This window comes from Bos grunniens, chromosome 11 (genome assembly GCF_055505025.1).
Source record: "Bos grunniens cultivar Pamir isolate PY7600 chromosome 11, Bosgru_T2T1.0, whole genome shotgun sequence".
NCBI classification, from domain to species: domain Eukaryota; kingdom Metazoa; phylum Chordata; class Mammalia; order Artiodactyla; family Bovidae; genus Bos; species Bos grunniens.
Window position 1 is genome coordinate 13,917,764 of NC_141175.1, and position 72,089 is coordinate 13,989,852.

The window sequence follows — 72,089 nt, forward strand, 5'->3', positions numbered from 1 at the left end:
GATCTATCCATAGGTGTGAATGGGGTATTAAAGTTTCCCACTATTATTGAGTTATTGTTAATTTCTTCTTTCATACTTGTTAGCATTTGTCTTACATATTGCGGTACTCCTATGTTGGGTGCATATATATTTATAATTGTTATATCTTCTTCTTGGATTAATCCTTTGATCATTATGTAGTGACCTTCTTTGTCTCTTTTCACAGCCTTTGTTTTAAAGTCTATTTTACCTGATATGAGTATTGCTACTCCTGCTTTCTTTTGGTCCCTATTTGCATGGAAAACCTTTTTCTAGCCCTTTCCACTTTCAGTCTGTATGTGTCCCCTGTTTTGAGGTGGGTCTCTTGCAGACAACATATGTAGGGGTCTTGTTTTTGTATCCATTCAGCCAGTCTTTGTCTTTTGGTTGAGGCATTCAACCCATTTACGTTTAAGGTAATTATTGATAGGTATGATCCATTGCCATTTACTTTATTGTTTTGGGTTCAAATTTATACACCCTTTTTGTGTTTCCTGTCTAGAGAATATCCTTTAGTATTTGTTGGAGAGCTGGTTTGGTGGTGCTGAATTCTCTCAGCTTTTGCTTGTCTGTAAAGCTTTTGATTTCTCCTTCATATTTGAATGAGATCCTTGCTGGGTACAATAATCTGGGCTGTAGGTTATTTTCTTTCATCACTTTAAGTATGTCTTGCCATTCCCTCCTGGCTTGAAGAGTTTCTATTGAAAGATCAGCTGTTATCCTTATGGAATTCCCTTGCGTGTTATTTGTTGTTTTTCCCTTGCTGCTTTTAATATTTGTTCTTTGTGTTTGATCTTTGTTAATTTGATTAATATGTGTCTTGGGGTGTTTCGCCTTGGGTTTATCCTGTTTGGAACTCTCTGGGTTTCTTGGACTTGAGTGATTATTTCCTTCCCCATTTTAGGGAAGTTTTCAACTACTATCTCCTCAAGTATTTTCTCATGGTCTTTCTTTTTGTCTTCTGGGACCCCTATGATTTGAATGTTGTAGCATTTAATATTGTCCTGGAATTCTCTGAGATTGTCCTCATTTCTTTTAATTCATTTTTCTTTTTTCCTCTCTGATTCATTTATTTCTACCATTCTATCTTCTAATTCACTAATCCTATCTTCTGCCTCTGTTATTCTACTATTTGTTGCCTCCAGAGTGTTTTTGATCTCATTTATTGCATTATTCATTATATATTGACTCTTTTTTATTTCTTCTAGGTCCTTGTTAAACCTTTCTTGCATCTTCTCAATCCTTGTCTCCAGGCTATTTATCTATTTATCTGTGATTCCATTTTGATTTCAAGATTTTGGATCAATTTCACTATCATTATTTGGAATTCTTTATCAGGTAGATTCCCTATCTCTTCTTCTTTTGTTTTGTTTGGTGGGCATTTATCCTGTTCCTTTCCCTGCTGGGTATTTCTCTATTTCTTCCTCTTGTTTATATTGCTGAGTTTAGGGTGTCCTTTCTGTATTCTGGCAGTTTGTGGAGTTCTCTTTATTGTGGCGTTTCCTCACTGTGTTTGGGTTTGTATAGGTGGCTTGTCAAGGTTTTTTGGTTAGGGAAGCTTGTGTCAGTGTTCTGGTGGGTGGAGCTGGATTTCTTCTCTCTGGAGAGAAGTGAAGTGTCCAGTAATGAGTTATGAGATGTCTATGGTTTTGGGGTGACTGGGCAGCCTGTATATTGGAGCTCAGGGCTGTGTTCCTGTGTTGCTGGAGAATTTGCTTGGTATGTCTTGCCCTGGAACTTGTTGGCCCTTGTGTGGTGCTTGGTTTCAGTGTAGGTATGGAGGCATTTGATGAGCTCATGTCAATTAATGTTCCCTGGAGTCAGGAGTTCCCTGGAGTCAGGGTTTGGACTTAAGCCTCCTGCTTCCCGTTATCGGTCTTATTTTTACAGTAGTCTCAAAACTTCTCCTTCTATACAGCATCATTGATAAAACATCTAGGTTAAAGATGAAAAGTTTCTCCACCATGAGGGTCACCCAGAGAGGTTCACAGCATTACATGGAGAAGAGAAGAGGGAAGAGGGAGTTAGAGGTGACCCAAATGAGAAGAGGTGGAATCAATAGAGGAGAGAGCGGGCTAACCAGTAATCACTTCCTTATGTGCACTCCACAACTGGACCACTCAGAGATGTTCACAGAGTTATACAGAGAAGAGAAGAGGGAGGAAGGAGACAGAGGTGGCCAGGAGGATAAAAGAGGGGAATGAAAAGGAGAGAGACATCCAGCCAGTAATCAGTTCCCTAAGTGCTCTCCACCGTCTGGAACACACACAAATTCACAGAGTTGGGTAGAGTAGAGAAGGGTTATGGAGGATACACAGGCGACCTGGTGGAGAAAAAGGAGAGTCCAAAGGGGGTGAGAGCAGTCAAGCCAGTAATCTCGCTCCCTAGTGAAAAATGGGTACTGAAGATTGGGTTCTTAAAGGTACAAAATTGGTATCAAATACCTAAAAGCAAAAATTAAAAATCTAGAGTAGAGTTTGGAATTTCAAAAATACAATGTTAAAGAAAAGAAGAAGAAAAAGAAAGAGAAAAAACAAAACAAAAACAAACAAAGTCACAAAAATTATAAAGAAGATATAGGTACAAAACTGATAACAAATACCAAAAAGCATAAATTAAAAATCTAGAGCAAAGTTTGGAATTTCAGAAATACAATGTGAAAGAAAAGATGGAGAGAAAGAAATAGAGAAAAAAAAAGTCACAAAAGTTATAAAAAAAATATAGGTACAAAATTGATAATACCAAAAAGCTGAAATTAAAAATCTACAGCAGAGTTTGGAATTTCAAAAATACAATGTTAAAGAAAAGAAGAAAAAAAGAAAGAAAGAAAGAGAAAAAGAAAAAAAAACAAGGTCACAAAAATTATTAAAAAATATATATGACGTTTGCTTTTTTTTTTTTTTAAAAGGGTTTTTTTTTTTTTTGCAAAGTAATAGTAGGTTATAAAAGTGAAAATTAAAGAAGTAATAGAGAACTTAAAATTTTAAAAAAATTAAAAAAAAGAATGATCATAAAAATAGTAAAAATATATCTAGTACTTTCTCTGATGTTGTTGTGGGTATTGTGGGGTCAGTTCATTTTTGTCTAGTTCCTTGTTCTGGCTTTTATTTCTCAAGATCTATAGGCCCCTTCCTATGTAGCCAGTACTAACCACGGGGTTTTGATCTATTGCCTGTTGCTTCCAAGGTGGTCCCCTTTGTTATAGCTTCTTTTGTTTGCTGATCTCTTCAGTGTTTGATTTTCGCCCTGATACAAAGGGGGTGGTGGTGGACACTTTTTTTTTAAGGCTCACCTGTTCAGTTGTGCTGTGGGGAGGGAGGGACGCTGTAAACAAATAACACTGGCTTGTGCTTGCAGTGCCTCAGCCTCACTGGGCCTGCCCCACTCATGGCGCGTGTACCCTCCCTGCCCACACTGCTCAGGCTCTAGGTTGCTCCGCCGGGAACCATCCGCATCCAGCCCTGGGCTGCTTGCACCTCCCAGGTCTAAGCCGCTCAGATTCAGGCACTCGGGTAGTCCTCAGAGGCACAGACTTGGTAGGGCCTGCGTTTTGTGCCCTTCCCAGGTCCGAGCAGCTCAGGTGATGAGGTGTTTGGCGAGTGCGGTTGCTGCGACTTATCGCCTCCCTGCTGCTCGATTATCTGGGTGTACAACCAGCGCACCTTCTCAGGCGGATGTTGACTGTTCAGAACCCCAATAAGTTTTAGTTAGCAAAGAAGCCTGCTTACAGTTTTGTAGATAATGTCTCTCTGGGGCTGCGATTGCCCCATTCCAGCTCTGGCTGCCTGTCTCCGGAGGGGAATGCTCTGCAGCCGGCTATCTCTGTTCAGTCCCTTGTTCCGTGTGTGGGCCTGGTGGTGTCTTAGGTTAGGGCTGGCTTTTTGTGTGGTAGATATCCCACAGTCTGGTTTGCTAGCCCAAATTATTTCATTCAGGTAGCGCTCGGGGTATTCAACCAGACCCTTACTCTAAGCGATGCAGCCTGCGCTGCGCCTCCCTGCCCAGCCCCCACTTGCTAGTGGCGTGTGCAGGCGTCTGCACTGCTTCTCTGCTAGGGGAGTTACCATAGAGCTCATAATCTGTGGGTTTTAATTGTTTATTTATTTTTCCTCCCTGTTATGTTGCCCTCTGTGCTTCCAAGGCTCGGCACAGACTCGACAGTGAGAATGTTTCCTGGTGTTTGGAAACGTCTCTCTTTTTAAGACTCCCTTCCCGGGACAGAGCACTGTCCCTCCCTCTTTTGTCTCTTTTTTTTTGTCTTTTATATTTTTTCCTACCTCTTTTCGAAGACAATGGGTTGCTTTTCTGGGTTCCTGATGTCCTCTGCTGGCATTCAGAAGTTGTTTTGTGGAATTTACTCCGCGTTTAAATGTTCTTTTGATGAATTTGTCGGGGAGAAAGTGTTCTCCCCGTCCTATTCCTCCACCATCTTTATGGATGGTCTATTACTACTTTTTTAAAAATTTAAAGGGTGTTGTTTTTGTGAATCCAGTCTCTGCCTGTATCTTGGGCTTGTAGGTTGTGAGGTGTCAATATAAAAAGTAATCATCATTATCACCAATATCAGCACAGCAGCACCACCTCTGACTCTACTTACAACTATCAGTGGCAAAACTTTTGTTTTGCCAGCTGGAAACCAAGTAGAAACTGGGTCAAATGACTTAATCCTAAAAGCTCCCTGATTATAATAGTATTATAGGAATAAATAATTTTGTCCTAAATGATTTAGTACAAAGTTTAGTAAAAAAGGAAGGGTGTGACCGAGGTTGGTAACTAAATGGACGTAGAGAGTAAATTATGGGTACTGACATGGCGAGGTGGTGGAGAGACACTGGGAACCAGGCTCTTCCACTGGACAAGGGTCAATTATGCTCTGTTCTTGCACAGATGCTGTGTGCTGGTTGCTGATGGGGTTGTGGAAGGGTGCTCTGACACCCATTCTCCACAATGCCTTCAGTCTGCACCTTCAGGGATGTGATGAACCCCAGAACTGGGTGCCCCTCATAGTGATCAGAAGATTCAGAAAATGATTGGCAGATAGGGATGTAGAAGAAAGTGGCAAAATGAAAGGAAGAGGTTCTACAGGCTGCTTGAGTATATGTGTCAGCGTGCACCCTTAGGTAGACTCTCTCCCCATCCCTAAGCATCTGTTCTCACCTGGAGGTGCTGACCAGCCTCCATCTGTGATGCTTCCTCAAAGGAGGTTGGGTTTGCTATTCTGTTGTCACAAGGGCTGGAGGCACAGAGCCCTTCCGTGTGAGTAGGAAGAGCACAGACTAAAGACTCAGGTCATTAGAGATTCCCAGCTACTGGAGCCACTGCTTTTTCACAGGCAGTGTCTCCTGGGATCTGTTCCCAGACCTCCTAGTTAGAGACACGTTGGGGCAACTGTCCAACCTGCCAGCTGTCCCCTCTGGACGGTGGCCTTCTGTGTCGCTGCACCATCAGTGATAACTCCATTCAGATGGACCAGGCTCCATGGGCAGCACCCCTGGTTTCTCCTTCGGGTGAGGTACAGCATGGATCTCTCCTCCCAGCCTTTACCCTGAACTGGTCCATCTCAGTCCTGGAGTCCCTACTTTTTTTATTAGAGCCCTGGCCCTATGGATATAATACAGTATGTCCCAGTAAATAAGTAAAAATAAAGACAGAATAGATCAGAGGTCATAATCTTTGCTTTTAGAAGTCATGTAGATGAGGACACATTCTTATTTAATGATCTCAGAGAACAGAGATATGAATAATATTTAGATTCTCTATTGGACACATGGTGACTAATATACTTTTTTTCTAAAAATAAATCAATTTATGGATATGTTTGTTTTTATTTTAATGTATCTTCCATAAAAAGAATATATAAAACATGTATATTCTCTTACAGAGAAGGCAGTGGCACCCCACTCCAGTACTCTTGCCTGGAAAATCCCATGGACGGAGGAGCCTGGTAGGCTGCAGTCCACGGGGTCACTAGGAGTAGGACATGACTGAGTGACTTCACTTTCACTTTTCACTTTCATGCATTGGAGAAGGAACTGGCAACCCACTCCAGTGTTCTGCCTGGAGAATCCCAGGGACAGGGGAGCCTGGTGGGCTGCCTTCTTAGGGTCACACAGAGTCAGACATGACTGAAGTGACTTAGCATAGCATAGCATACCATATTCTCTTAAGAATGTTAATAAAACTAATGCCTATTCCCCCATCACTTTGCTTAAAGAGTATACAGGTCAGTACTTTATTTCGGAGGAGGCAATGGCAACCCACTCCAGCACTCTTGCCTGGAAAATCCCATGGGCAGAGGAGCCTGGTGGGCTGCAGTCCATGGGGTCGCTAAGAGTTGGACATGACTGAGCGATTTCACTTTCACGCATTGGAGAAGGAAATGGCAACCCACTCCAGTGTTCTTGCCTGGAGAATCCCAGGGACAGAGGAGCCTGGTGGGCTGCCATCTATGGGGTTGCACATAGTCGGACACGACTGAAGCGACTTAGCAGCAGCAATACTTTATTTACTTATTGTTCCAGGATAGTTTTTTTAAATTTATGCTTATTTTGAATTAAAAATTTTTAATACAATTTTAAAGGTTACTTTCCATTTACCGTTGCTACAAATATTGGTATATTTTCAGTCCTGTACTAGTCATCCTGGAGCCTATCTTATACCCAAGAGTTTGTACCTCTCATTCCCCATCCTCCACACTGCCTCTTTCTCCCCTTTCCATGGCTAACCACTAGCTTGTTCTCTGTGTCTGTGATTTGGCTTCCTTTTTGTTTCACACACTGGATTGTTGCACTATTTAAGATTCTGCTTATAAGTCATATCATACAGTCTTTGTCTTTCTCTGTCTGACATTCTCTTAGCATACTGCCCAAGAAATTACTGGGAACCAATCCCCTATGTATCACTTCCCAGATTCAGAAGTAGGACATTGCCAGCTTGTCTGAAATTCCTTTTGTGTTAGCAGGTTCGTCATCACTCTTCCTTCCTTTGCGAAGGAAAATGATTCCTGTTATCTTTCTAACACTTGATTTTAGTCTTGCCTCTTTTTGAACTTTATATAAATGCCCTCATGCACTATGTATTCTCTTTTCTGGCTCTTTCGTTGTTTCTCTGTGAGATCATCTAGACAGCTCTAGGTGGTGGGTGTTTGTTCACTTCCATTGCTGTGAGTTGCTACATTGTATAATACCACACATTAGTCATGCAAACTATTTTTGAAAGAATAGTTTTTTTGGTTATTTGGAACAGTACTGTTTTCATCATTCCTATAAATGTTTCTTTGTATACACATGCATTTCCTTCTCTTTCATACATACCCAGGAGAGGAATTTCATGGTTTTAGGATATCTCCATCTTTAATTTTACTATGCAATATCAAATTGTCTTCCAAATAGATTGTACCACTTTACACTTCCATCAGCAATAAGTGAGGTTGTGGTGGCAGCTCATTCTTGATAACACTTGGTGGTGTTGGTTTCTTTCATTGTAGTCACTTGGTGTGTGTGTGTGTGTGTGTGTGTGTGTGTGTTGGGGGGCATCTCCCGATGGCTTGACTTTATCTTTTGGTAATTAATAATGAGATTGGACACCTGATATACTTATTAGTGTTTGTATTGCTTAGTTTTGCAACTGTTTATCTAAATTTTTGTTCATTTTTCTTTTTTAGTTAACTTTTAAAATTCTAATTTATTTATTCAGTTCAGTCTGTTCAGTTGCTCAGTTGTGTCCAACTCTTTGGGACCCCATGAATCACAGCATGCCAGGCCTCCCTGTTCATCACCAACTGCTGGAGTTCACTCAAACTCATGTCCATCGAGTCGGTGATGCCATCCAGCCATCTCATCCTCTGTTGTCCCCTTCTCCTCCTGCCCCCAATCCCTCCCAGCATCAGGGTCTCTTCCAATGACTCAACTCTTCCCATGAAGTGGCCAAAGTATTGGAGTTTCAGCTTCAGCATCAGTCCTTCCAATGAACACCCAGGACTGATCTCCTTTAGTATGGACTGGTTGGATCTCCTTGCAGTTCAAGGGACTCTCAAGAGTCTTCTGCAACACCACAGTTCAAAAGCATCAATTCTTTGGCACTCAGCTTTCTTCACAGTCCAACTCTCACATCCATACATGACCACTGGAAAAACCATAGCCTTCACTAGACGGACCTTTCTTGGCAAAGTGATATCTCTGCTTTTGATTATGCTGTCTAGGTTGTTCATAGCTTTCCTTCCAAGGAGTAGGCGTCTTTTAATTTCATGGCTGCAGTCACCATCTGCAGTGATTTTGGAGCCCCCCAAAATAAAGTTTGACACTGTTTCCACTGTTTCCCCATCTATTTCCCATGAAGTGATGGGCCCAAATGCCATGATCTTAGTTTTCTGAATGTTGAGCTTTAAGCCAACTTTTTCACTCTCCACTTTCACTTTCATCAAGAGGCTTTTTAGTTCCTCTTCACTTTCTGCCATAAGGGTGGTGTCATCTGCATATCCGAGGTTATTGATATTTCTCCCGGCAAACTTGATTCCAGCTTGTGCTTCTTCCAGCCCAGCGTTTCTCATGATGTACTCTGCATATAAGTTAAATAAGCAGAGTGACAATATACAGCCTTGACGTACTCCTTTTCCTATTTGGAACCAGTCTGTTGTTCCATGTCCAGTTCTAACTGTTCCTTCCTGACCTTCATACAGGTTTCTCAAGCGGCAGGTCAGGTGGTCTGGTATTCCCATCTCTTTCCGAATTTTCCACAGTTTATTGTGATCCACACAGTCTAGAACTATTTAAATATTCTAGATACCATCCCTTTGTGCATTATATGTATTACAAATATTTTCTCTGTCTTTATGGTTTGTCTTTTCACTCTTGTTACAGTCTGTTTGCCAAATAAATATTTTAATTTTTAATTTACTGAATTCATCAGTTCTTTCCTTTTTTCTTAATGCTTTACTAGTATCTGATTTATGCTGTCCATTGTTCCCTTAGTTCAGGAAAGTATATTTCAGCATTTTCTTCTAAAATCCTTAGAATTTTTTTTTTTTACAGTTACTGCTTTAGTCACTCTGAAATAGATTTTTGTGTATTTTGTGAACTGAGTACTAAGGTGTCTATGTTTTACTTGTTTCTGCCTCAAGACACCTAATTAATAATTTGAATGTTAGACTCCTTTGAATTTCAATATTATCAAACCTATCAGGTGTAAATAAAATTCAGTTTTGTTTCTTCCATTAGAAAATATATATCTTTTATTTGTTTTTCTTATCCCATTGCACTGGATGTTTCAAGTACAATGTGGTATAGTTGCACCGAGTGTTGATATTTTGTCTTGTTCCTCATGTGGACAGGAAGGATTTAATGTATGATTATGACACATTATATGCTATATGTTTGAAAAAAGAACTCTTTTCATATTAAGAAAATTTGCTTCTATGTCTATTTGCTAGCCTGACTTTTTAATAAGCGTATGTTGGATTATATTCAAATTTTTCTTGCATCTCAAAAGTATTGCTTTCTTGAATCATATGATTTTTGTCCTTTTTTTTTGTCCTTTGTTTTGTAAAATAGTGACTTACTTTGGTTGACTTTTGAATGTTAAACCAACTCTGCATTCTGGGAAAACTCAACTTGGTAATGATAACATATTTTCTTCAGCTTATTGTACTTTTTTTTTTTTTTTTGCAATATTCTCATTAGCTTTCGGAGAAGGTAATGGCACCCCACTCCAGTACTCTTGCCTGGAAAATCCCATGGACGGAGGAGCCTGGTGGGCTGCAGTCCATGGGGTCACTAGGAGTCAGACACAACTGAGCGATTTCACTTTCCCTTTTCACTTTCATGCATTGGAGAAGGAAATGGCACCCACTCCAGTGTTCTTGCCTGGAGAATCCCAGGGACGGTGGAGCCTGGTGGGCTGCCGTCTCTGGGGTCACACAGAGTCGGACACGACTGAAGCGACTTAGCAGCAGCAGCAGCATTAGCTTTAGGTAACAAAGTTGTGCTAATGTCTAAAAAAGAATAGGTGAATGTTTCTTTATTTTTATTCTCTGATAGAGTTTTGCAAAGTAGAATTCTTGAAGTGTTTATAAAATTATTGCAACCACCTGGGCTTGAAATTTTCTTTGAAGAAGTTTTTGGCTACTGATTCAATTTCCTCATATGTCTTAGGTCTATTGAGGTTGTATATTTCTTACTAAATTGTTTTGATGAGTTGTTTATGATATTTTTCTTTAACATCAGCAGTATAATTGTGTGTTCAGTTCAGTTCACTCGCTAAGTTGTGTCCAACTCTTTATGACCCCATGGACCGCAGCACTCCAGGCCTCCTTGTCCATCACCAACTCCCGGAGTTTACTCAAACTCAAACTCATTGTGTGTTATTCCCACTTTAACAATATGATTTCATCCTAAACTAACGTATGGTTACATAAAAAATACTGTATTACACAAGAAAGTGAAAAAAGTTGAATATTTGCATGAATTCTGCAGAAGGCAGGATTTCAAATTTAACTGTAGTAAAAAGAGTTACAAAGAATATTTCTTGATTTGATAATAAAATAAAAGCTTCCTTACACTTAAAGGAATCACCAAGTTAAGGGACTTCCCTGGTGGTCCAGTGTTGAAGACTACGTGCTTCCGATGCAGGTGGCACAGGATTTATCCCTAGTCACAAGACTAAGATCCCACATGCTATTGCAGAATGGCCAAAAAAAAAAAAAAATCACAAAGTTAAGAGATAAAGAATGAACTACGAACAAGGTGATGAAGACAGGGATATAATGTCTTTAATATAAAAAGGCCCATACAAGTCAATAAAAAAATCCCAGAAGGTAATAGGTAGATGACATGAATAAACAATTAATAAGAGAATTTTAAAAATTGGTTAATGGATGCTGGAAAATAGTCCCCTTATTAATAAACAAAGAAATTAAAACCAGGGCAAGAAGATACCATTTCACTACTGTATTTTTACACTTAGGGGAAAATGTGAACATCAACATATGGAGTGGATAGAGACAAAAGAACATTCTTGTTTGACATTTTGGCAGCATGGATAAAAGAGCCCCCAAAATGTTACCCTTTGATGTTCTACTTTTGAAAATATTAAAATTACAGACTATGAACATAAGAATCATTTCTTTTCAGAGACTTCCGTTGCACTGATATTTGTAATAGTGAACACATAGAAATCTCCTAATCATCCAGCAATGGGGAAACATCCTTCCTTCTGTCATCTCAGAGAGCCAAATGTTCAGGAGGCATTAATGTGGAGACAACTTATGTTATGAAGTTAGGCAAAAACGCTATATAATTGTATGTCCAGTACTTTCTCAACACAGTAAAAAACAAAAAGCAATTTTAGGAGACAGGAGGGAAATGATGTGAAATATTATCAGTGGTTGTCTTTAAATGTATGAATAGTGAGTGTTTCTTTTTCTTCTTTTTCCTATTTGTATGTTTTACAAATTTCCTCTGAGTGTTTTTTTTTTTTTTTTTTTTACAGAAAAATGAACTAAGCCACAGCTTAAAAAGTAAAAAAGTCATGAATGTACTCCAGTAATTCATTATCACTCATGGTCACAGGCCAGTTCTAATCCCAGGTGTATGATTTTGGACCAGCCCCCACCTACCAGTGCCAGGTTTCTTCTAGAATTAGTTTCGCTTGCTTATTCCCAGCAAATAGTATGTCTTTTGGTTCAGCTTTCTGCCTGTGTAGCTAAATCCCTTTGAGTTGTTTCCAAAGATGGGTTCGGAAATGAACCCTGAAACTCAGACACTTGACCCTTCTAGATATTGTCAACATTTCTTGTAGTTGAACGGACAGGTTAGCTTCCTCTGAGAACCTGTATTCTGTCTGATGTCATCTTTTGATAATTTGAATCTGTGGTTTGAATCTGCTTGGTCACCTATATCCAGGAATCAAGTCACCTTGCAGGGATTGCTGGTTACTTCTCTTGCAGGCTTTAGCTCTGTCCTTGGTTAGTTGATGGTATTCCAGTCCCACCAAGTCAGGCATTCTCCATCTTTAAAATCTGCTTGTGATGCTGAGCACCATCCTGCCTTGAATCTGATTTTGTCAAACTTTTGCAAATGAAGACTCCAGGAATAAAACACATCACAGAGCCTGAGCTTCTAATCTGGGACAGGGCTTTTTACTGAGTAGAATATTTTCCCCAGCTGAAGAATCTCCACAAAGCTGCCTTCATGTGTCTGTTCCTCAGGCTGTAGATAAAGGGGTTCAGCATGGGGGTGACCATCGTGTACACCACAGATGCTGCCATCCCAGTGTCTGCTGAGTAGGAGGCTGAGGGCTGGAAATACACCAGAAAGAGTGTCCCATAGAAGAGAGTGACCACTGTTAGATGAGAGCCACAGGTAGAGAAGACTTTGTGTTTCCCCCCAGGAGATGGGATCCTGAGGACAGTGTAAACGATGTGGGCATATGACACTAAGACACAGGTGAGAGGAATCAGACCCGAAAGAACAGCTTCAGTTAGCATGGTGACCTGAAAGATGTGAGTGTTTGAGCAGGCAAGTTTGAGGAGTGGGGGTACATCACAGAAGTGTGGGATGGCATGGGAGGTGCAGAAGGAGAACTGAGACATGAGGAGACAGAGGGAGAAGGCCAGGAGGTGGGAGCTGAGCCAGGATGCAGCGAGCAGCAGCAGGCAGCGCTGGGGCCCCATGATGGTGGTGTAGTGGAGAGGAAGGCAGATGGCCACGTAGCGGTCATAGGCCATCACAACCAGCAGGAAGTCATCCAGCAGGGCCAATTCCATGAAGAAGAACATCTGCACGAGGCACCCAGTGTGGGAGATGGTGTAGTGCTGTGTGTGGATGTTGAGCAGCACCTTGGGGACGATGGTGCAGGAGAAGCAGGTGTCGGTGAAGGACAGGTTGGCCAGGAAGAAGTACATGGGGGTGTGGAGGCGGGGGTCAGAGCTGATGGCCAGGATAATGAGCAGGTTCCCCAGCACGGTGACCAGGTACACCGCCAGGAAGAGCCTGGACAGGAGAGTCTGCTGCTCTGGGTGCTGAGAGAAGCCCAGGAGCAGGAAGTCAGAGATGCTGGTTTCATTCATAATGCTTATTTAAAGGAGAAAAATGCAAGGAAAATATTGCTTCAAAAACTTATATCATTCAAAGCCTTTGTCTGTTTTCTGTGTTTTTTTCAAAGGTCACATAGATGTATAGGTGTCTCTTGCTGGTGGGCATGTAAACATGTCCAGATGTGAGAACTAAGCACAGTGATTGGGAGACTTGTTGGGAGACTCTGCATTTTAGTTGTATTGTAGGTTGTCCTGTAGACTTTCTGGTTGAGGGTTGAATAGGAGATTAGCTGGGAAGAAAATTGCCAGTCAGAATGGCTGAGATCCAAAAGTCTACAAATAATAAATGCTGGAGAGGGCGTGGAGAAAAGGGAACCCTCTTACACTGTTGGTGGGAATGCAAACTTGTACAGCCACTATGGAGAATAGTGTGGAGATTCCTTAAAATACTGGAAATAGAACTGCCCTATGATCCAGCAATCCCACTGCTGGGCATACACACTGAGGAAACCAGAAGGGAAAGAGAAACGTGTACCCCAATGTTCATCGCAGCACCGTTTATAATAGCCAGGACATGGAAGCAACCTGGATGTCCATCAGCAATTGAATGGATAAGAAAGCTGTGGTACATATACACAATGGCATATTATTCAGCCATTAAAAAGAATACATTTGAATCAGTTCTAATGAGGTGGATGAAACTGAAGCCTATTATACAGAGTGAAGTAAGCCAGAAAGAAAAACACCAATACAGTATACTAATGCATATATATGGAATTTAGAAAGATGGCAACAATAACCCTGTATATGAGACAGCAAAAGAGACACTGATGTATAGAATAGTCTTTTGGACTCTGTGGGAGAAGGAGAAGGTGGGATGATTTGGGAGAATGGCAATGAAACATGTATAATATCATATATGAAATGAATCACCAGTCCAGGTTCGATGCACGATACTGGATGCTTGGGGCTGGTGTACTGGGATGCCCCAGAGGGATGGTATGGGGAGGGAGGTGGGAGGGGGTTTCAAGATGGGGAACACGTGTATACCTGTGGCGGATTCATTTTGATATATGGCAAAACCAATACAATATTGTAAAGTTAAAAAATAAAATAAAATAAAAAAAGAAAATTCCCAAGTCTTAGTCCATGCCTATTTCAAATAGGAAAGCTATCAGTTTCACAGGCTTGTGAAATTTGAGTAAGATATCACGAAAGTGAAAGTGAAGTCGCTCAGTTGTGTCCGACTCTTTGCAACCCCATGGACTGTAGCACACCAAGCTCCTCTGTCCATGGGATTCTCCAGGCAAGAGTACTGGAGTGGGTTGCCATTTCCTTCTCCAGGGGATCTTCCCGACCCAGGGATCGAACCTGGGTCTCCGGCCTTGGAGCAGATGCTTTAACCTCTGAGTCACTAGAAAATTCTTAAGGATAGTTCTCTCTCTTTCTCTCTCTGTGTCTTGTATCTGTGTTTTGTTGAGGAGTAGAGAAGGGATACTAATTATATAGAAAGATCATAACTGTCACTTAGATATTCTTCATATGATGGGAATATCCTCTTTTCCTTTTGAAGATCCATCAAAGAAGCTAAAGTGGATGAAATTACTTTATAAGCTCAAAGGTATTTGACAAACAAGAGTTATCATCATCAGCATTGTCAACATCTTCAGTCCTTAGGAATGTTGGCTTTGATGTCCTATGGACTGGATGGACTTCTTTTCTGGCTGTGTAATCCTTTGCAAACTCCACATCCTATTTTCTTTTTGCTTCAATTTCCTCATCTGTAAATTATGTGCATACTTTGTATACTTATTGTAGCTCATCAATGAGATGACATATTCAAAGCAGTAGCACAGAATAGGTCTTCAATAAACTGTGATAATAGTTACTAATATTGCTAGAATCAGTAGTAGATAAAATGGAGCCTGGTGTCCTGATACACCAGAAAATATTAGAGGACATGCCTCCCCACTGTAAACCCTCACTGAATCTTATATTTTTGGGAATTATTTACTATCTGTCAGTCTCATTTTCTTCATCTATAAGATATGGACATAAACCGACCATACAGGACTGTTGAGAATATCAAAACCCTAGGATCACTTAAAGGTTTTCTCAGAACGTGTGATATAAAATACCACATATGCAGTGGTATTAAATACTATATATGGTATTAAAATACCACACATGCAGTGGAAACTACCAAATGCAGTTCCTGCATTTGGATGGTGTGGGAAGATGAGCACGCAAACAGGCAGTGGCAGCCAGGCCAATGTCATGCTCTTTGATGTGGTTATCCCTTCTGGGTCTGACACACCTTTATTTTCCACCAGCCCCCTTGTGAACTGTAATCTTGAACATGTTTTCTCAGTCTTTCTGGCCTCAATTTCTGTATCTGCGCAAGGAGGATAATTAACAATACTGTGGTCAGGACTGAATTAGATAAGGATTGCACTGAGCTAGAACAATGGTTCATATCAAATGATCCTCAAATACAGCTTCCTCTGATATTGTTTCCTCTTGATGGAGTTAACAAAAGGAGGATGCTTTCTGGGGCAACCAACTAGTCCTCTGTGTTTGTCCAGGACTTTCCTGCTTTCAAAATGAAACATCCCACTTCCAGGAAACTCCTTCAGTCCTGGGCAAGTTGAACTTGGTCGTGGTCTGTGAGAAGTTGGGCTTTGAAACCTGTAAAGTTTCATATATGGAATTGTACATGCTACTGTCAACAGTGTCATCATCACCTTGGGTGGCAATGGTCTGACCTAGGAGTCATAACAAAGCATCCACTGTGACATGTGCAGACCCAGGTTTGAGTCCCAGCTGTACCATCTTGGTGGAAAACATGTAACTTATAAGAACCCCAGGTGTGAAATGAGCCTAAATAAGCCTACTTCACGTCATTCCAGGACTGAAGTTAAGAAGATGGACTAAGGCTTCCTGAACTATCAGTGGGTGTGGGGATTGTTACTGTCTTTGGGTGGTGGCAAAGAATGATTCTGAAAGTCACTCAGGGTAGAGTGAGCTGTGAGTGAATTGTCCAGCATCATGTAGGGATCCTGAGCACTGTTATTACAGCTACAATGTCTTAGCCTCTGCCAGGGGCTTGGGGACCACTAATCTACAGTGACTTCAGGCTAGACTCTGTAGAGGGTCATGAATATTGAATCAAGACCCTCCTCATGATGGATAAGAGAGCCAGATTGTATTTGAGTGAAAGTTGCTCTGACTCTTTGCAACCCTATGGACTGTATCCTGCCAGCTCCTCTGTCCATGGAATTCTCCAGGCCAGAATACTGGAGTGGGTAGCTGTTCCCTTGTCCAGGGGATCTTCCCAACCCAGGGATCAAACCCAGGTCTCCCGCATTGCAGGCAGATTTTTTATCATCTGAATCACCAGGGAAGTATTTGGCTGAGAGTAAGGAAGGGGCTGGAGAAGGCAATTGCACCTCACTCCAGTACTCTTGCCTGGAAAATCCCATGGATGGAGGAGCCTGGTAGGCTGCAGTCTATGAGGTGGCTAGGAGTCGGACACGACTGAGCGACTTTACTTTCACTTTTCACTTTTATGCATTGGAGAAGAAAATGGCAACCCACTCCAGTGTTTTTGCCTGGAGAATCCCAGGGATGGGGGAGCCTGGTGGGCTGCCGTCTATGGGGTCACACAGAGTCGGACACGACTGAAGCGACTTAGCAGCAGCAGCAAGGAAGGGGCAATAAGGAATAGGGGAGGAAATGTGTGTGTGTGTGTGTGTGTGTGTGTGTGTGTGTGTGTGTGTGTGTGTTTGTGTTGACCAATGTCTCCCACCTCTACCACTCAGGTCTTACCTGGAAATTGCGACCATCCTCAGATCTCATCACCATCACCAGGCGTTTTGTCTGCCTCACTTGTTTGGTTTGCCTACTTGTCTTCTCCTAAAGAGGACTGGCTAGAACCTCAGTTTGCTTCCTTCCCTGTAACAGCAGCACAGACTAAAGACCCAGGGCTGGAGCAGTCTGTCCTCAGGCACAGGGGCTAGGCGGAGCTGTGGGCTTTTCATATGGAGTATCTCCTGGGACTCACTCCCTGATCTCTTAGTTAGAGACAAGATGGGGCAAAAGTCCAGCCTCTCAGCTGTCCCCTTGGGGCCCTGGAGACCTGAGTCTTGGCAGTGTCAGACTGACCAGGCCTGGGAATCTGGATAGCACTCTACCTGATGCCCTTCCCCTGGCACAGGAGGGAGAGGACTGCATCACCCCGAACCCTAACCTACCGTGGAGTTCACACGCTGTAACCCAAATCCTTATAAAGAACACCTATCATGTCCCAGAAAATAAACAGTAACAAATGAAACTGAAGAGATTTGATGAAGTGTGGGCCACACAATCATAGTCTTCAAATTTCTACAGTTCAATACATAGAACAGTTGTTCCCTGTGACTCAAAGGGTAGAGATGAAGCTCATTTGTAAAAATCTGCTAAATAATAGAGACACTTCTGTATACAGAATTTTCTTTATATTTTTTAAATTGTGAAATACATCATATATGAAAAAGAGTTTATAAACTATATAGGAATAGTTTTCTTATAGTTTTGCTATGCTACAGTAGAAAATGGCAACCTGCTCCAGTGTCCTTGACTGGAAAATTCCAGGGACAGAGGAGCTTGGTGGGCTACAGTCCATGGGATGGCAAAGAGTCAGACGGTACTGAGCGTACACACACAAACACACACACACATAGCTACAACTCTGCACATATGCATGAATTGCGTATTGTTTCCCTATTTTTGTCTTTCGCATGACTGGAATCATTTTGCTTCTTTCACTTTCTTTCTGAACTGTTTATATTAGTACTTTCTCATTTATATTAGTGCTTGTAGCTATACGTCATATTTTTTTAAATTGAAGTACAGTTGATTTATAATGTTGTGTTAAATTCTGCTGTACAGCAAAGTGATTCAGTTGAATTTTAGGACTGCAGCTAAGGGAATGTGGACTCTAATTATATTCTGTGATTGTACTGTATTATCCATTCTGATCTTTTTTTTTTTTTGGCTGCACCATGAGACATGTGGAATCTTAGTTACCAGACCAGGGATCAAACATGTGCCTCCTGCAGTGGGAGCATGGAGTCTTAACCAGTGGACACCAGGGAATCCCTCCATTCTAATCTTAATGGACATTTGAGTTTGTTACAGGTTTTGGCATTTTCCGCCCAAAGATTCTTCATCTCAAGTAGAACTCCTCTTTTTATCATTAAAAAATGAGAAAAAAAAATGACATTTTCCATTGTTCACTTTTTCTTAAAAACATTTCTGCAGGGAAACTTTCAGACCACCGTCCTCTAAAGAGAACAACTCCACAATAACAATCATCTATCATTCCTTTGTTCTACTACTGATATTTTAGTGACAGCCTAACCTTTATTATTTTAGCAGAAAATACTAGAGAACTGGAATTTTCCTCCTTTTGTATTAAGTTGTTAGATTGTTTCATAGGTGAGACAGGAAAAGCACAATAAATGAGGTCAGAACATCAATTTATTCCATTTGGAATGTCTGCACTCATGAATTCTTGTACAATCTCCTGGTGTGCCTGTTCAACTTTCCATAGGGTATCTACCAACAAATAGAATTGTTTGCAAGGTATTGGTTAATGCTTTAGTTTGGGTCTTCTGAGAAGCAGATGCCAAGGTACGATATGGTGTGCGAGATATTTGTCGAGGAGGTGGCAGGAGAAATCAGAGAGAGCTTTCAAGCCTTGAGACCTGTGGAAGAAAAGAGAGAAGAAAAAAATATGACCCACCTCCCAGAATATTGGAAATAAAATCAAAAATAAACAAATGGGACCTAATTAACCTTAAAAGCTTCTGCACATCAAAGGAAACTATTAGCAAGGTGAAAAGACAGCCTTCAGAATGGGAGAAAATAATAGCAAATGAAGCAACTGACAAACAACTAATCTCAAAAATATACAAGCAACTCCTACAGCTCAACTCCAGAAAAATAAACGACCCAATCAAAAAATGGGCCAAAGAACTAAATAGACATTTCTCCAAAGAAGACATACAGATGGCTAACAAACACATGAAAAGATGCTCAACATCACTCATTATCAGAGAAATGCAAATCAAAACCACTATGAGGTACCATTTCACACCAGTCAGAATGGCTGCGATCCAAAAGTCTACAAATAATAAATGCTGGAGAGGGTGTGGAGAAAAGGGAACCCTCTTACACTGTTGGTGGGAATGCAAACTAGTACAGCCACTATGGAGAACAGTGTGGAGATTCCTTAAAAAACTGGAAATAGAACTGCCTTATGATCCAGCAATCCCATTGCTGGGCATACACACTGAGGAAACCAGAAGGGAAAGAGACACGTGTACCCCAATGTTCATCACAGCACTGTTTATAATAGCCAGGACATGGAAGCAACCTAGATGTCCATCAGCAGATGAATGGATAAGAAAGCTGTGGTACATACACACAATGGAGTATTACTCAGCCATTAAAAAGAATACATTTGAATCAGTTCTAATGAGGTGGATGAAACTGGAGCCTATTATACAGAGTGAAGTAGGCCAGAAGGAAAAACATAAATACAGTATACTAACCCATATATATGGAATTTAGAAAGATGGTAACAAAACCTGTGTACGAGACAGCAAAAGAGACACTGATGTATAGAACAGTCTTATGGACTCTGTGGGAGAGGGAGTGGGTGGGAAGATTTGGGAGAATGGCATTGAAACATGTAAAATAACATGTATGAAACGAGATGCCAGTCCAGGTTCGATGCACGATACTGGATGCTTGGGGCTAGTGCACTGGGACGACCCAGAGGGATGGTATGGGGAGGGAGGAGGGAGGAGGGTTCAGGATGGGGAACACATGTATACCTGTGGCGGATTCATTTTGATATTTGGTAAAACTAATACAATTATGTAAAGTTTAAAAATAAAATTAAATTAAATTAAAAAAAAAAGAAAAAAGGATGGGATAGGAAGAGTCTCAGACTGCAGCAAAACGCCAAGAAAGTTTTGACTAGGCCAATGCAGGGTTGAGTGGTGGGGAAGGTGTCCCAGAATCAAAATTATCCAGCAGAAGAGTCCTGTAATTCTCTGGAGATAAGCCTGCCTTGGTACCCCGGCATGCTTAATCATTGGCTAGGAGAAGCCTGTATAAGCATGGCTTGTGCTGTTTACTGGAAAAAGGAAGAAGCACAACCCAAAAGTTGAGAATTATGTTTAATTGGGCAGAAATGTGTATGTGTGCGTTCAGTTGCTCAGTTGTGTCCTATTCTTTGCGACCCTGTGGACTGTAACCCCCCAGGCTCCTCTGCCTGTGGAATTTTCTGGACAAGATCCTGGAGTGGGTTGCCATTTCCTTCTCCAGGAGATTTTCCTGACCTAGGGGTTGACCCGCATCTCTTGCATCTCCTATATTGGCAGGTGGATTCTTCACCACTAGCTAGGATACTGAGAACTTAAGCCTGGGAGGCATCCTCTTAGGTAGCTCTGAGGGACTGTTTCAAAGAGATAAGGGAAGATTTGTGAGTTGACCTGTGTAACTAACATTTAAAACACCTGACTCAGGAAGTTTCTCCTTGCTTTCCATCAGGACACGTATTGCCCAGTCCTGGTCATGTATGTGTCACACAAGAGCCCGAGACTGTGAAAGAAAAAGAAGGAAACTATGTGCAGTGCAGTAAGTCATCAATACTCATGTCTTACTTGTTTTTACCAAAGTATAATAACCTCGTATTGCAGGTGTCTCCTTTCCCTTACTGAGCTGTGATTAATTTTGAAGACAGGAGCTACCACTGATATATCCTCGCAATATTTTCATATTTTGCCATTTTGCAACTGAATAAAATTCCTAGCACAGAGCAGGTGTTTCATAAATTCTTTTTTAAAAAGATTTATTTATTTATATTTGGCTGCACCAGGTCTTAGTTGTGGCATGTGGGGTCTAGTTCTCTGACCAGGGATCGAACCTGGGTCCCCTGCTTTGGGAGTTCAGAGTCTTGGCCACTGGACCACCAGGGAAGTCCCTGTTTCATAAGTTCGCGTTGAATGAATGAATGCTGAGGTGTACCTCTAGAAGTTATGCTAGTTGGTCTTCCTCATCAGTTTTTTCATAGCCTGTTTCATGTCTTTGTTCCTAAGGCTATAGATAAAAGGGTTCATCATGGGGATAATTACTGTATAGATGACAGTGATCACACGGTCCTTCATCACTGAGTAGGTGGATGAGGGGCGGATGTACACAGATATTACAGTTCCATAGAATAGTGCCACAACCGTGAGGTGGGACCCACAGGTGGAGAAGACCTTGTACCTGCCTCTCCCAGAAGGGACTCTCAGAACAGCACGGGTGATATAGACATAAGAGACAGTAATGAAGATGAAGGGACTCATGATCACAAAGGAGCCCTCTGTGAAGGCCAAGAGCTCATTGAGAGAGGTGTCAGAGCAGGAGAGCATCAGCAGAGGCTGGACATCACAGAAGAAGTGGTGGATGACGTTGGGCCCACAGAAGGAGAGGCGGGCCATAAGGATGGTGTGGGTGAGGGAGTGGAGGTGGGATACCAGCCAGGATGCTGTCACGAGCTGGAGGCAGCATCTGAGGTTCATGGTGGTGGTGTAACGTAGTGGGTGGCAGATGGCCACGTAGCGGTCCAAGGCCATGGCAGCCAGGAGGAAGCTGTCAGTGATCCCAAAGGCCACAAAAAAATACATCTGGGCCAGACACTGGGCGAAGAGGATGGCCTTTCTCTGAGTCAGCACGTTCAGTAACATTTGTGGCACGATGACAGTTGTAAAGCAGATGTCTACCAGGGACAATTTGGAGAGGAAGAAGTACATGGCGGTGTGGAGGTGGGCATCCCCCCGGATGGCTGCAATGATGACTGAGTTGCCTCCCACATTGACCAGGTACATGGCCAGGAAGCTGGCAAAGAGCCACACCTGCTGTTTGGGGTCACTGGTCAGTCCCAGAAGGAGGAATTCAGTGATGTGGCTCTGGTTTCCCCTCATCATTGATCTCCTGCAAATAAAAAATATAAAGGACTATTAGGTGTGTGTTGTGTGGCTTGGGGTCTTCAGTCTGCTAGAGGAGATATTGCATAATTTATTCCAGCTTGTGCAACCCATGAAGGGAATTATTCATGTAGACCATCATATATTCTATGATATAACTTCATATGGTTGGTCTTCGCATACCTTGATTTCAATTCCAACTTTGTGTCTGACTCATCTTGAACAGGATGCTTCAATTCCTGTTCCTTGTCCAAAAGATAAAACTTGTAATATCCATCTCCTTTGGTTAAATGGTAAAGGTCTAAAAAAAGTGTTCAGAAAGGATAAGTTTGCTTGATTTCCCAAGCTGTATCTAAGATATCGTTTTGCTGTGTCTGGCCTCAGTTATTAATCAGTATGCTAATCTTCAGCTGCCTCCTGGCCAGATGATTCTGGTGATGGACACCCGGTTCCATCAGCGTGGGGATCTGTCAGGGTGAATGGCAAATTGGAGAAATGTTTCTGGCAGAGGGAGCCTATTTAACCAACATTAAATTTGGTGATTTATGCAGGTGGATGGACATCAAAGAAGAAATAGAGGAACTAAGAGGCAAGTGCTCTTATAGGCAAGAAGCATCGATAGGGTGGTAGTGTGGGCCACGGAAATGTGAGAAGATGCAGCATTCTGGCAAAAAGCAGTGACCTTATTAGGAAGATGCTGAGCCTCAGGAATAGGTCATTTCTGTCCCCCAAAGGCAAGAACAGGGGACACTGAGCCAAGGCTCCAGTCTGGCAGGAACTGATGCCCTAGTCATCTATCTACCAAGTTGGAACTCAGTTAAAAGGGAGCAAGTCCAGAACTGATTGGAACATAGAGTTTGAAGCAGCCAGCAGCCATCTGGGTCGATACTGGGAACACTGAGTTACAGAACACACACTCCCTGTGTCCACCCTTTCTAGGGACAGGATTATCTTCAGAGAACACAGCAGAAAGGAAAGCCTACAAGTGGTGGTCAAATACTCCCAGAAAAGAGAGGACAGAGTTAGAGATGCAGATTTTGAGTTAGAGGAAGTCCACATCCTGTGGGCTTCCCAGGCGGTGCTAGTGGTAAGAAACCTGCCTGTCAAGGCAGGTAAAAGGCGTGGGTTTGATCCTTGGTTTGGGAAAATCCCCTGAAGTAGGGCATGGCAACCCACTCCAGTATTCTTGCCTGGAGAATCCCCATAGCCAGAGGAGCCTGACCGGCTACAGTCCATGGGGTCACAAAGAGTCGGACATGACTGAGGCGATTTAGTATGCATGCATGGCACATCCTGTATGCCTTGTGTCCTCAGAATCTTTCTGATCCTTTTGAAGGGTCAAAAGCAAACAGAAGTACTAATGATACATTTTTGATGCTTAGTGATCTTGAATGAAAGTCCCTGCCCTGCTTAGGAGAACTCAGACTTTTAGTTTCTCCTTTAGTACACTAACACATAGGTGCATACAGTAGCATTGTTTTCTGAAGCATTTCCTTTCTCTCTGAGATACTTAGTGCTTGGTCCAAACTGAAAGGAACCACGAGGACAGGGACACCACCTGGAGAGTTTTATGATGAAAGCACTACCAAGGCAGGGTTCAAGTCTGTTGCACTCCCCATTGTTTTAAGTGACTTGCATAGGACTTGGCTAATGGTAGCTGCATAATGAATCCTGACAGGTTGAACCAGATACATCACCCTTGATCACCCCTTGCAGGATTGTGGGTTTTACACTAGCAACTTGGAGACTAGTCTCCAGGGATCAGTAGAGTCGATGGGAAAATTTGGTGATTTGGGAATTGGTTCTGGTTCAGATACTTGCTACTTCCCCTGGGAATATTTCTATGTTTCCATCTATTTTCTCACCTGAAAAATGGGAAAAATAAAATATCATTTCTATAAGTTTATTATTCAGTTCAAATAAGATGGCTTATTTGATAGTGGCGAGGTTGTACAACATTATAAATGTATTGAATACCACTAAACTGCACACTTAAAAAGGGTTAAAATGGCCATTTAATGCTACATATATCTTACCATAATAAAAAAGAATATATTGTTACCAAAAAAAAAATGGCATATTTGAAAAGTGTTTGAGATCTACACTCAAGTCCCATGGGCAGAAGAGCCTGGTGAACTATAGTCCATGGGGTTGCAAAGAGTCAGACATTACTGAGTGAAATCTACAAGTTTCTATGCAAATATTATTTATACTACTATTAATATTTCTTTCTAGTATTCTGTACCAAAGTGGGTACAGCTAAAAAATAGTAGATGCAGTCTAGAGGGAGCCAGGCAGAAGGTAAGGGGGCTAGTGTGTTTAGGGGGAGGAGACTGAAGTGGTCATTGGAAGGCAGATAAGTACTAAGGAGGTGAGGAAAGAACAACAGAGTGCATACCTAGGACTAAATTGGTCTTTCCAGGGAAACAAGGTATTAACTAATTGAAAAAATAGAAATGGTAATCAAAACCATTTTCCTCTCAAAAAACCTCAGTCCCAAATGGTTTTAAGGTAAATTATACCAAAGTTTCAAGAACATTTCATGATAAGTAATCCTGCTCCTACATGGATATCCTGGAGAAATTTCCATCCAGGCAGGTAAAAGCTTATGGATGAAGATATTCTTGTACACTCATTCATGGTCATGGGGAGCTTGTGGCAATCTGGGTGTCCATCACTGGGATGGCAAATGTGACAGAAGAGTACTGAGGGGTACAATGCACCTGTTTATTTATTTATTTAATTTTATTTATTGGCCAGGCCACGGGGTATGTGGGATCTTAGCTCCCCCATCAGGGATCAAACCTGTGTCCCCTGCATTGAAAGATGAAGTCTTAACCACTGTACCACTAAGGAAGTCCCCAGTGCAGCTGTTTAGAAGCAACTGATGAGAAGTATTGATAGCAACACTGGTATATTTTGAAAACATAATCTGAGTGAAAAAGTAAGACAATAAATGAGATCTATAACACAAAATGGTTTATATACATTAAAAATGCAACACTGTGATACTCATTTCATAGTGTATATCAAAATATCACATGATATAGCTTAAAATATTTCAAAATGCAACAAATCAGAACGTCTGTCTATACACAGAGTTAAACATTAAACATGTCACCATGGATGAGGGCAGGGGGAGTGGGGTGTTGGTATATAAATTCATGTGTGATTGAGGAAGCAAATAAAATAAGAAAGGGGCCCAGTGTTGGCAATATGAACTGAGGTGTGTGGTTAATTTACTCCTTTGCATCTGAACTCTATGAATACTGTATCATAGGAAAAGAATACTGTATCAAGTCTTAACTTGAACTCAGGGAACTTCTCTTCCTTCTACTTCTTGGAGCATGAACCCATCAGGAACACAGATGCCAGGTTATCCAGCTGCAGCATTTCTGGTAAACAGTGCCCACCGCCTCCTAAACTGTGTCCCTTGATCCTTTGTAAACAAAACTGGATTACGTCTATGTCTTGGATTGAAATGCCAGAGCCAAGGATTCTACTAAGCCTGGCAGTACCAGCATCCTCTGTTAGCTGACTTTACTCTTTGCTAGTGATGTTAGTTATGCTTTTCCTTCATGGTTTGCTTCACCAATTCATAATTCACTCAGCACATTTTCACTGCATGCCAACCACGGAGCTCAGAAGAACCACTATGTCCATTCTGATGTTTGAAAATAGCAACATGTCCCCAGGCTTATTCTCTGGGTGAAATTTTCCCCAGTCTCTTCCAAACCTTACCCAGGAGAACTTGGCATCATTCCACTGTCTATAGTCACCTTTTTGAACTACTGGTTGGCATGGCTGAAGCTCCCTATGTGATGGCCAAGTATTTCCTTTTAGACTGTAAATTTCTGGGGGATATTTGTAAAATTTTAGGTTGCTGATGATGAAAATGATCTTAAGAAGTTATTCAGTTCATAGGTTTCTGAACTGTGCTTTCATGGGGGACTCAGAGACCACACCAGGAGGGGCTGAGAAGCTGAATGGAATTCTGAATGGGAGAGACTCTAGGTCTCTTCCTCTTTCACTGGAGAAATTCTTCTATCTAGTGTTTTACACACTGCATTACTTCAAGAAATATTAGGAAGACGTATTTGAAAATAACATACTCGCTTTATGTAGGCAGAACTTGAGGCTCAGAAAGAAGTGATTCACCCAATACCTCAATCCTGGGTTCAAGCCTTGGGTCAGGAAGATCCTCTGGAGAAGGGCATGGAAACCCACTCCAGTATTCTTGCCTGGAGAATCCCATGGGCAGAGGAACCTGGTGGGCTACAGTTCATGGGGTCACAAAGTCAGACATGACTGAAAGACTAACACTGCTCAATATCCCTTTACTAGTGTCATGGGTCAACTTATGGCCCATGCTATTCTGAAGATGCTCAGAGGCCATAGCATCTGGAGTCTTCCTCAGTAGCCCTCGTTTTGGGGACAACCAGGGGCTAGGTTGGGTCAACAGTAGCTGGGTTCTATGTGACAGCATCAGGGCAGTTACATCTATCCCATCTTAAGTACAGAGCTTCTTTCCTTGGGGTCTTACCCACCAAGAACAAATCCTTCTTGTGTGTATATAAATGGGGAAGGAGAAACAGAGAAGTGTGGAGAACATTGGACCTGGTTTGTGGTCTCGGCCATGCTGAGCCTCATGTTATGTCCTTGTAAAAAGAGGGTGTTTTGCAAGATGATCTCTCAGTTTCTAATACATAAGAATTTGTAGGATTTAGGCATAATGATGAGGTTCAATATAATGGCTACTTACTCAGAAAAGGGATGATGATCTTGGGTGTGGCCATTAACGAGTCCAGGCATTTTCTCTTCAGTCTCATTGGCCTTGGTGATTAGGGGAGGAAGACGGAGGTATGGAGGTCAGTAGAGCTCCCATATCAAGTGAGGAAAGAAAATTTCCAGGCTTCAGGCGGGAGCTGATGGGACTCACTAGACCCTGAGAATTGTTGTGAGTGTAGTTGTCATCTCAGACACCTCTCTCTCTCCCTTTAGAGAAGTAATCTTTCAATGTAGCCCCAGGCATCTGGGACCCAAGGCTGTCTCCCCTCCTTAGCTACCACCACTGGCCTCTGAAGATTTACTCCAATGATGAGTAAGAGTGGGGACCCAAAAGGAGGTGATTGTCCTCTACATGACTTCACCCCAAGGAGACACACAGTCATTCCATCTAGCAATCTACCACCCCCAGGGAGCTCATTAAGAAGGAAGGCTTGGGAGAAGAGTAAAGACTATGGAAACTTAGGATTCTGGGGTGACAAGTTTCTTCAAATCTTTGATAATTAATGGCTTATTATTATTATGACTTTAAGGGTGTGGAGGTAGATAACTAGAGAAGGCTTGGACCTGGGGCCATCCCTGGGATGGAGGAATGATGTGTGGTACCATAGAAAGGATCTTGAGAGTGCAGATTCCTGGGCTTTCATCAGCCAATTAGTTGTGATTTGGGGCAAACTCTTAGCCTCTCTGAATTTTAGGTTCGTTATTTATGGGTTTTTTAGTACTTGTGTACCAGAGAGCATTGACTGGAGAATTACATAAGCTCAAGAATGAGAATATATTCACATAGTAATAACCACGTATTGAACAATTATGTGGCATTTTATATACAGCTCTTCAAGTGCAGTACCCTTGTTTTAACAAATGAGGGAAATGAGACTCAATCTCACCAGATAATTTGCCCAAAGTCACATAGGTTGGAAGTACTGCAGCTAAGTTCAAATTCAAGGGTGTTGCTCCTAAATTCCACACTTCCTCTACTTTGTCATGCAGAAACTACACCTGAGAATGTCTGTGATGACTCCCTCACCGTTGTGAAGTGGTATCCCATTATAGTTTTGATTTGCATTTCTCTAGTAATTAGTGACATTGAGCATCTTCATGTGTCTATATGTGTTGGCCATCTATATGTCTTCGTTGAAGAAAGGTCTATTTAGGAATTCTGCCCATTTTTTTATTGAGTTGTTTTGTTGTTGTTGTTACTATTGTTGAGTTGTATGAAATGTTTGTATATTTTGGAAATTAAGCCCTTGTCAATCACATCATTGGCATTTTCTCCCAGTCCATAGGTTGTCTTTCATTTTGTTTATGGCAACTGGGAGAAAATACCAAAGTAACTGGGAGAAAATGCCAAAGATGTGACTGACAAGGGCTTAATTTTTGTGAGAGGGCCTCCTGGGTGGTGCTAGTGGTAAAGAATATGCCTGCCAAAGCAGGAGACATAAGAGATGCTGGTTTGATCCCTGGGTCAGGAAGATCCCCTGGAGAAGGAAATGGCAGCCCACTCCAGTATTCTTGCCTGGAGACTTCCATGGACAGAGGAGCCTGGTGGGCTACAGTCCATAGGGTCACATAGTCAGACACGACTGAAGCTGACTTAGCACACAGCACGTTCTGTGAGAAGGCTTTAAGTTTGATTAGGTCTCATTTGTTTATTCTTGCTTTTATTTCTATTGCCTTGGGAGACTGATCTAAGATGCATATTTTTTTAGCTTTGTTGAGTTATACTTGACAAATACAAACTGTATGTTTAAGTTGTACTATTTGATGTTGTGATATATGTGTAGGTTGTGAAATGATCACCACAATCAAGCTAATTAACATTCATCACCTCATATAGTTACTTTTAGTGTCTGTGTGTGTTTGTGTGTGGTGAGAACACTTAAGATTTACCTTCTTAGCAGATTTCAAGTATACAAGACAGTATCATTAACTTTAGTCACCATGTTCTACATTAGATGTCTGTAATTTATTTGCTGACATAACTGAAACTTGGGCTTCCCTGGTGACTCAGAGGGCAAAGCATCTGCCTGCAATGCAGGAGACCCAGGTTCGATCCCTGGGTCAGGAAGATCCCCTGGAGAAGGAAATGGCAACCCACTCCAGTATTCTTGCCTGGAGAATCCCATGGACGGAGGAGACTGGTAGGCTACAGTCCACAGGATCGCAAAGAGTCAGATACGACTGAGTGAGTTCAGTTTGTTAACTGAAACTTAGTACTCTTTGGCAAACTTTGCATAATTCTTAACAATTAAGACATTACCAATTGAGGCACTTTTAATGCATATCAGATATTATTTTCTCATAATTTCATACACTATCTTTCACTACCACAAATAATATGCATTGAGTACATTCTGAGGTTTTGTGCTGACTGCTTTCTAGTCATCATTGCTTTCAGTCTCTACAAAAGCACACTGAGGGATGTCCTATTATTTATTTATTTATTTTTGTGTTTAAGTCATGTATAGCCCTTTTGCAACCCCAGGAAATGTAGCCCACCAGTCTTCTCTGTCCATGGGATTTCCCAGGCAAGAATACTGCAGTGGGTTTCCATTTCCTTCTCCAGGGGATCTTCCTGACCCAAGTATCAAACCTGCATCTCCTGCATTGGCAGGCAAATTCTTTACCACAGAGCCATCAGGGAATTACACCTATTTATTTTTTATTTCTACAATAAAAGTTTACCTCTTGTTGACACAAAGTTCAATGTGAATGTGACTTCCATGCAGTCCTTCAGGGTCCCAGGATTCCTCCTTCTTGCAGCTCTACCCCATCTATTTCCTCAGGGGCATCTCTTCAGCTAGTATTTTTATTAAGAGAGAGGGTTGCAGGTGAGGAGACTTGAATGGATCAGGCTGAAAAGTGGTGTGTATCCTTTCCATCCACATTCTTTTGACTAGAGCTCAGTTACATGGCCACACTTAACTATAAGAAAAGCTGGGAAATATGGGCCATTTGTGTACTCAAGATGAAAAGGTCATGGGTTTTGAGTGTCATTTCATTAAAGCCTGAACATGGAGAGAAACAGAAGTGTAGCTATGCCCAAGTGTCTGAGGGAAAGCATTTCAGACAGTGAAAATGGTCAATTCAAATGTCCTGAGGTGGGAGCAATCCATGTTTATTTAACGAATACCAGAGATCAATGTTTCTGTGCAGGAGTACATTAGAGAGCAAACAACAATATGTGAAGGCAGAAAGCTAGGGGCCAGATCATGTAGGATCTGGTGGCTATGACAAGGCTTTGGCTATTTCTCTGAGTGCAGTAGGAAGCCTTGGGTCATTGCACAGGTTTTAGCAGTGGAAGAGCATGATCTAACTTATATTTTTGCTTCCAAAGTTTTAGGTTGAAAAATTTCAAATTCACATAAAAATGGAGAGAAGATAACAACGAACTCTTATCTATCCTTCACATAGGTCCACAGATTGTTAACTTTTTCCCCACACTTGTTTTATCCCTTTCTATAAATTTCTACTATTTATTTTTTGGTGAACTAGCTGAAAGTAAGTTGAAGACAACATGCCCTTCTCCTTTAAATACTTCAGCAGGCATCTTCCACAAAACCCCAGAATAATAATTGTATAAGAGAAAATAAACACAGATCCTACATGATATCCAACCTGTGGTCCAATTTTTTCAATCTAGTCCCCAATCAAGGTAAATGTGTTGCATTTGATGGTTATATTTCTTTTGTCTCTTTTAATAATGGGAAAATATCTCCCCCCTTAATTTTATTTTTTTGGTTTATTCATTTTTCCTGACATTGCAGAGTGCAGGTCAGTTGCTTTGCTGAATGTTTAACATTATCTATTTGTTTGCACATGATTAGATTTATATTTAATATTTGATCAGAATATTACAAGGGAGATATTGTGTACCTCTGGTTCCATCGCATCAGTTGGGAAAGAGGGTCAGGTCCACTATTGTTCAAGAAAGTTTGATTACTTTGTTAAGTTACTGACCAGCAGATGTTTCATTGTAAAGGCAAAGTTTCTCTTTTCTAATTAGTAAGAAGTCAATGGTGGGTATCATAGAAGGAAATGACAACCCACCCCAGTACTCTTGCCTGGAAAATCCCATGGACAGAGGAGCCTGGTAGGCTGCAGTCCATGGGGTCGCTAAGAGTAGGACACAACTGAGCGACTTCACTTTCACTTTTCACTTTCGTGCATTGGAGAAGGAAATGGCAATCCACTCCAGTGTTCTTGCCTGGAGAATCCCAGGGATCGGGGAGCCTGGTGGGCTGCCGTCTATGGGGTCGCACAGAGTTGGACACCACTGAAGCGACTAAGCAGCAGCAGCAGCAGCAATGGTGGGTATTTGAAATTGTGTGACTATCCATTTTTTTTCCCCTAACACCTTTCTACTTAATGGTTATATCTTAGTTTTAGGTGAAAGACTCTTGCCTGAATCAATCATTTCATTTGCATATTTTACCCATATTACTTGTGAAGAGACTGAAGTTCAGAGACATGAAGTGACATTCCTTAGATCAAAGTGCTGGTCAATGGTAGAGCTAAGATTCAAACATAGAGCTTTTTAGCCAGAGCTCAGGCTCTTGACTACTTTATTACTTTCTTGATGTTGTTCTAACAAATTAGTGGTTTAAAGTGATACAAATGTATTCTCTTATATACTTATGAAAGTTAGAAGTCTAAATTTAAAGTAAAAGTAAGGCTGCATTCCTTCTGGAATCTTCTGAGGAGAATTTGTTTCCTTGCCTTTTGCAGTTCCCAGAGACCACCTATATTTCTTAATTTCTGGCCCTTTCCTCTTCTCACACTAATGTCTTGCTTCTGAAGCAGAGGTTTCCCAGAAGAAGCAGTGGCTTCCCTGGTGGCTCAGAGGGTAAAGCGTCTGCCTACAATGTGGGAGACCCGGGTTTGATCCCTGGGTTGGGAAGATCCCCTGGAGAAGGAAATGGCAACCCACTCCAGTACTCTTGCCTGGAAAATCCCATGGACAGAGAAGCCTGGTAGGCTACACATGGGGTCACAAAGAGTCAGACGTGACTGAGCAACTTCACTTTTCTGAAGCAGAATCTGATCTCTGTACTCGACACTGAACTATATCTCAGAGACAGAATTTTGAGTGAAGTTGGTAAGAATAGCTTTATTGCTTTGCCAGGCAAAAGGGGTCACAGTGGGATAAGGCCCTCAGGACTGTGTGTCAACCTGGAAGGGGTAGTGAGGAGTTTTATAGTAATGGTTCTGAGAAATAGAGTATTTCCTGTCACATCAATAAACTAGGCTGTCACAGATATCAGCACTTCCAGTCCTCCAAACTTGAATTTCTGAGCCCCGTGAGCACCCAGGAAGGAGAATAATACCTGTTATCTGGGAGATATCAGGCTGCAGCCATTTCCTATGGTGAGTACTGAGAAGCTTTTGGGGAGGGGGGGGGGTGAAAAACAGGATACTGGCCCCAGATATCTGAGAGGCATATGTAAGGAATGATTTCAGTGAGCCCAGACTCTTGCATCTTCCCATACATAGAAAGTGCTACATTCCTTAACTTGAGATATCTGGTTTTCCTGAATTAGCAATATTCTTTTGATCAGACTACCTTCCCTTTGATGCAAACTTCTATATAACCTGATTCCTCCACTTGCCGTCTTGGAGCAGTGCTCTCAGGGTTACCTGAGATGCTGTCTTCCAGGCTTGGAGTCCTAAAAATGTCCGCTGAATGAAACATAACTCTCAGCTTTTACGTTGCAATTGTTTTTAAGCTGACAATTCAAAGAGGAGGTGATCAACTCGGAAATTCTTCTGACTGGTTGGTAGTGAGGTAAATGACAGTGTCATCAACCTTCTGGTTTCAACTGGCCTGGGGTCTAAGTGCTTGTGAGCAGCATACTGTTAACTTCTCTTACCTGGTGGAGGTTTCAGTATCTGCAAAAGAGCTCAGATATTGTTCTCAGTTCAGTTCAGTCGCTCAGTCATGTCCAACTCTTTGCGACCCCATGAATCGCAGCACGCCAGGCCTCCCTGTCCATCACCAACTCCTAGAATTCACTCAAACTCATGTCCATTGAGCCGGTGATGCCGTCCAGCCATCTCATCCTCTGTCGTCCCCTTCTCCTCCTGCCCCCAATTCCTCCTAGCATCAGAGTCTTTCCAATGAGTCAACTCTTCGCATGAGGTGGCCAAAATATTGGAGTTTCAGCTTCAGCATCAGTCCTTCCAACGAACAACCAGGACTGGTCTCCTTTAGGATGGACTGGTTATATCTCCTTACACTCCAAGGGACTCTCAAGAGTCTTCTCCAACACCACAGTTCAAAAGCATAAATTCTTCGGCACTCAGCTTTCTTCACAGTCCAACTCTCACATCCATACATGACCACTGGAAAAACCATAGCCTTAACTAGATGGACCTTTGTTGGCAAAGTAATGTCTCTGCTTTTGAATATGCTGTCTAGGTTGGTCATAACTTTCTTTCCAAGGAGTAAGTGTCTTTTAATTTCATGGCTGAAGTCACCATCTGCAGTGATTTTGGAGCCCAAAAAAATAAAGTCTGCCACCGTTTCCACTGTTTCACCATCTATTTCCCATGAACCAATGGGATCAGATGCCATGATCTTAGTTTTCTGAATGTTGAGCTTTAAGTCAACTTTTTCACTCTCCTCTTTCACTTTCATCAAGAGGCTTTTTAGTTCGTCTTCACTTTCTGCCATAATGGTGGTGTCATCTGCATATCTGAGGTTATTGATATTTCTCCCAGCAATCTTGATTCCAGCTTGTGCTTCTTCCAGCCCAGCATTTCTCATGATGTACTCTGCATAGAAGTTAAATAAGCAGGGTGACAATATACAGCATTGACGTATTCCTTTTCCTATTTGGAACCAGTCTGTTGTTCCACGTCCAGTTCTAACTGTTGCTTCCTGATCTGCATATAGGTTTCTCAAGAGGCAGGTCAGGTGGTCTGGTATTCCCACCTCTTTCAGAATTTTCCACAGTTTATTGTGATCCACACAGTCAAAGGCTTTGGCATAGTCAATAAAGCAGAAATAGATGTTTTTCTGGAACTCTCTTGCTTTTTCGATGTTCCAGCTGATGTTGGCAATTTGGTCTCTGGTTCCTCTACCTTTTCTAAAACCAGCTTGAACAGCTGAAGTTCACAGTTCATGTACTGCTGAAGCCTGGCTTGGAGAATTTTGAGCATCACTTTACTAGTGTGTGAGATGAGTGCAATTGTCCGGTAGTTTGAGCATTCTTTGGCATCACCTTTCTTTGGGATTGGAATGAAAACTGACATTTTCCAGTCCTGTGGCCACTGCTGAGTTTTCCAAATTTGCTGGCATATTCAGTGCAGCACTTTCACAGCATCATCTTTCAGGATTTGGAATAGCTCAACTGGAATTCCGTTACCTCCACTAGCTTTGTTCATAGTGATGCTTTCTAAGGCCCACTTGACTTCACATTCCAGGATGTCTGGCTCTAGGTCAGTGATCACACCCTTGTGATTCTCTGGGTCGTGAAGATCTTTTTTGTACAGTTTTTCTGTGTATTCCTGCCACCTCTTCTTAATATCTTCTGCTTCTGTTAGGTCCATACCATTTCTGTCCTTTACTGAGCCCATCTTTGCATGAAATATTCCCTTGGTATCTCTAATTTTCTTGAAGAGATCTCTAATCTTTCCCATTCTGTTATTTTACTCTATTTCTTTGCATTGATCGCCAAGGCAGGCTTTCTTTTCTCTCCTTGCTATTCTTTGGAACTCTGCATTCAGATGCTTATATCTTTCCTTTTCTCCTTTGCTTTTCGCTTCTCTTCTTTTCACAGCTATTTGTAAGGCCTCCCCAGAGAGCCATTTTGCTTTTTATGCATTTCTTTTCCATGGGGATGGTCTTGATTCCTGTCTCCTGTACAGTGTCACGAACCTCATTCCATAGTTCATCAGGCACTCTATCAGATCTAGGCCCTTAAATCTATTTCTTACTTCCACTGTATAATCATAAGGGATTTGATTTAGGTCATGCCTGAATGGTCTAGTGGTTTTCCCTACTTTCTTCAATTTCAGTCTGAATTTGGCAATAATTGTTATGGATACCCCTTTATGGGAAACAAGGACTTTGCCCCAAGGCTGCACTATCATTTCTCTTGACTATTCCTCCCTTGTCTCTGCATCCCCTCCTTTCCTCTCCTTAGAAATTGGGGAAGGTCAGGGAGGCTGAATGAAGCCTATTTCATATAATCAAGAAGTGGGAGAAGCAGAAAGGCCTTGATGGTGAATCTTAGTCACTATATCACCAGGGACCAGAATCAATAGATAGGACTAGGGCTCTGGCTCTTTGTCTGCATTGAGGAAGGAATTCAGCAAAGAGATGGAAAGTAGTGAAACAAGTAAAGTGTTTATTAGGAGGAAAAAGTGGCTGTGGAGAGACACGCAGATTGGATCAGAGAGTTTTGTGCCTTTGGGGTGGTTTAAATCACTTACATGGGGGCAGTTCTTCACATTTCCTCTGGCCATTCATCTTGCTTTATCTGGCTCTGAGTCCATATTTGGTCTGACTCAAGGCCCTCTTCTGTGTGCACATGCGTCTTTTAGCCAAGATGGTTCCAGCACAAGGGTTTCTGGGACATTAACAAAACGTTATTATCTGGTGTCCCCTCCCTTCTCTGACCCCTGAGGAACCTTTCTGCACATGTGTAATTTGGAAGGTCTCCTTGACCTCAAGAATGAGAAATGTGTGGTCTCTTTATTTCTTATCAAAGCAGGATTCAGCTTCTCCTTCCTCTTGAGACTCCTGAGAGTCCCTTGGACTGCAAGGAGATCCAACCAGTCGATCCTAAAGGAGATCAGTCCTGAATATTCATTGGAAGGACTGATGCTGAAGCTCCAATACTTTGGCCACCTGATGTGAGGAACTGAGTCCTTGGAAAAGACCCTGATGCTGGGAAAGATTGAAGGCAGGAGAAGGGGACGACAGAAGATGAGATGGTTGTATGGATGTCATCACTGACTTGATGGACATGAGTTTGAGTAAGCTCTGGGAGTTGGTGATGGACAAGGAAGCCTGGTGTGCTTCAGTCCATGGGGTCACAAAGAGCTGGACACAACTGAGCAACTGAATGGAACTGAACTGCTCCCGCCATTATCTTTATCTTTGAGTATTTGTCCACAAGGGATAGATTTCAGCGGCTCAGCCTGGGGTCCATATATCCCCTGCTTCACTATGAGAGTCTTCCCAGAGTGAAGCTGACATCCATGTTGGGAAACCTGGCTTTTAGAGAAATGGATGATTTCAGGACTGGAGCAGAGAAAGTGCAAGATGAGTCTGGAATATCTTGATGTGACAGAAGGCAAGAAAGTGTTCAGAGAATGGTGGAAACATCAACAGGCACAGAAGTAATAGCTTATAACTCACTGGACAAAGCTGGAAACCGTAACTCTGTATCAATATAAGTAAATGAATAGATGGGAAGAAGTTTGATGAGGGATGAGATATTTATGCAATTTCAGCTATCTTCCCATTCTGTCTTCAATGCTTATTCTATTCTTTTCTCCTAGCCAGCTTTCTCAAGGCTTGCTTCATGTCCCTGTTCCTAAGGCTATAGATAAAAGGGTTCAGCATGGGGATTACCACAGTGTAAATGACAGTGACCACCCGGTCCTTTGTCACTGAGTAGGTGGATGAGGGGCGGATGTACACTGAGATGGCAGTCCCATAGTATAATGCCACAACTGTGAGGTGGGACCCACAGGTGGAGAAGACCTTGTACCTGCCTCTCCCAGAAGGGACTCTCAGAACAGCACGGGTGATATAGACATAAGAGACAGTAATGAAGATGAAGGGACTCATGATCACAAAGGAGCCCTCTGTGAAGGCCAAGAGCTCATTGAGAGAAGTGTCAGAGCAGGAGAGCATCAGCAGAGGCTGGACATCACAGAAGAAGTGGTGGATGATGTTGGGCCCACAGAAGGAGAGGCGGGCCATAAGGATGGTGTGGGTGAGGGAGTGGAGGTGGGATACCAGCCAGGATGCTGTCACGAGCTGGAGGCAGCATCTGAGGTTCATGGTGGTGGTGTAACGTAGTGGGTGGCAGATGGCCACGTAGCGGTCCAAGGCCATGGCAGCCAGGAGGAAGCTGTCAGTGATTGCACAGGCCACAAAGAAATACATCTGTGTCAGGCACTGGGTGAAGGGGACCTTCTTGCTCTTGCTCTGCATGTTTGCCAGCATCCTTGGCACAATGACGTTTGTAAAGCAGATGTCCACAAAAGATAGGTTGGAGAGGAAGAAGTACATGGGAGTGTGGAGGCGAACATCCCCTTGGATGGCTGCAATGATGACTGAGTTGCCTCCCACATTGACCAGGTACATTACCAGAAAGCTGGCAAAGAGCCACACCTGCTGTTTGGGGTCACTGCTCAGTCCCAGAAGGAGGAATTCAGTGATGTGGCTCTGGTTTCCTCTTGTCATTGCTGTCCCCCAAGTGGAAAATCTAAAGGAATGCTAGGCATGAGTCCTGGCTTGGAATCTCCAGTTCTGAATTCTGATGAGTGGCTGGTATAGTTGACAGGCACATGGATTTTAGTGTCACACATGTCTGGCTTTCCATCTTGGCTCTGCCACTGACTGACACACAGCACAAAGTCACCTCCTGAACTTTCATTACCTTAATCCATAAAGACAGAAAGTATGAAATTTACCTCCTCAGGCTATTCTGTTTTGGACAGGAATTCTTTTTCGTTTCCTCAAAACAAATATCAGAATACCTCAACTTCTCCATGAGAAAACATATACATCCTACAGATGGTTTTCCTAGCTCCACTCTCTGTGGAAAAAGTTTGTGAAATGCACTTGGGGGTTTGAGTAAAAATCACTTTATGAGTGCCATGAAATTGGAAAGTCTACAACCCTCCAGGAGATGAAACTTTATGGTACGGGGACAGAACCAGTTTCTGGAGTTGTGTGGCATAAGGAAAGACCACTTTCTGGCATCAGGAGAGAGCACCTGTTTGGTTGGGTTAATTTATTTCATTCAGGTGGGTGGTAATTAGGAAGTCATCGTGGAAGTAACAGGTGAGTGTATTGACAGTAGATCAGAGCTGAGTCATAAATTGTAATCTGAGCATAAGAACTATATAAACGGAGTAAGTAGGCTGGCAGATAACAGTGAGAGGACTGGATAGCAAGGTTCTGGGCTTCAGAAGCTGGATTCTAATCTGAAAACTGGCACAGAGGATCCAGAGAACAAAACAGGACCCCTGTCGGGAAGGAATTGTCCCTCAGCTCAGCAATTATAAAGGTGGAGACTGAGCTGTAGTGGAATAAGATCAGAAATCAACTATCAGCCCTCACACCCAGGATCAGATCCTGGTTATCAGCCAGAACTACCTGAGGCTGAGTCAGTCATTCTGTGCCTGGACTTGGGTTCCTACTGTCCACCTTTCCTACAATCAGAATTATTTCCAGAGGCAAACACAGGAAGTAATCTGCAGATGTCTCTCAGTGATTGCTGATAAAGAATGAAAAAGATGTATAAAAGATGAGTGAGAAGAAGTCTACACTCAAGGACACTGAGAACTAATTTTTTAAAAATGTTTCAAGCCCTTAAATGAAATTCTCTGCATCATTGGAAAGGATCCCCACAGTCTGCATCTTGGCACTTTCCTAAGATACAATGGCATAGGTTCCTATAGCATCTTTTTCTCCCCAATGTGCTTTGGATCAAGATGATTTCTCCTATTAGGAGACCTGATTGACATAGGAGAAGGCCAGGGTATTACTTCTCCAAGGACATCTTCCAGGGATCTTATTGGCTATTCAACACTGTATTCCCCAGTTCACCATTGTATCCTTGTGGTTAAAAAGTACTAATTAAACTTAAAAGCTTTTGCACAGCAAAGGAAACTATAAGCGAGGTGAAAAGACAATCCTCAGAATGGGAGAAAATAATAGCAAATGAAACAACTAACAAAGGACTAATTTCCAAAATATACAATCAGCTCATATAACTCAATGCCAGAAAAACAAACAACCCAATGAAAAAGTGGGAAAAACATTTCTCCAGACATTTCTCCAAAGAAGACATACAGATGGCTAACAAACACATGAAAAGATGCTCAACATAGCTCATTATTGGAGAAATGCAAATCAAAACCACAATGAGATATCACCTCACACCAGTCAGAATGGCCATCATCAAAAAGTCTACAAACAATAAATGCTGGAGAGGGTGTGGAGAAAAGGGAACGCTCTTACACTGTTGGTGGGAATGTAAATTGATACAGCCATTATGGAAGATGGTATGGAGATTACTTAAAAAACTAGGAATAAAGCCACAGTATGACCCAGCAATCCCACTTCTAGGCTTATACCCTGAGGAAACCAAAATTGAAAAAAGATACATATATCCCATTGTTCATTGCAGTACTACTTACAATAGCTAGAACATGGAAGCAACCTGGATGTGCATCAACAGATGAATGGATAAAGAAACTGTGGTACATATACACAATGGAATATTACTCAGCCATAAAAAGGAATGCCTTTGAGTAAGTTCTCATGAGGTGGATGAACCTAGAACCTATTATACAGAGTGAAGTGAGTCAGAAAGAGAAAGATAAGTATATTCTAACACACATATATGGAACTAGAAGAATGGTACTGAAGAACTTATTTACAGGGCAGCAGTGGAGAAACAGACCTAGAGAATAGACCTATGGACATAAGGAGAGGGGAGGAGAGGATGAGATGTATGGAAAGAGTAACATGGAAACTTACATTACCATATGTAAAATAGATAGTCAATGAGAATTTGCTATATGGCTCAGGAAACTCAAACAGGGCTCTGTATCAACCCAGAGGGGTGGGATGGGGAGGGAGATGGGAGGGAGGTTCAAAAAGGAGGGGATATATGTATACCTATGGCTGATTCATGTTGAGGTTTGACAGAAAATGACAAAATATTATAAAGCAATTATCCTTCAAAAAAAAAACAAACAAACAATAAACAGATTTTAAAAGAAAAAAAAAATACTGAACACAATGAAAGTAGTTACCATGTGCTAGGCACTGTATGATGATTTAATCCACCTAAGAACTCCCACACTATACAGATGAAGAAGCAATTACACAACCATTAAGAGATGTTCAATAACTTGCCCAAGATTATACACTGAGTAAGTGGTTATAATTCCAACCCAGAGCAGTTTTGTTTCAGGGTCCTGTTCTTAGCTATTAAACTATACTAATTCTCTCCCTATGAAGTACTTGCAGACTTCATTTGCAGAGTAAACTCAGAATGGGTTTCCCTGGGTGGCTCAGTGATAAAGACTCTGTGTGCCAATGCAGGAGACGTAAGAGATACGGGTTTGATCCCAGGGTTGGGAAGATACCATGGAGAAGGAAATGGCAACTCACTCCAGTATTCTTGCCTAGGAAATCCCATGGACATTGGAGCCTGGTGGGCTGCAGTCCATGGGGTCCCAAAAGACTCCGACACAACTTGGTGACTGAGTGCACACAAAATTAGAATAAGCAACTTTGACAGCTACTTGAATAACTGGGACGTGTTGCAGAGGGACCTGAATCAGATTCTTTGGATCAGGAGAATTAGTGGAAATAGTATAGGATTTGGGTTCTACTCCTGGTTTAGTTACTTACCAGTTGCTTCCCCTGAAAAGTCTTTGTGCCTAGTTTATTTTTCTCATGAAAATATGGAAATGCAATGCCTATTTCCATCAGAATGTCGTGGGCATCAAATGGGTGAACATATCTTTGAAAAGGAGTGAAAAGTGCTTTGTTAAAGACTGTGTGCTATAAAATTTGTACTAATTATATAAATAATATATAATGATAGAAGTAATATAAGAAACAATGAAAAATCACAATTCTCAAGTTGTTCAGTCACTAAGTCATGTCCGACTGTTTTTGTGACCCCATGGACTGTAGCCCACCAGGTTCCTCTGTCCATGGGATTTTCCAGGCAAGAATATTGGAGTGGGCTTCCATTTCCTTCTCCAGGGGATCTTTCTGACTCACGGATTGAACCTGCTTCTCCTGCATTGGCAGGTGAATTCTTCACCACTGAAGCACCAGGGAAGCCCAATAATTCTCATAAATATATAATAACTGGTTAAGCTGGCTAAGGTAAAAGAAAGTGAGGAAGAGTGTGATTGTGTGTAAAATAGTGAGATGACCACTGAAAGGGGAGCAAGATCAAAGCATGGAGAGCTGCAGAATGGGGATGTATGAGAATTTCCTGGTCAGAGAGGGGAAGGAACAGAGATTCTAGTGGGCTTCCTGCTTTGTAGGGTCTTTCCTGTGGCAGTGACAGATAAATTAAGGGGCCTGGTACTGACAGCCAGCCCAGGATCAGATGGTCACCGAGTGTGGTTTCAGATAGCTCAGCAAAGCCAGATGACCTTTCTTCATGCAATATTTTTTGCTTATTCAAAAGCCATCTGATGTGGTGTAATAGACTATCAGTTCCCCAGCTCTTCTCATTATTTCTATGCATCCGCCTTGATACCAAGGCAGGCTGTTTCTGAGCTGAGATAGTGGGAGGGATGGGAAAGAGGACAGCTTCCCTTTTCCATGTCATCTTTCTCTTGCCTCCTCTGGCCTTCCCCAGGACACAGCTTCAAATCCTCCCTCCACTTCTCATCCTGTTCTTCCTTTACCCCATGGTTGATACTCCCATGTGAACAGATAGGTCACTGGTGAGGCATAGTATGAACAGACCCAGGGGTCCGAGGATTCTTCCTCTTTAGTTAGAAAAATTCTTCCTTCATGTGTTTTACAGATTCTTTTACAAAGGATAGATAGTTTTGAAGATAAGCTTTCAGTGCTAAAGAAAAGTTTCAAAACAAATTCTACTCTACATGATCAATTTGCAGAGAGCCAACTGAAGCCTCTGCAAATTGATGCTAGGATTGATGCTGAAGTTGAAGCTCCAATACTTTGGCCACCTGATGTGAAGAGCCCACTCACTGGAAAAGACCCTGATGCTGGGAAAGGCTGAGGTCAGGAGGAGAAGGGGACGACAGAGGATGAGATGGTTGGATGGCATCATCGAATCAATGGACGTGAGCTTGAGCAAACTCTGGGAGATGGTGAAGGACAGGGAAGCCTGGCCTGCTATAGTCTATGGGATCGCAAAGAGTCAGACATTACTTAGTGACTGAACAACAACAGTTGAAGCCTCAAGAACAAAGTTGGTCATTTAGTGCTGTACCATCAGTGAGCTGCAGGACTAGTGTGACAGTCCAGGAGTTGGAAAAGGTCATTGGGAGGATATGACTGCTTGGCTCTTGGAGCTGAACCTGGGCAATCAAAGGCTCCTCCCCCAACCTTTCCTTGGTAATTACACTCTGCCTATTGTTCCCACAATAGAAGCTGTTCCAAGGAGACAGCCTTAGAGAATAAGATGTGTTGGGATCATCTGTTGATACACGGACTGAACCAGTTAAGGTCTCTGTATAAACTGTTAAGATTCTGGCAGGCAGGTGTGGAGATCTTCTCCTCTTAAGGCCATGCAAGAAAACCTTGTAAGTTCCCTGGCTTACTAAAACTGCCACCTACCCATCCCTCCTACCCATCTGCCTCTTTCTTCTCTCCCTGCCCTCTGTGTATGGGTGGGGGTGGGGGCAGGGCTGGTTTCAGATTTCATCCAGGAAGCTCTTGAGGTGGTGTCCCCGTGCTGCTCTGAGGCTGTGGTAAAGCCATTGAGGTAGACTTTTCTTTGATACAAGACTGGCTTTGGGGACATTCTGAAGGCAGGCTGGAATGATGGAAGCTGAACTTTGGCCCATCAGCTTCAGCACAGCTACTCTTTCTCTGAAAGAGTTGATCCCTTTGCTTGGAGTTTCACTCACTCATAGCCAGCCCTCCTCCTTTTTGTGAATGGAGAAGGGAGACAGAGGTGTGTGGAGGAGTTTGAGGTTCTCAGATAAAGAAATAAGGGATGCAGGTTGATGAGGAGCAGATGACCTGTCTTGTAGCCCAACTATGGCATTATCTTGCTGCATGTAATTGGGCAACTTGTTTTTCTTCTCTGTAAAAATGAGCGTATCAGATAGGAGAGCTTTAATGTTTCTGACCCTCTAAGGTAGACATATTCTAGGTTGAATATGGTTGAAGATTACAAGCTACTTACTCAGGTAAGGGATGGTGACCTCCAGGGTGGTCTTTGTGTGTGTGTGTGAGGTCTCAGTAGCTTCTCCTTAGTCCTCTTGACCATGATGTCTAGAGGTGGATTGGAGGGCTTGAGGCATAGAAGGAATGTTCATATCAGGTTAATAAAAGGAAAAAGCCCCATATTCTGGAGAGAGGTGTCAAGACCGGCAATACTGAGTGCCTGTGATGGTTGCCTTAGCCTAGAGATGAAGTTATGAATTCCTGAAGTGGCTATACTTCTCCTTCCTAAGAGGTGACTCCTCTGTGTAGCCCCTGGCACTGGAATCATGAACCTTTCTCCCATCCCCAACTATCCACCACCTGACTCCTTCAGGTTCCTCAGATGTTAAGGGATAGGATGGGGACCTGGGAGTACCTGACTGTCCTGCATGTGACTTCATCCCAAGAGGCCAGGCAGCCTCCCCATTTATCAACCCCAGGGAGCTCATTAAACACTATGTTTGGAGAGAACTAGGACCTCTCAGTGGAAACCAAGGAAACTCAGGCTACCATGGCAGTGTTTTTCTTAGTGTTCCAGATAATTAGTTGCTTATTGTTCTAGTGATTTTTAAGGAGACAGGCAAATGCATAGAGAAAGCCTGGGGCTTCTCCCAAGATGTGGAGGAGAATGTATCAAGAGAAGAGTTCAGGTCTTCATATAAAAGTTCTTTGCAGATTAGTTGGTGCTAATATAACCACACTTATCAATCCGTCCATTAAAACAAACACTTAAAAAACTATATATTACTTAAAGTTTACTATTGTAACCATTTTAAAATGTATTAAGTGGCAGTAAGTACATTCACACTGTGATGCAACCATCATCACCATCATCTCCAGAGCTTTTTTATTCTATATGGAAACTCTGTACCCATTGAGGAAGAACTCTCCATTGCTCCCTGTCTCCAGCCCCTGGAAACTATTGTTCTACCATTTGTCTATGAATTTGATGATTCTAAGTATCTATTAGAAGTGGAATCTTAGAGTATTTGCCCTTTTGCATCTGGCTTATTTCACTTGAGTCTTCAAGGTTCATCCATCTTGTAGCATATTTTTTTCATCCATTTTTAAGGCTAAAGTGCAATTCTGCAGTCCAGATAGAACCTCAGTCTTAATGTTTGCAGCAAAATCTTTAATTTGATGAGTTACTGTATCAGAGAATGACAGAGCTGCGGTTCTTTTTACTGGCTTTTCATCAGCAGGCATTCAGCCATGTCAACTGCAACAGGATTTGTTTCTCAACTGCTGTGTGTACTTACCCAGGAAGAAGCTTAGTTAGCCTGTAAGATGCCTTGATGGCTTCCTCATTTCCAATTTTAAGGACTAGAAAAAGCAATTTTTATTTTTTTATTTTAGTGAATTATACATAATACAATTTTTAACCCAGAGTGCTCCTAATATTCATGTTTAAAATATTCACTTCCTTTTTCTTTAAATGCCAAACAATTGGACTTAAAACAATGTTACAACTTAACTGACATCAAAATACTAATTTGCTTTATATGGCACAATAATGTAAGTCATTAATATTTATAAAGTCAAAGAACAGATAGCTTTGTCATTTTTAAATTTCTTATTTACAGGGTTACCCAATTTCTCTGGGGTAGACTTCTCCCTTTCATGATTCAGAAAACTTCTAATATGCCAGTTTCATTTGTTTTAGTAGTTTTAAATGTAGATAGTGCAGTGTGGGTTGAGAAAGTGAATTTTCTTGTATCTCCTTCTTTTGAGCCAATGGTCCAATTTCAGCCAACTGTTAAGTATAAGAAAATATAAGAAAAATGCAAATAGAATATTAAAATCTAACAAATATTTTTTAAAACTTAAATTATAAAATACTTAGAGATTTCAATAAGATTTTGAAACAGAGAAATTTTGAAAAATTAAAAAATACTAACATTATTATCAAACAAGGTAAAGTGTACTTCCTTCTTACTGGGTTTCCATATACGGGCAACAAAAATACCAGATTTTGAAACAACAATTTATTAGATGATAATGAGGTTAGAGAGATTATATGGTATATAAACAAAATTAATAAAACCATAAAAGTACTAAAACCAAACTGAGTTTATCTTAAATACAAAATCAATATGCAGAAATCTGTATCTTCTCTGTACACTAACAACAAACTGTTAGAAAGAGATATTAAGAAAATAATCCTGGTTTAGCAAGTGGGGGCTGGGCAGGGAGGCACGGCATGGGCTGCATCGCTTAGAGTAAGGATCTGGCCTGAATACCCCGAGTGCTACCTGAGTGAAATATTTGGGCTAGCAAACCAGACTGTGGGATATCTACCACGTGAAAAGCCAGCCCTAACCTAAGACACTGCCAGGCCGGTGCATGGAACAAAGACTGGACAGAGATAGCCGCTGTAGACCGTCCCCCTCTGGTGACAGGCAGCCAGACCTCGAAGGGGGCAATCTCAGCCCCAGAGAGACATTATCTACAAAACTGTAAGCAGGCTTCTTTGCTAACTAAAACTTCTTGGGGTTCTGGACAGTCAACATCCGCCTGAGAAGGTGCGCTGGTTGTACACCCAGATAACCAAGCGGCGGGGAGGCAATAAGTCGCAGCAACCACGCTTGCCAAACACCTCATCATTGAAAGACAACTATATGTCTTGTCTTTCTTGTCTGAGCTGCTTGGACTTGGGAAGGGCACAAAACGCAGGCCCAACCGAGTCTGTGCCTCTGAGGACTACCCGAGTGCCTGAACCTGAGCGGCTTAGACCTGGGAGGTGCAAGCAGCCCAGGGCCAGGCGCGGATGGTTCCGGCAGAGCAATCTAGAGCTTGAGCAGTGTGGGCAGGGAGGCTACATGCGCTGTGAACGGGGGCAGGCCCAGTGTGGCTGAGGCACTGCAAGCACACGCCAGTCTTATTTATTTGCAGCGTCCCTCCCTCCCCACAGCACGACTGAACAAGTGAGCCTTAAAAAAATTTAAAAAAAGGTGCCCACCACCGCCCCCTTTGTATCAGGGCGGATATCAGACACTGAAGAGACCAGCAAACAGAAGAAGCTATAACAGAGGGAACCGCCTTGGAAGCGACAGGCAATAGATTAAAACCCCGTGATGTTTTATCAGTGGTGCTGCATAGAAGGAGAAGTTTTGAGACTACTGTAAAAATAAGACAGATAACTGGAAGCAGGAGGCCTAAGTCCAAACCCTGACTCCATGGAACATTAATTGACAGGAGCTCATCAAATGCCTCCATACCTACACTAAAACCAAGCACCACACAAGGGCCAACAAATTCCAGGGTAAGACATACCAAGCAAATTCTCCAGCAACACAGGAACACAGCCCTGAGCTCCAATATACAGGCTGCCCAAAGTCACCCCAAAACCATAGACATCTCATAACTCATTACTGGACACTTCATTGCACTCCAGAGAGAAGAAATCCAGGTCCACCCACCAGAACACCGACATAAGCTTCCCTAACCAAGAAACCTTGACAAGCCACCTGTACAAACCCACACACAGCAAGGAAACGCCACAATAAAGAGAACTCCACAAACTGCCAGAATACAGAAAGGAAACCCCAAACTCAGCAATTTAAACAAGATAAAGAGACAGAGGAATTCCCAGCAGGCAAAGGAACAGGATAAATGCCCACCAAACCAAACAAAAGAGGAAGAGACAGGGAATCTACCTGATAAAGAATTCCAAATAATGATAGTGAAATTGATCCAAAATCTTGAAATCAAAATGGAATCACAGATAAATAGCCTGGAGACAAAGATTGAGAAGATGCAAGAAAGGTTTAACAGGGACCTAGAAGAAATAAAAAAGAGTCAATATATAATGAATAATGCAGTAAATGAGATCAAAAACACTCTGGAGGCAACAAATAGTAGAATAACAGAGGCAGAACATAGGATTAGTGAATTAGAAGATAGAATGGTAGAAATAAATGAATCCGAGAGGAAAAAAGAAAAACGAATTAAAAGAAATGAGGACAATCTCAGAGACCTCCAGGACAATATTAAACGCTACAACATTTGAATCATAGGGGTCCCAGAAGAAGACAAAAAGAAAGACCATGAGAAAATACTTGAGGAGATAGTAGTTGAAAACTTCCCTAAAACGGGGAAGGAAATAATCACTCAAGTCCAAGAAACCCAGAGAGTCTTAAACAGGATAAACCCAAGGCTAAACACCCCAAGACACATATTAATCAAATTAACAAAGATCAAACACAAAGAACAAATATTAAAAGCAGCAAGAGAAAAACAACAAATAACACACAAGGGAATTCCCATAAGGATAACAGCTGATCTTTCAATAGAAACTCTTCAAGCCAGGAGGGAATGGCAAGACTTACTTAAAGTGATGAAAGAAAATAACCTACAGCCCAGATTATTGTACCCAGCAAGGATCTCATTCAAATATGAAGGAGAAATCAAAAGCTTTACAGACAAGCAAAAGCTGAGAGAATTCAGCACCACCAAACTAGCTCTCCAACAAATGCTAAAGGATATTCTCTAGACAGGAAACAAAAAAAGGGTGTATAAATTCAAACCCAAAACAATAAAGTAAATGGCAATGGGATCATGCTTATCAATAATTACCTTAAACGTAAATGGATTGAACGCCCCAACCAAAAGACAAAGACTGGCTGAATGGATACAAAAACAAGACCCCTACATATGTTGTCTACAAGAGACCCACCTCAAAACAGGGGACACATACAGACTGAAAGTGAAGGGCTGGAAAAAGATTTTCCATGCAAATAGGGACCAAAAGAAAGCCGGAGTAGCAATACTCATATCAGATAAAATAGACTTTAAAACAAAGGCTGTGAAAAGAGACAAAGATGGTCACTACATAATGATCAAAGGATCAATCCAAGAAGAAGATATAACAATTATAAATATATATGCACCCAACATAGGAGCACCGCAATATGTAAGACAAATGCTAACAAGTATAAAAGGAGAAATTAACAATAACATAATAATAGTGGGAGACTTTAGTACCCCACTCACACCTATGGATAGATCAACTAAACAGAAAATTAACAAGCAAACACAAACTTTAAATGATACAATAGACCAGTTAGACCTAATTGATATCTATAGGACATTTCATCCCCAAACAATGAATTTCACCTTTTTCTCAAGTGCACATGGAACCTTCTCCAGGATAGATCACATCCTGGGCCATAAATCTAGCCTTGGTAAATTCGGAAAAATTGAAATCATTCCAAGCATCTTTTCTGACCACAAGGCAGTAAGATTAGATCTCAATTACAGGAGAAAAACTATTAAAAATTCCAACATATGGAGGCTGAACAACACGCTGCTGAATAACCAACTAATCACAGAAGAAATCAAAAAAGAAATCACAATATGCATAGAAACGAATGAAAATGAAAACACGACAACCCAAAACCTGTGGGACACTGTAAAACAGTCCTAAGGGGAAAGTTTATAGCAATACAGGCATACCTCAAGAAACAAGAAAAAAGTCAAATAAATAACCTAACTCTACACCTAAAGCAACTAGAAAAGGAAGAAATGAAGAACCCCAGGGTTAGTAGAAGGAAAGAAATCTTAAAAATTAGGGCAGAAATAAATGCAAAAGAAACAAAAGAGACCATAGCAAAAATCAACAAAGCCAAAAGCTGGTTCTTTGAAAGGATAAATAAAATTGACAAACCATTAGCCAGACTCAAGAAACAAAGGGAGAAAAATCAAATCAATAAAATTAGAAATGAAAACGGAGAGATCACAACAGACAACACAGAAATACAAAGGATCATAAGAGACTACTATCAGCAATTATATGCCAATAAAATGGACAACGTGGAAGAAATGGACAAATTCTTAGAAAAGTACAACTTTCCAAAACTGGACCAGGAAGAAATAGAAAATCTTAACAGACCCATCACAAGCACGGAAATTGAAACTGTAATCAGAAATCTTCCAGCAAACAAAAGCCCAGGTCCAGACAGCTTCACAGCTGAATTCTACCAAAAATTTAGAGAGGAGCTAACATCTATCCTACTCAAACTCTTCCAGAAAATTGCAGAGGAAGGTAAACTTCCAAACTCATTCTATGAGGCCACCATCACCCTAATACCAAAACCTGACAAAGATGCCACAAAAAAAGAAAACTCCAGGCCAATATCACTGATGAACATAGATGCAAAAATCCTTAACAAAATCCTAGCAATCAGAATCCAACAACACATTAAAAAGATCATATGCCATGACCAAGAGGGCTTTATCCCAGGGATGCAAGGATTCTTCAATATCCGCAAATCAATCAATGTAATACACCACATTAACAAATTGAAAAATAAAAACCATATGATTATCTCAATAGATGCAGAGAAAGCCTTTGACAAAATTCAACACCCATTTATGATAAAAACTCTCCAGAAAGCAGGAATAGAAGGAACATACCTCAACATAATAAAAGCTATATACGACAAACCCGCAGCAAACGTTATCCTCAATGGTGAAAAATTGAAAGCATTTCCTCTAAAGTCAGGAACAAGACAAGGGTGCCCACTTTCACCATTACTATTCAACATAGTTTTGGAAGTTTTGGCCACAGCAATCAGAGCAGAAAAAGAAATAAAAGGAATCCAAATTGGAAAAGAAGAAGTAAAACTCTCACTGTTTGCAGATGACATGATCCTCTACATAGAAAACCCTAAAGACTCCACCAGAAAATTACTAGAACTAATCAATGAATATAGTAAATTTGCAGAATATAAAATCAACACACAGAAAACCCTTGCATTCCTATACACTAATAATGAGAAAACAGAAAGAGAAATTAAGGAAACAATTCCATTTACCATTGCAAAGAAAAGAATAAAATACTTAGGAATATATCTACCTAAAGAAACTAAAGACTTATATATAGGAAAGTATAAAACTCTGATGAAAGAAATCAAAGAGGACACTAATAGATGGAGAAATATACCATGTTCATGGATTGGAAGAATCAATATAGTGAAAATGAGTATACTAAATTCAATGCAATCCCTATCAAGCTACCAACGGTATTCTTCACAGAGCTAGAACAAATAATTTCACAATTTGTATGGAAATACAAAAAACCTCGAATAGCCAAAGCTATCTTGAGAAAGAAGAATGGAACTGGAGGAATCAACCTACCTGACTTCAGGCTTTACTACAAAGCCACAGTCATCAAGACAGTATGGTACTTGCACAAAGACAGAAATATAGATCAATGGAACAAAATAGAAAGTCCATGCACATATGGACACCTTATCTTTGACAAAGGAGGCAAGAATATACAATGGATTAAAGACAATCTCTTTAACAAGTGGTGCTGGGAAAACTGGTCAACCACTTGTGAAAGAATGAAATTAGAGCACTTTCTAACACAATACACAAAAATAAACTCAAAATGGATTAAAGATCTACATAAGACCAGAAACTATAAAACTCCTAGAGGAGAACCTAGGCAAAACACTCTCCGACATACATCACAGCAGGATCCTCTATGACCCACCTCCCAGAATATTGGAAATAAAAGCAAAAATAAACAAATGGGACCTAATTAAACTTAGAAGCTTCTGCACAACAAAGGAAACTATAAGCAAGGTGAAAAGACAGCCTTCAGAATGGGAGAAAATAATAGCAAATGAAGCAACAGACAAAAAACTAATCTCAAAAATATACAAGCAACTCCTACAGCTCAATTCCAGAAAAATAAATGACCCAATCAAAAAATGGGCCAAAGAACTAAATAGACATTTCTCCAAAGAAGACATACAGATGCCTAACAAACACATGAAAAGTGTTTGTTTGTTAGATGCCTAACAAACACATGAAAAGTGTTTGTTGTGTAGCAAACACAACATCACTCAGTATCAGAAAAATGCAAATCAAAACCACTATGAGGTACCATTTCATGCCCGTCAGAATGGCTGCGATCCAAAAGTCTACAAGCAATTAATGCTGGAGAGGGTGTGGAGAAAAGGGAACCCTCTTACACTGTTGGTGGGAATGCAAACTAGTACAGCCACTATGGAGAACAGTGTGGAGATTCCTTAAAAAACTGGAAATAGAACTGCCTTATGATCCAGCAATCCCACTGCTGGGCATACACACTGAGGAAACCAGAAGGGAAAGAGAAACGTGTACCCCAATGTTCATCACAGCACTGTTTATAATAGACAGGACATGGAAGCAACCTAGATGTCCATCAGCAGATGAATGGATAAGAAAGCGGTGGTACATATACACAATGGAGTATTACTCAGCCATTAAAAAGAATACATTTGAATCAGTTCTAATGGGGTGGATGAAACTGGACCCTATTATACAGAGTGAAGTAAGCCAGAAAGAAAAACACCAATACAGTATACTAACGTATATATATGGAATTTAGAAAGATGGTAACAATAACCCTGTATACGAGACAGCAAAAGAGACACTGATGTATAGAACAGTCTTATGGACTCTGTGGGAGAGGGAGAGGGTGGGATGATTTGGGAGCATGGCATTGAAATATGTATAATATCATATATGAAACGAATTGCCAGTCCAGGTTCGATGCACGATACTGGATGCTTGGGGCTGGTGCACTGGGACTGCCGGGAGCAGGAGCTCCGCCCATGGCAAAGGTCATGAGGAAGGAGGCTTGGCATATGTAAAGGTGGGATCGAGCCTCAGGAGTCCCCCTGGAAATTCTCGAGCATCTACCCCCAAAACCAGAGTCTGCCTACTTTCTGCTTTGTGCTCTCACCTACACCTCTGACTTTACAGGGGGCTGTCCCCCATTACCTCTCTCTGAAAAAATGGTTAACTTACAGCTCCAGTTAATAAAGTTCCTGGGTGTGATAGTGTTTCAACCTACAAACTCCTTTGGAAGTCCTCTAGCCTGCCTGAATAGGTTTTTCCGGCCACATGTGATTGCTCAGAGCCTCCCGACTGTGAGAGGCATGAGATGTTCTAAACTGTCTAAATACAGATTCCTTTGAGCAGTTAAAAGATTGATTAGAAATTGTATTGGTGAAGGGTTTTTCACTTGTTGGGCCAATGTTTGCTGCTAAGTCTCCATATCCCTCACCTGCTGTGTCCCTGGCAGTGTATTGATTAATATAATTGGTGTAAGTAGTAGCTTTAATGTTTGTAACCTGGGACCCTTGAGATAATTCTTTTTCTTGTTATAGCCCACCACACCTTTGCCCTATAGGAATGCAACTTTATCTAATGCTTTTGGAGGGTGGCGCTTAACTAATCACCTTTAGAGAAAAATAAGTTTTCTGAAGAAAGGGTCTTAAAATGTTAACAGGCCTCCGGGCCAGAAGATGATGCAAATCACCTAAACTTTTGCATATGATAAGTTTGCAGGAAGAAAGCCTGGCTTACTGCATGACTCTACCCCTTCCCCCATTATCCTCTATGCATAACTTAAGGTATAAAAACTAGTTTGGAAAATAAAGTGCGGGCCTTATTCACCAAAACTCGGTCTCCCCATGTCGTTCTTTCTCTCACCTTCTGGCTGAATTATTCAGCCTCTTTTCTCCACTGAATTTCCACACTGAGCTATCCTTATTTAACGACTCTTTATATCCTTAATTAACTTTTAGTTAAGCAATTGTTTCCTGAGCCTCGCAGATGCTTCGAACCCAGAGGGATGGTATGGGGAGGGAGGAGGGAGGAGGGTTCAGGATGGGGAACACATGTATACCTGTGGCAGATTCATTTTGATATATGGCAAAACCAATACAATATTGTAAAGTTAAATAAAATAAAATAAAATAAAAAGAAAATAATCCTACTTTAATTGCATCAAAAAGAATAAAATACTTAGGAATAAATTTAACCAAGAAGATGAAAGACCTGTACTTGAAAAGCATTCATGAAAGGAATTAAAGATGACACAAACAAATGTGAAGATATATGGTACTCAGGGACTCATATTGTTAAAATTCCCATACTACACCAATGGCATTTTCAACAAGACAAGAACAACTCTGTTTATTGAAGAGACTCCCCTCTTTTTATTCTATATTCTTGATGACTCTGTTGAAAATTAGTTGATGATATATACTTTGTTGTATTTCTGGATTCTTTCTTCTGTTCCATTGGTCTTTATGCCAATACTATACTGTTTTGATTCCTGTGGCTTTGTAATATATTTTGAAATCATGAAGTGAGGCCTCTAGCTTTGTTTTTTTATTCTCAAGATTGTTTTTGACATTTTGAGTCCTTTATAGTTCCATATGAATTTTAGGATTTTGTTGTCTATTTCTTTAAGAGAGTAATTGGGATATTAGGATTTAATAGAAATTTCAGTGAATCTGTAGATCACTTCATATATTATGGACATTTTAACAATGTTTCTTGCCTCTACCTGCTTGAATGGTTTCCACTATTTGAAATACTCTGTCCATTTCTTCTTTCTATTAAATTTCTTCTGTCCAAATTTATGAAGTCCATGTAATGTCTTATAAATAGTAATAGAGTTTTGCAGTTCCTTAAGTACTGACTATTGTCAAGCTTATGAGGGAATTACTTGCCAATAACTTTCCCCCACTATAAGGGATTCCCTAGTGGCTCAGATGGTAAGGTGTCTGCCCGCAATGCAGGAGACCCAGGTTCAATCCCTGGGTCTGGAAGATCCCCTGGAGAAAGAAATGACAACCCACTCCAGTACTCTTGCCTAGAAAATTCCATGGATGGAGGAGCCTGGTGGGCTACAGTCCATGGGGTTGCAAAGAGTTGGACATGACTGAGCAACTTCACTCACTCACTCATTGTCAAGCTTAAGAGGGAATTACTTGCCAATAACTTTCCCCCACTATATGGGTAGCAGAAACTGTTTTCCTGAAATCAAAATTCTTAGCAGTACTAGCTTGGTATTGAACATATGTCTGGTCAAGGTCATTTATAGACACTGAGTGATCTGGTTTCCAGTTCAATACTCTTACTGTGATTCGACACCACTTCCTATCACCTCTTTGGGTACCAAGTGAAAAATGGGTACAAAGCAAAGATAACCTGATCATCTCTTAGGTCATCACCCAGTTATGACCTGTAATCTTTTTGTTTTTTTCTATGAGTAAACTTGGTCCCTTAGTTTCCTCAGACCCCTCTTTATATCTTTGTTCCTCAGGCTGTAGATGAAAGGGTTCAACATGGGTGTCACTATTGTGTATATAACTGTGGCTACCCGGTCCTTCACCACTGAGTACATGGACAGTGGCCTAAAATACACATAGATGATACTTCCATAGAAGAAGACCACCACGGTGAGGTGGGAGCCACAGGTGGAGAAGGCCTTCCACTTCCCAGCTGCAGAGGGGATTTTGAGCACCGTGATGATGATTCTCAGGTAGGAGAAGAGAATGCACAGGAAAGGGGTGGCAATGACAGCCAGGGTCTCGGTCATGACCACAATCTGGTTGGATGAAGTGTCAGAGCAGGAGAGCTTAAGCACAGGTTGAGTATCACAAAAGAAGTGCTTGATGACATGGGAGGCACAGAAAAACAGGCGGGACATGAGTAGCACACGCAGCATGGAGTGCAGGTGAGAGATGGTGCATGAGCCCAGCAACAGGAGGAGGCAGCGCCGTGGGCTCATGACCACATCATAATGGAAGGGGTTGCAGATGGCTACCAGCCGGTCAATGGCCATCGAGGCCAGCAGGTAGCTGTCAGTGTTTCCCAAGGCCATGAACAAGTACATCTGGACCAGGCAGCCCACATAGGAGATGAATTTTGTCTCTGAGAGTAAGTTCACCAGCATGTTGGGCACAATGACTGTTGTGAAGCAGATATCCATGAAGGACAGGTTGCTGAGGAAAAAGTACATAGGGGTGTGGAGCCGAGAGTCAGAGTGGATGGCCAGGATGATGAGTCCATTCCCCACCAGGGTGATCAGGTACATGACAAGGAATACAGCGAAGAGGGGTTTCTGCAGGTGGGGGTTGGAAGAGATGCCCAGGAGGATAAAGTCCGCAGTGCTGCTGCTGTAGTTCTTTATCTCCATGTCCTTGACCTCTTCGTCAGGGTTTGGAGGCCCCGTGGGAGAGATGCGAAGGGCAATTTGATGAAGATGGCTCTTTCCTAACCTCCAGCCTATTAAAAAAAAGGAAGCCCACTGCTTTTTGTTAGGATTTTAAAGAATAGTTATTTCAAAAAACTACAGAGATCAGGGGATAAAACCCAACAAGGGGAAAGGTAAACAATTCTAAGCTACTCCTAAATGAGAAGCTAAAATTTTCCCAGGTGTTCTCTGAGGAAACCAGAAGGGAAAGAGACACGTGTACCCCAATGTTCATCACAGCACTGTTTATAATAGCCAGGACATGGAAGCAACCTAGATGCCCATCAGCAGATGAATGGATAAGAAAGCTATGGTACATATACACAATGGAGTATTACTCAGCCATTAAAAAGAATACATTTGAATCAGTTCTAATGAGATGGATAAAACTGGAACCTATTATACAGAGTGAAGTAAGCCAGAAAGAAAAACACCAATACAGTATACTAACACATATATATGGAATTTAGAAAGATGGTAACAATAACCCTGTGTGTGAGACAGCAAAAGAGATACTGATGTATAGATCAGTCTTATGGACTTTGTGGGAGGGGGAGAGGGTGGGGAGATTTGGGAGAATAGCATTGAAACATGTATAATATCATGTATGAAACGAGTTGCCAGTCCAGGTTCGATGCACGGTACTGGATGCTTGGGGCTGGTGCACTGGGACGACCCAGAGGGAGGGTAGGGGAGGGAGGAGGGAGGTGGGTTCAGGATGGGGAACACGGGTGTACCTGTGGCGGATTCATTTTGATATTTGGCAAAACTAATACAATATTGTAAATTTTAAAAATAAAATAAAATTAAAAAAAATAATAAAATAAAATTTTCCCAGGTGTTCTTAGAAACATCTATGGAGCCTAATTTTTTTGAGTTCTCTTTTGAAAGATTCTTTGGTTGTTTTAGGTTTTTGCTCCACCAACATCCCTAATCAACTCTCTCACCCCTCCCTGCCTTTTTTCCTTCTTCTTGTAGGGGAAAAGTCTTCTGGGTCCCACCTTGAATCAGGATGCTTTCATTCAAGAGGTACCAGTGAATGAGGTCCTCTCATTTGGATCCTCTCCTGTTCATATGTCCAGAGGTGGTGGTGGTAGTGGGGGTGGAGCAAAAGTGAGCATTGAATTTCATCCATGCTTCTCAGTATCCACAGAATTCAGATGAGAATTTTTTATGGCTTTGGAGCAAAACCTGCTTAATGTTTATTTAAGCATTTCCATTTGTCTAACATGTTCTTGATGCTCAGATTCTAGGTTTTTGGTTCAGGGATGCCACTCCAAATAGTTATATTATCAGGAATGGCCTATATTACCAAGATTAATCTTCTCAATATATTGAATTTTCTGATTAAGAAAGTATGAAGTTCTTGTTCTAAACAGTCTAATATTATAGGAAATTCAAATGCTGTATGTAAGGGCCCCATTCTCACTAGTGTCCTGGAAAAGACTGGCAAGAATGATCTGTGTTACCACTATTAAGCTACACTGTTCAGATGATAGTCTGACCCAGTGAAAAAAGCAAAATGGAAGAAACAGAAGGCATAAACATTAGAAAAATTAAACTTGTCATTATTTTTAAGTAGTTTGATTGTGTATCTAAAGAAATCCAAGACAGTCATCTGAAAACTTCTGAATCCTGTGTAGATTTCAGCAAAGTTGCCAAGTACCAAATAAATATACAAATATTAATACTCTTCCTGGGATTTCCCTGGTGGTCAGTGGTTAAAAATCTGCATGCCAATACAGGGGACATAGGTTCCATCCCTGATCGAAGACGATCCCACATACTGTGGAGCAACTAAGCCCATGTACCACAACTACTGAGCCCGCCTGCTGCAGTTACTGAAACCTGTGCACCTTAGCGGCCCTGCTCAGCAGTAAGAGAAGCCACCGCGATGAGAAACCTGTGCACGGCGACTGGAGAGTCGCCCCTGCTTGCCACCACTAGAGAAAGCCCGTGTACAGCAGCAAAGCCCCAAGTAGCCAAAAATAAATAAATAAACCAAATGTAGCTCTTATTATTTCTTTATTCAGCAGTAAATGGTTATTAGATAAATTTCTATTTCTATGGTAGAAATATGTAACGGAAAAAAATGTTACAACTGACAATGGTAAGAAAATCTGAAAAATGTTTAGGGTAAACCTGAGTAGGGGAAAAAGAGATGATGGAGAGCTATATGAAGAAACTATACAGAACACAAGATGAGGGGCTGAATAAATAGAATAAATTTTAGGAATATTGCTAAAAATGGAAGATTGACTATTTAAAAAGGCTAATTCTTAGATTCCACATATAAGTTTTATCATACAATTATTTATCTTTCTCTGACTCTTTCATTTAGCAAAATGCCCTCAAGTTCCATTCATGCTGTGAATGGCAGGGTTTCCTTTTTTCTAACGGCTGACTCTAAAAAGCACAAGCTTCAGAGAAGGCAATGGCAACCCACTCCAGTACTCTTGCCTGGAAAATCCCATGGATGGAGGAGCCTGGTGGGCTGTGGTCCATGGGGTCACTATGAGTCGGGCATGACTGAGCGACTTCACTTTCACTTTTCACTTTTCACTTTTCTGCATTGGGGAAGGAAATGGCAACCCACTCCAGTGTTCTTGCCTGGAGAATCCCAGGGACGGGGGAGCCTGGTGGGCTGCGGTCTATGGGGTCGCACAGAGTCGGATACGACTGAAGCGACTTAGCAGCACCAGTGTGTAATATTTACTCTTATATACTATCTTTTAAAATCACATAGTCATTGCAAAAATAAAATTATGATTTTTTTAATGCCAAAAAAAATAAAATAAAAAGCACAAGCTTATAGAAACAGTATTGTGGTGGTTGCCAGGTGCTGGGAGCTGAGAGAAATGGCAGATGTCAATCAACAGGTACAAACTTCCAATTACAAGATGAAATAGCTGTGGATCTAATGTACAGCCTGGTGACTAAAGTTAACACTATAGTATTATATACTTGAAAGGTGCTAATGCCCAATTCCCCAACCCTTCAGCCCCTGGTAATTACCATTCTGCTTAAGGGAGTGGATCTTAGATGTTCTGATCCCCCAAATAAAAATGGTAATTATGTGAGGTGACGGGTATGTTAACTAACCGTACTGTGTTAATCATTTTGAGACATGTAAGTGGATCAAATCACCATGTTGTACACCTTAAATGTACATTGTTATATGTGAAATCTCAATGAAGCTGAAAAAAGTAAATTTTTCTCAAGCCAAGGAAATTCAATTCACTAATAACACCCCAGGGAAATATTTAATGGAATTTGAAAAGGCCATTCGGGGGTGGGAGGGGGGTTCAGGATGGGGAACACATGTACACCCGTGGCGGATTCATTTTGCTGTATGGCAGAACCAGTGCAATATTGTAAAGTAATTAGACTCCAATTAAAATAAATAAATTTAAATTTAAAAAAAAGAGGGAAAAAATAAAATTCATCTAGGGGTATAATGAACAAAGAAAAACAACTTAAAAATGGAATAATGATGGAGAACTTTTCTAACCAAAAATCATAGCATGGCATAATGAAAAATGGAAAGATAATTATACACACAGAAAAACAAATCAATAGTTCAACATAAAGAATTTTGTATACCTGTATTTATGCATATATATACAGCTAGCTCTATGTGGAAATGAATACATAATAAATATTTATTTCATAGCAATGGAGAAAGAAAGGACTATTTAAAAAAGTGATGCTTATCACTTTTGGCTCAATGTTTTGAAAAAATAAGGCTAGATTTCTACATTATCTCACTTATACATAAATAAAACTCATATGAATGAACAATTTAAGAGTAAAAAAAATTAAACCATAAAATAATTAGCTAAAAATAAAGGAGAATATTTTATAGTCTCAGAATGGGGTTGCTATCCCAAGAAAGAAATAAAATATAGAGGCATGAATGACAAAATACCGTACTCAGAAATGTGAACATTACTCCAAAAGAGACCATGCTGCTCCTGCTGTTGCTAAGTCACTTCAGTTGTGTCCGACTCTGTGCGACCCCATAGACCGCAGCCCACCAGGCTCCCCAATCCCTGGGATTCTCCAGGCAAGAACACTGGAGTGGGTTGCCATTTCCTTCTCCAATGCATGAAAGTGAAAAGTGAAAGTGAAGTCACTCAGTAGTGTCCCACCCTCAGCAACCCCATGGACTGCAGCCTACCAGGCTCCTCCATCCATGGGATTTTCCAGGCAAGAGTACTGGAGTGGGGTACCATTGCCTTCTCCGAAAAGAGACCATGAGGAAAGCTAAAATATAAACTATTGACTCAGAGAAAATATCAGCAACACATTTACCAAAGAAAACTTGTAAGGAGATGTCAACCTCATTGGTAATCAGAAAATAGAAATTAGACTTAATTGCAATTTATACCTGTGAGATTGTGTAGAGGTTCAGAACAGCCTTTCCCGGATCATTTTGGCCTGTAGATTAATTTGAACTCAAGTCGACTGAGACCCACTGGACTCAAGAAAAACTGCTGTTCCTTGCTTTACTATTTAGGATTGAATGGAAGATTTATTACCAGAGAGAAATTTTATTTAAGTGGTCCCATCTGTATGGCAGGACAAACATCCAGCCACCCAACATCTGCTCTTCATAATGTCTTGTGGATGACTCTGCTGTTCTTGAGAGCCCCAGGCTTCTATAGCAATTCTTAGCTCAGGATGGCACATAGACCTCACTGGACCTTTCTATCTTTTAACCTCCCATGTGTGTGAGGTCTCTGACCCTGTCTTGTATGTGAAGTTCTCATACAAATGAAATTAAATTTGATTTTCCCATTAATTTATCTCACGCTGATTTGATGATTAGAGCAGCTGAAGGAACCTTTGAAGAGTACAGGAATATTCTACAATATTAAAATATATATATATATTTTTATATATATATATATATTTATATATAAACAAGACACATACTCTGAGAGTGAGAGGGTAATCAGTATAGATCTTTTGGTAAACTCTATAAGAACTGAAAATCTTCATGTCTTTATTCAGTAAATCCACTTATACAAGTCTGTCCATTAAAGATAGTCATCTATACAAAGATACGTATACACGTTTTGATTGTAGCATTGCTTCTAATACCAAATACGACAATACAAATAAAACAAACCACAGAGGAATCAACCTAAATATTCACAATAGGTGAGTTAATGAAACAAGTGTTAGTGAATTTGCATTACTTAATATCTCACAGTCTTTAAAGAAACTAGATGGTTAATGTTGGTCAGGGCTTCCTAGGTGTTACTGTTGCTGTTTCTAGGAGACACAGTGGTAAAGAATCCTCCTGCCAATGCAGGAGATTCAGGAGATGCAGGTTGGAGCCATTTGTCAGGGAGATCCCCTGGAGAAGGAAATGGCAACCCACTCCAGTATTCTTGCCAGGGTAATCCCATGAACAGAGGAGTCCAGTGAGCTACAGTCCATGGAGTCAGAGGCGACTGAGCAGACATGCAATGTTAGTCACATATATGATTAATAGCACTCAGTGTATGCATACCATACACAGTTAGTTAAGGACATTGTGTATCTTTTGACTCTTTTATTGTCTCCAAATCCTAAGAGATAAGCATTATTGTTTGGATTGGCCAAAAGATTGGTTATGTAAGGTGTTACAAACACACTCGAACTTACCTTTTGGCCAACGCAATATATCCCTATTTTACAGATAAAAAAATAGACTAGCAAAGTTAAGTAACTTTTCCGATCTCATAGTAACTAAATGGTAGAGCTGAGGTTTGAATTCAGGCAGTCTGATGGCAGAGTGGAAGCTATTCATTGGTAAGCTGTGTTATCAGTGTTACTCCACTGCCTATGATATTGTTAAGTGACAAAAGCAAGTTGCAGAACAATGGCTATAGAATAACCCCATTTTTGTAAAGAAAACTACCTCCGTTATATGTTGTGCTTGTTGTGGTGTGTGTGTTTACATAGTGTAGTTGCCTTCGGGAGTGAGAATGGATGGATGTAGTGGGTACTTCTTTCCATATTTAATTTTGTGTGTTTGCATTTAAAAATAAGGGGTGCATGTTTCTTTTATTAATTGTATAATTAAAAGGTGACAGTTCCCTAAAATTACACTTCCTAGAGACCTAGACTTGTGTGCGTATTTTAGTTTTTTCATTACATGGATCCATATGCATGTTATATTCAGAAATGCGGTCATACTATCCATAATGATTTTTCTCTTATCACAGTGTTACAATGGATATTTTTGTATATAAATATTTTGTACTTATGAGAGAGTTTCTACAATGTATAATACATTCTGAGAGATGAAATGCTGAGTTCATGAACACAGAAATTTGTAATAGATACTCCCAGTCTGAGACAATTGTCCTTTCATCCCATTTTGGGTAAATGTATTCATTTCACTCTGTTCTCTTTCCCCATTTTGTTCACCGTATCTTTCAGCCTCATTCCTGGGGCTCTGTTTTTCCTGGTGATGAAGGACTAATGCATCCTGTTGGTCTTGAACCTGGAATTCTCCATATCTAGGTGACTTTCTTCTGGGCGGTAGGGAACCTCCTTCCCATCTTATTGAAACTGGTAACAGTGTATTTTCCTCACGCCTTGAGCAAGACCTTTCACCTCAGTGTACCCATCAATAAGATGGGTGTGGTTTAACTTTTTGCCTGCCTGATCCTGTCATTTGGAGACATAGGTAGATTACCACACACCATTCCCACATCAAATTGTTTGCATTAAATATGTGCAGATTTGTATATCAATTATACTTCAATAAAGCTGTAAAAAAAGCAAGCTGTATTGCAGAGCCTTGATTTCAGTGATTTTGACTGCAGCTGGTTGAGCAGTCTCATGGGTAAAAGTCAATTCCACTTACTTGCAATACCTGTTTTTTGCCCCCAGAGCGCACTTAGAGGAGAGACGCTTGTGTTATTTGATGCCAGATCATTACATATGTTACATATCTGGAGACTCTGATGGGAAAATGCTGTCAATGAATGAGATGCTGGAATTCAGACATGAACTGCTTATGTCCCTTCTTAGATATTTAGCCTCTTTCCCACACTGATTATTTTGCATAACCCACATAAGGTGGAAGTAGGATGCTTCTTGGAGAAGGAAATGGCAACCCACTCCAGTGTTCTTGCCTGGAGAATCCCAGGAAAAGGGGAGCCTGGTGGGCTGACGTCTATGGGGTCGCACAGAGTCGGATACGACTGAAGTGACTTAGCAGCAGCAGGATGCTTCTTTATCAAGGCGTTATGATGATTAAGAAGCATGGGGTTTTGATTCATAGTCAGTTTTAAAATAAAAATGGAAGCACTTTTCATTATTTTCAAAAGCACAACTATAATAAATTGATTAGGTTATGCACACTCAATTTTATTATTAATTAAATACCTTATTTCACTGCTGCTGCTGCTGCTGTCACTTCAGTCATGTCCGACTCTGTGTGACCCCATAGATGGCAGCCCACCAGGCTCCCCTGTCCCTGGGATTCTCCAGGGAAGAGCACTGGAGTGGGTTGCCATATCCCTCTCCAATGCATGAAAATGAAAATTGAAAGTGAAGTCACTCAGTTGTGTCCGACCCTCAGCGACCCCACTACTTGCTTATTATTTAAACAAAATAATATGTGCTTACACACTTTTACATGGTATAGGACTTTGTAAATAAAAGTGATTATGGTTAGTAACAAAACATTTTATGTCACTGGCAAAATAAATATAGTTGAGTAGAAGAGTTTGGTGACTCTTTCCACAGGTGTTTAATGTTACTGCTGTGACAAGAAGCTAGAATAATGATATTTTAATGATTGGTAGGGCTTGTCATCAGGTAGTAGTTGGGAAGGACCAGGAGGGACTGGAAACTTTGCAAGCCTTTGAAATCACACTATCCACCCGTAAAAGGTATTTACTATCTTCCTTGATAGCACAAAGAGACTATTTCTATACATTTCAATTTTTCTTCCTTAGCATTTTCTACTTAGTGGACATTTGGCATTACTGGTTGATTTCTCTTCCTTGCTAAAACAGTACCTGTCTCCAAGCTATCAGCCACATGAAACCAGGGAGTCCAAAGTTGGAGCAGAGAATGCCCTTTATGAACAGAATATACATATGTTTAGTGAGTAATATTTGGGTGCCAAGCTATACCTCATCCATGCTGCTCCCCAGAAGGAGCAAGGACAGCTGAAGAGTGACTAAACTGGGGAAAATTCAGTTAGCATTTATTGGACAGGTTCTGCACTTAGCTCTTGTCTCATGTAATCCTCACAATAGAACTAGGATGTTAGTAGTATTATTTCCCCATTTTATAAAGAACTTAATTTCAGAGAACCACTCAACTGGTATAAAGCAAATTCAAACTCAGGTATGCTTGATTTCAAATTGTGTGTTTCAAAGTACTTTATCAGACTTCTTCCCCAAACCATCCTTATTGGTCTTGAACCTGGAATTCTCCATATCTTTGGTGGGGAGCTAAGCCAGCCTGTCCTTTGTCAGCAGCCCTCCTCTGCCTGCCAACTGCCTTCAGCCTCCTTGCTGACCTGCTCCTCCTCCTCCTCCATCCTTTGCTCCCACACATCAGGACCTTTTCATTTTCCTTCCTTCCTGCTGTTCCAGTTCCAAAGCCTTAGGCTTGTGTGTTCCTCACCTTTATGGGGAAATGGTTGTGGAGACTCTGGACCTCAGCTCTGGCAGATTCTAAGCCAACAGCAGCTCTGTTCTCTTGGAGCACCAGGACCTAATTTTAGAATCTTTCCTGAACCCACTTTTTTTTTTCTTTTGAATTCAGCTTCTCCTTATCTTGCACCTTCCCACTGACAAAATGAAGATCATATGTGTATAGTCTCCTTAACAGGGAAGTCCTGATGAGGGTCTGCAGGGCCCTTTTCAGGATGATCTTTCTTTCCTCATCTTTGTGAAATCTCTCCTTTCTGCATAGTTTTCACTCTTAGTTAAAGCTTTATGTAGTCCTTCTCAGCTGTTCAATTCTAGATGTCAAGACAAGTGGACTTTTCAAATATGCCTATGGAAATCCTTTTTGTGTGTAACTGTCTTCCCTCTGTCCCAACTTACTGATCCATCAGAGGTACTTAAAGTGGCTTTCTTGAAAACAAATCTCTTGTGTTTCCCGCTGAGCTGGCCATGTCTCCCACAGATTTCTCCACCTTGAGGCCCCCAAGTCATTGCAGCCTCTTCCCATGTATATTCTCATCATGGTCATATAATAGCTAACAATTCCACAGTGCTTACATGTGCCACACACTGCTCTGAGAACTTCACGTGCATTAAGACATTTAGTCTTTACAGCACCCCATTTTACAGGTAATGAAAGTGAGGCAGAGGGCACTGAAGTGACCTGCTAAAGGCCACACAGGTAGGTGATGGTGGAGCCAGATTCAGGGTGTATCCTCTTAACACTTGTGTTGTCCTAACTTTTTGTTCACTTGTTCCTCTGCTGACTCCTTTCCGGAAAAAGATAACTCTGTGGTTCTGGATTGTAGTATATGGGCTATGCCCCTTAAGGCAGGGGCCAGAGTAGATTCTACTCTGTGTGATACGCAATTATAAGGAGAGAGAGGAAAAAATAGAGAAGAGGAAGTGTTTCCTGGCTTTTGAGATGAAGAAGAGAAGAAAGGATTAGGAAAAGATCACATGAACATGTTAACCCATGGTCTCTGTTCCCAGAGACCCCTTAGCCTGCCTACCTGTGGGCTTGACAGGGGAGATTCAGGGTCCTGATCAGGCCTGGGATCCTGCCAGCGGGTTATGATCAGGCTCTGAATCTGAGGAAGGAGGCAGGTTTCAGTGAGATCTAACGTCAGAAGTGCACTGATTCTTCTCTCTACCTACAGTGAGAACTGTTGATAAGAGGGAGACCCAGAGGGAGTATCCTCCCCCTCAAGCCAGACCTCTGTGGGCATCGGTGCTGCAGCTCTCCCAGGAGAGAACAGTCCTGATGCCCTCACTGAGTTCTGTGCCCAGGAGACTAGGGAGCCTGGCTGTAGAGATGTAGCCTCTACACCTGGAAGGGAAGTAGGACCATGGAGCCATAGGGGTGGTGGCGTGTTCATGCACATGCATGTGTGCTATGTACATGTGCGTGCTAGTACACTCTATGTGCTCTCTGTACATGCCTGTGCTCCTGTGCATGTCAGCATGTAGCTGGAAGGAGAGGTGATGGCCTCTGACATCTCTGAGTTTTTTCGTCTGCATGGATGACTGTGTCTAGGTGCAGGTGTCATGTTATAGGGAAGAGATTAAGCTACAAGCTCTGGAACCAGACTTGTACTTGTGCTTAGTTGCTCAGTCATGTCCGACTCTTTGTAACCTTATGGATTGTTAGCCCTCCAGGCTCCTCTGTCCATGGGATTCTCCAGGCAAGGATACTGGAGTGGTTTGCCATGCCTTCCTCCAGGGGATCTTCCCAACCCAGGGATCGAACCCAGGTCTCCTGCACTGCAGGCAGGTTCTTTACCGTCTGAGCTACCAGGGAAGCTGGAACCAGACTTAATAGATTCAAATACCGGCTCTGCCTCTAACAAGTTATGTGAACTCTGCAAGAGTTAATCTCCTTTGAGTCTAATTTTGATTTTGTTCGCCTTTCTTAAACATTTTATTGCTTCATTATCTTAAGCCAGACTATCGTTTTTGAATTCCAGTTCCATCAGTTATTATATGGGCACATTGGAGCAAGTTATTTAAATTCTCTAATCCACACTGTTCTCAAGTATAAGTGGCATAGCAAACACAACTTTTAGATACATTTTTTCCAATTTTCCCCTTTAAATTGACTTTATAGGTTAGGTTATAAGTTCACAGAAAAATTCATCAGAAAGTATGGAGAGTCCCCTGTATCCCCTGGCCTTATATACATATAGCCCCCATTATCACCCTTCCTCACCACAGGGTGTATTTGGTATCACTGATTAACTTACATTGACACATCTTACCCAAAGCCCATAGTTTTACATTGGGCTTTGTTCTAGGTGGTGTACCTTCTGTGGGTTTTAACAAAAATATAATGACATGTATCCTTCATTATAGTATCATAAAGAATAATTTCACTGCCTAAAATTCCTGTGCTCCATCTATTCATTCTTTCCTTCCCCAACCCCTGGCACCTACTGATCCTTTTTACTGTCTCTGTAGTTTTGCCTTTTCTGGAATACACTGTTGGAATCATCTAGAATGTAGCCTTTTCACATTGGCTTCTTTCAGTTAGTATTTGCACTGAAGGTTCTTCCATGTGTTTTCATGGGTGGGTAGCTCATTTCTTCTTGTAAAAAGTGAAAGTGTGAAGTATTAGTTGCTCAGTAGTGTCCGACTTTTTGGGACCCAATGGACTGTAGCCTGCCAGGCTCCTCTGTGCATGGAATTCAGGCAAGAATGATGGCGTGGGTAGCCATTCCTTTCTCCAGGGCATCTTCCTGACTCAGGGATCTAACCCTGGTCTCCTGCATTTAAGTTAGATTCTTTACTGTCTGAGCCACCATAGCTGAATACTATTCCACTGCCTATATTTATCATGGTTTATTTCACCTATCAATATATATCTTTTTGTAAGTAGCTAGAGATGACTTATTGTACACAGGAAATGCAAAAATTTATTTTGCTGCCTGATGTCAACTGAAACAAATGCACCACCTGAAAGTTGAGAATTATATTTTACTCAGCACACAAAACTGAAGACTTAAGACCAGGACTCAGCCTCTCAGATCATTCAGAGAGACTGCTCCAAAACTGCAACTGAGAGCTCAGGATATATAGTAGCTTTTGTAACACAGATCAGGTTTTCAGAATATCAAAAGATTACTGTTAATTACAGAAAATAAGGCATCTTGAGTTAATGGATTTACCATTTTCTATGTATCTTGCTCGGTTGCTCAGTAGTGTCCCACTGTTTGTAACCGCTTGGACTCTGTCCATGGGATTCTCCAGGCAAGAATACTGGAGTGGGTTACCATTTCCTCCTCCAGGAGATCTTCCTGATCCGGGGATCAAACCCGCGTCTCTTGAGGCTCCTTCATTGGCAGGTGAATTCCTTACCACTGAGCCACCTGGGAATCCCATTTTCTATGTATGGGAAAATGCAAAAGTCTGGGCTCTTGGAAATCATTCCTTTGCTATGAACCTCAGCTATCTGGGACCAGTATCCTGTGCTTTCTCATCCGAGTCTGCTCAGGGTTCATCCTTGGGGGTGACTGTAGTGGCTGTCTGCTGATGGTAGCCTCTATTTTCCAATCCTAGCCTCCCTATTCTCAAGTTTAAAAAGCCCCAATAAGAGGTTTTCTCTGCCTCTCAAAGAAATTCCAATGTTTATTGCTTTTACCAGCTTGGATGATTTCCACTATTTGTTTTATTAAAGTTGAGCTGATTTATTATATTAGTTTTAGGTGTACAACATAGTGATTCAGTATTTTTTATAGATTATACTCAGTTTAAAGTTACTACAAAATAATGGCTATAGTTTCCTGTGCTGTACAATATATCCTTGTTGCTTATTTATTTTATACATTGTAGTTTGTATCTTTTAATCCTCTACCCCTATCTTGCCCCTTACCCCTTGCCTTACTCCACTGGTAACCACTAGTTTGTTCTCTGTGAGTCTGTTTCTCTTTTGTTATATTCATTCATTTGTTTTATTTTTTAGATTCCACATAAAGGTGATAACTTAAAGTAGTTGTCTTTGTCTGCCTGGCTTATTTCACTAAGCATAATACCATATAGGTCCATCCACACTGTGGCAAATGGCAGCATTTCTTCTTTTTTATGGACGAGTAGTATTTCATTGTATATATATGCCATATCTTCTTTACTCATTCATTGGTTTAGGGATACTTGGTGCTTCCATATCATGGCTATTGTATATAGTGCTCTTGTGAATACTGAGATGGATGTTTCTTTTTGAATTAGTGTTTTTATTTTTCTGATATAGTTCAAGGAAAAGAAATATTGGATTATATGATAGTTCTATTTTTAAGTTTTTGAGTAGATGCTGTACTATTTTCTAGAGTGGCTGCACCAATTTATGTTCCCAGCAACAGTGTACTAGGGAGCCTTTTTTTACATCCTTGCCAACATTTGCTATTTGTAGACCTTTTGATAATTGACATTCTGAAAAGTATGAGGTGATATCTCATTGCGTTTTTGATTGGCATACCCTGATGATTAGAGCTGTTGAACATCTTTTCATGTGCATGTTGGCTATCTGTGTATCTTGTTTGGAAACACGTCTATTCAGGTTTTATGCCCATTTTTATGGTATTATTTGTTTTTTAATATTGAATTGCATGAGCCATTTATGTATTTTGGATGTTAATCAAATATTTTCACCCATTTAGTAAGTTGTCTTTTCATTTTGTAGATGGTTTCTTTGGCTGTGCAAAAGTTTTTGAGTTTACTTACGTCTCATTTAAAAATTTTGCTTTTGTTCCTTTTGCTTTAGGAGACAAATCTCAAAAAATATTGCTACAATTTATGTTAAAGAGTGGTCTGCCTATGTTTTCCTCTAGAAGTTTTACTGTTTCAGGCCTTACATTTAGGTCTTTAATTCAAATATGTTTTTTCTATGGTTTAAGAAAACTGATTTTTAATGTTTGAAATATTCTGCCTAATTCCTCTTTTATTGAATCTTCAATTCTCAAAATTGAAACACTCCTGAAGAACAATCTTATATCATCCCTCCAAGAAGTCTTTGATAATTTTCTATCAAATCTATGTTATTTCTTATTTAAAAATAGCAAAATTTTATAGTTTCTGGAACACTAGCCAGTGTGAAGCATATAGAAGAGTTATTTTGGGATAGTTTTATCCAATATATGAATGGCAGGAAATGTTTTCCTGCATCTAGACTCCTAGCAGTATTTGGCCTGGGATTGAACATACGTTTGTGCAAAATGATTGATAGAGACCAAGTGATCTGGCTTCCATGTCAATGCTCTTACTGTGATTCAAGCCCAGCTCTCATTACCTCTTTGAGTACCATGTGAAAAATGGTACTCATCTCTTAGTACCATCTAAGTACCTGATCATCTCTTAGGTCATCTCCCAGTTATGACATTCCTTCTTGTTATTCTTTCTATGACTAAATTCTGCTCCTTAATTTCCTCAGACCCCTCTTTATATCTTTGTTTCTTAGGCTGTAGATGAAAGGGTTCAACATGGGTGTCACTATTGTGTATATAACTGTGGCTACCCGGTCCTTCACCACTGAGTACATGGACAGTGGCCTAAAATACACATAGATGACACTCCCATAGAAGAAGACCACCACAGTGAGGTGGGAGCCACAGGTGGAGAAGGCCTTCCACTTCCCAGCTGCAGAGGGGATTTTGAGCACAGTGACGATGATTCTCAGGTAGGAGAAGAGAATGCACAGGAAAGGGGTGGCAATGACAGCCAGGCTCTCTGTCATGACCACAATCTGGTTGGTAGTCGTGTCAGAGCAGGAGAGCTTGAGCACAGGCTGCGTATCACAGAAGAAGTGCTTGATGACATGGGAGGCACAGAAAGACAGGCGGGACATAAGTAGCACATACATCATAGAGTGCAGGTGAGAGATGGTGCATGAACCCAGCAACAGGAGGAGACAACGCCGTGGGCTCATGACCACATCATAATGGAAGGGGTTGCAGATGGCTACCAGCCTGTCTATGGCCATTGATGCCAGCAGGTAGCTGTCAGTGTTCTCCAAGGCCATGAAGAAGTATATCTGGACCAGACAGCCCACATAGGGGATGAATTTTGTCTCTGAGAGTAAGTTCACCAGCATGTTGGGCACAATGACTGTTGTGAAGCAGATGTCTGTGAAGGACAGGTTGCTGAGGAAAAAGTACATAGGGGTGTGGAGCCGGGAGTCAGAGTGGATGGCCATGATGATGAGTCCATTCCCCACCAGGGTGACCAGGTACATAACGAGGAATACAGTAAAGAGGGGTTTCTGCATCTGGGGGTTGGAAGAGATGCCCAGGAGGATAAAGCCTGAGACACTGCTGCTATATTTCTTCATGTCCTTGACCTCTGGTCAGGGTTTGGAGGAGTCGTGGGAGAAGATGTGAAGGGCAATTTGACCAAGATGCCGCCTTCCTTAATCTCTAGCCTATAACAAAAAGAAGCCCATTGCCATTATTAGGATTTTAAAGAATTTCTACTTCAAGAAACTACAGAGATCAGGGGATAAAATCCAAGAAGGAGAAAGGTAAACAAAGTCCAAGCCACTCCCTACAGGAGAAACTAAACTTTTCCCTTGTGTTCTTAGGAACTTATGATTTGTCTGAGCTCTTCTCAGTTCTCTGTGGGAAGATATCTCTTAAGTTCTTTCTTGATCAAATTTGTTAATTCCCCTTCTGCCTGCTTTTTTTCTTATTTTGAAAGGGAAGAGGCTGTTGGGTTCCCTCATGGATCAAGATGCTTCCATACAAGGGGTCGCTATGAATGAGGTTCTCTCATCAGGATCCTCTCCTGCTCACTTGTCCAGAGGTGGTGGTGGTGGTGGTGGGGCAAAAGTGAGCATTGGATTTCATCAGTGCTCCTCAGTAGCCACAAAGTTCAGTTGAGACTTCCTAAGTCTCAGAGTAGTTTGTTCTTAAAGATTTATTTAAGCAATTCCATTTGGGCCATATGTTCTAGATGCTCAGATTCTAGGTTTTTGGTTCAGGAAAATGAAAGTGAAAGTCACTCAGTTGTGTCTGACTCTTTGCGACCCCATGGACTGTATAGTCCATGGAATTCTCCATGTTAGAATTCTGGAGTGGGTAGCCGTTCCCTTCTCCAGGGGATCTTCCCAACCCAGGGATTGAACTGAGGTCTCCCACATTGCAGGCAGATTCTTTACCAGCTGAGCCACAAGGGAAGCCCAAAAATACTGGAGTGGGGAGCCCATCCCTTCTCCAGCAGATCTTCCCAACCCAGGAATTGAACCAGGGTCTCCTGCATTGCAGGCAGATTCTTTACCAACTGAGCTATGAATGCTTCTCCAAATAGTCACATTATCAGAAATGTTACTAAGATTTATTCTCTTGATATATTGATTTTTCTGATTAAGAAACTATGAAGATCTTCAGCTTTGCTGGTGGTGTAGTGGTTAAGAATCCACCTGCCAGTGCAGGAGACCCAGGTTTAACTCCTGGTCTGGGAAGATCCCACCTCCCAGGGAGCAAATAAGCCCATATGCCACAACAACTGAGCCTGTTCTTTAGAGCCTGGAAATTGCAACTGCTGAAGCCCATGCACCTTAGAGCCCACGCTCTGCAACAAGAGAAGGCACCACAATGAGAAGCCCTCACACCATAGCCCTGCTAGCCACAACTAGAGGAAAGCCCACGCAGCAACGGGACCCAGCACAGACATAAATAAATAAATAAATAAATAAAATGAAAAAGAAAGTAGTAAGTTTTTATTCTAAATATTCAAATATTCAGTTCAGTTCAGTCACTCAGTCATGTCCAACTCTTTGCGATCCCATGAATCACAGCACATCAGGTCTCCCTGTCCATCACCAACTCCTGGAGTTCACCCAGACTCATGTGTATCGAGTCGGTGATGCCATCCAGCCATCTCATCCTCTGTTGTCCCCTTCTCCTCCTGCCCCCAATGAGTCAACTCTTCACATGAGGTGGCCAAAGTATTGGAGTTTCAGCTTCAGCATCAGTCGTGACAATGAACACCCAGGACTGGTCTCCTTTAGGATGGACTGGTTGGATTTCCTTGCAGTCCAAGGGACTCTCAAGAGTCTTCTCCAACACCACAGTTCAAAAGCATCAATTCTTTGGCACTCAGCTTTCTTCACAGTCCAACTCTCACATCCATATATGACCACTGGTAAAACCATAGCCTTGACTAGACAGACCTTTGTTGGCAAAGTAATATCTCTGCTTTTTAATATGCTGTCTAGGTTGGTCATAACTTTCCTTCCAAGGAGTAAGCGTCTTTTAATTTCAAGTATTACAGGAAATTAAAACACTGTGTGTAAGGACTCCATCTCACCAATGGCACTGGAAAGACAAGGCAAGGACGATCTCTGTTACCACTGTTAAGCTACACTGTTCAGTTGACAGTCTTACTC

The 72,089-nt window shown here is 41.3% G+C and overlaps 5 protein-coding genes across 5 annotated transcripts; all 5 read right to left on the minus strand.

Annotated features, from left to right (window-relative positions):
* Nucleotides 1–12,151: 12,151 nt before the first annotated feature.
* On the minus strand, nucleotides 12,152–13,084 carry LOC147362585 (olfactory receptor 1f45-like). Its single transcript, XM_086325368.1, has one exon. It carries the CDS (start codon nucleotides 13,079–13,081, stop codon nucleotides 12,152–12,154), a length of 930 nt encoding a protein of 309 aa, XP_086181494.1. The 5' UTR covers nucleotides 13,082–13,084.
* An 8,057-nt stretch (nucleotides 13,085–21,141) lies between these two features.
* LOC147362586 (olfactory receptor 1L6-like) lies at nucleotides 21,142–22,071 on the minus strand. The gene has a single exon (XM_086325369.1). The coding sequence runs from the start codon at nucleotides 22,069–22,071 to the stop codon at nucleotides 21,142–21,144; it is 930 nt and encodes a 309-aa protein (XP_086181495.1).
* A 14,281-nt stretch (nucleotides 22,072–36,352) lies between these two features.
* On the minus strand, nucleotides 36,353–37,282 carry LOC147362587 (olfactory receptor 1f45-like). Its single transcript, XM_086325370.1, has one exon. The coding sequence runs from the start codon at nucleotides 37,280–37,282 to the stop codon at nucleotides 36,353–36,355; it is 930 nt and encodes a 309-aa protein (XP_086181496.1).
* Nucleotides 37,283–54,038: 16,756 nt separating this feature from the next.
* Nucleotides 54,039–55,145, minus strand: LOC147362588 (olfactory receptor 1L4). Its single transcript, XM_086325371.1, has one exon. The coding sequence runs from the start codon at nucleotides 54,972–54,974 to the stop codon at nucleotides 54,039–54,041; it is 936 nt and encodes a 311-aa protein (XP_086181497.1). The 5' UTR covers nucleotides 54,975–55,145.
* A 13,965-nt stretch (nucleotides 55,146–69,110) lies between these two features.
* Nucleotides 69,111–70,132, minus strand: LOC147362589 (olfactory receptor 1L4-like). The gene has a single exon (XM_086325372.1). The coding sequence runs from the start codon at nucleotides 70,032–70,034 to the stop codon at nucleotides 69,111–69,113; it is 924 nt and encodes a 307-aa protein (XP_086181498.1). The 5' UTR covers nucleotides 70,035–70,132.
* Nucleotides 70,133–72,089: the final 1,957 nt, after the last annotated feature.

Coding starts and splice junctions, on each gene's coding strand:
- LOC147362586 (XM_086325369.1), bottom strand. CDS start 22,071: ATGATGAGGGGAAACCAGAGCCACATCACTGAATTCCTCCTTCTGGGA.
- LOC147362587 (XM_086325370.1), bottom strand. CDS start 37,282: ATGACAAGAGGAAACCAGAGCCACATCACTGAATTCCTCCTTCTGGGA.
- LOC147362588 (XM_086325371.1), bottom strand. CDS start 54,974: ATGGAGATAAAGAACTACAGCAGCAGCACTGCGGACTTTATCCTCCTG.
- LOC147362589 (XM_086325372.1), bottom strand. CDS start 70,034: ATGAAGAAATATAGCAGCAGTGTCTCAGGCTTTATCCTCCTGGGCATC.
- LOC147362585 (XM_086325368.1), bottom strand. CDS start 13,081: ATGAATGAAACCAGCATCTCTGACTTCCTGCTCCTGGGCTTCTCTCAG.